Genomic DNA, 50,832 nt, shown 5'->3' on the forward strand with positions numbered 1-50,832 from the left:
TTAAATTATTTTTTAGTTTTTGAATGGTAATCTTCAAATTTTTTAGAATTTCTTAATTGCTTAATGGAGTAGGTTACAGCTGTTCTTTGGATTTCAGATGCAACTGATAATGGGGCTATGACCCCATTGCCATGCTAGAGTACAGCGACTTCCGTCGTGTAAGTACTTCGCCCAGTACATGGTGTTAGTTTGGCTATGAGTTGCTGAAGCCAACGAATATGAAAGCAAAATACCTGGCTGTGGCGACCGACTGATCTGTAACTTAGTCCGAGCTGTAACTTAGGTTAAATGGTGATAGTTTGCTTGTGACTTTGTAAAGTCAAAGATGGTGACAGTAAAAAACGGCCTGAAGTGTCTTCGGCTCCGCAGAAACGTAACCATTTTCCACATCAGCATAAGTGCAGTCTGTACAACTGTACACTGCGCTATACATCACATGAACATGTGTACTATCAGGCCTCATGGTTCCCATCAATTCTTCACACTTCACGCAGAAGTGCTCAGTTGCTCACAGACTTGATGGCCCCCTCGCTGACAGGGGTGACCCTTCGTCACAGGAGTCACTTGAAAACACAGTATAATTTGTAGACTGTCGATGGAATGCCTCGACATGCGAATGATCATCAGTCCACAAAGATCTTTAACACGATACCGATTATTGCTGTCATAGTACATATCCCTTGGCGTGCTGCATAGTGATTTGGAATTAATACCCCATACAAAGAAGATGTTGATTTACTCTTATTTTATTTACTGGACTATTTCCATTAGTTTCCGAGTTCTCTTCAGGCAAAACTTTGAATTATTGTGTAATTCCACCTGTTAGAGTACTCGGACATACTTCATTCATTACTCTTCTTACCGTTTTTGTTATAGATGCATCAGACTGCTGGAGACATCGATGAAATACTCGATTCCTTTCCAACTCCTCACCAGCGTCACATCCATGTGTTTCGTTCTATTCGTTTGTGCTGCGGTAAGGACTACATACATCATTGTTGTGTTTTTTCTCTAATTCCATGATAGCAACAAAATAAATGTACAGTCCTGTTTTAACATTACTATAGATGTGGATGTGCATACACAATAAATAACGTATATTCGTATCACTTGCAGCTAGAAATTTGTCTAATTCATGCTTATTTTTTTGTCAACGTTTGTAGTGGCATAGTCATCGTGAAGACCAGCTGAAACCATTACGCTTACAGGATGTACGTAACACCTATGGCGTGACTTTAATCACTAGCTAATGGTTTATTAAAAGACTATTGCCACATGTAATTACTTACATCATCGCTACATGAGGCATGAATTACAGTTCCTGTGATGTAGTAAGATACGCATACAATGTGCATTAGAGCTTCATGAGAGAGACGACATTCTTAGTCATGGATCATGTGTGTACTCGCTTTCGGGGGGCACGAACTTCGGGTCTTCGTTTGGGTTGGCTGGTGTACGTGTTTCCTGTTTGCCATAAACAACTACAGGCAAAGAAATTCCTGGAAGATTAAAACTGTGTGCCGGACCGAGACTCGAACTCGGGACCTTTGCCTTTCGCGGGCAAGGTAGAGCACTTACCCGCGAAAGGCAAAGGTCCCGAGTTCGAGTCTCGGTCCGACACACAGTTTTAATCTGCCAGGAAGTTTCATATCAGCGCACACTCCGCTGCAGAGTGAAAATCTCATTCTGGAAACATCCCCAAGGTTGTGGCTAAGCCCTGTCTCCGCAATATCCTTTCTTTCAGAAGTGCTAGTTCTGCAAGGTTCGCAGGAGAGCTTCTGTAAAGTTTGGAAGGAAGGAGACGAGGTAATGGCAGGAGTAAAGCTGTGAGGACGGGGCATGAGTCGTGCTTGGGTAGCTCAGTAGGTAGAGCAGTTGCCCGCGAAAGGCAAAGGTCCCGAGTTCGAGTCTCAGTCCGGTACACAGTTTTAATCTGCCAGGAAGTTTCATATCAGCGCACACTCCGCTGCAGAGTGAAAATCTCATTCTGGAACTACAGGCAAATTCCGAATAGTTTCTGAATAAGGCAACGACCGCTTCCTTCCTCCATTGAGTGCTAGTTCTCAAAAGACCTCGGAATCCACGAGTCGATAAACCTCAAACTATTTTACTCTCTGTCTTTTACGTCTACATCTACACTCCCAATATTTACACTATGTAGAGGAGGAAACTTTAGTTAAACTATCATTTCCCTCAATTACCACGTCAATTCGCGAATGCATGGAATGAACGACAGTCGTGTAAGCTTCCGTATAAGATACACACGAATATCACTGCCGTACCATTTTTCTGAACCATCAGTCACCTTACTGGTTTGATGCGGTCCACCAACAATTCCTCTCCTGTGCCAACCTCGTAATCTGAGAGTAGCACTTGCCTCAAACTAGTGGCTCAATTATTTTCTGGGTTTATTTCAATGTCTGTCTTTCTCTACTCGTCTTATGCTCTTCAGCAACCCTCTAATACCATGAAAGCTACTAGCAGATGTCCTACCATCCTGTCCCTTATTCTTGTCAGTGTTTTTCATATATTCCTTTCCTCGCCGACTCTGCTCAGAACCTACTCATTTCTCATTTATCAATCCACCTAATTTTCAACATTCTTCTTCCGAAGCACCACAATTCAAATTCTTCGATTATATTTTCTCCAGTTTTCCCACAGTTAATGTTTCAATACCATAAAACACTATGCTCCAAACATACATTCACAGAAATTTCTTCCTCAAATTAAGGTCAATGTTTGATACTAGTAGACTTCTCTTGGTTAAGAATGGCCTTGTTCCTAGTGCTAGTTTGTTTTTATGTCCTCCTTGTTCGAACCATCGAATATTATTTTGCTGCTACTTCTCATTACTTTCATCTTTCTTTGATTTATTCTCAATCCGTATTCGGTACTCATTAGACTGTTCATTCCGTTTAGGAAATCCTATAATTCTTCCTTTTCACTTAGGAGAACAATGTCATCAGCGAATCTTATCACCGATATTCTTTCACAGTCCGCAGCTCGTGGTCGTGCGGTAGCGTTCTCGCTTCCCACGCCCGGGTTCCCGGATTCGATTCCCGGCGGGGTCAGGGATTTTCTCTGCCTCGTGATGACTGGGTGTTGTGTGCTGTTATTAGATTAGTTAGGTTTAAGTAGTTCTAATTTCTAGGGGACTGATGACCGTAGATGTTAAGTCCCATAGTGCTCAGAGCCATATCCTTTCACCTTGAATATTAATTCCACTGGTGTACTTCCCTTTATTTCCGCCATTGCTTCTTCAGCGTACAGAATTAACAGTAGGGGTGAAAGACTACATCACGACTTAGACCCTTTTTAATCCGAGTACTTAGTTCTTGGTCTTCTACTCTTACTGCACCCTTCTGGCTCTTGTACGTATTGTATACTACCCGCCTTTCCCTACAGCTTACGCCTAATTTTTCTTGGAATTTCAAACGTTTTGCACCATTTGACGTCGTCGAAAGCTTTTTCCAGGCCCATAGATCCTGTAATCGTGTCTTGATTTTTCTTTAGTCTTGCTTCCACTATCAACCGCAACGTCAGAACTGCCTCTCTGGTGCCTTTACCTTTCCTAAATCCAAACGGATAGTCATCAAACATATCCTCAAGTTTCTTTTTCAATCTTCTGTGTATTATTCTTCTCTGCAACTTGGATACAAGAGCTGTTAAGCTGATTGTGCCATAATTCTCGTACTTGTCGGCTCTTACAATATTCGGAATTGTGTGGATGATGTAGTTCCGAAACTCAGATGCTTTTTTGCCAGTCTCATACAGTCTACACATAAACGTGAGTAGGCTTTCTGTTGCCATTTTTGCCGAAAATTTTAGAAATTCTGATGGAATGTTATCTATCCCTTCCTCCTAATTTGATCTTATTTCTTCCAAAGGTCTTTTAAAGTCTTTTAAATACTGGAACCCCATCCAGATCGTCTGTTGTCTCATCTTGTATCACGTAATCAGAAATTCTTTTGGAAATATGACCTGAGTTCCAATGCTGAGGTCATCGGTCACTAGGCTTACACACTGCTTAACGTAACTTAAACTAACTTACGCAAAGGACAACACACACACCGATGCCCGAGGAAGGACTCGAACCTCCGACTGGGGGAGCCGCGCGAATCGTGGCAAGGCCCCTGGCGGCACATCAGACACGTATTCTCCCTCGTAGAGACCTTCAGTGCACTCTTTCTACCTCTCCGCTCTGTCCTATGCATTTTACAGTGGAGTTCCCATTCCACTCTTAATGTTACAACCTTTCCATTTAATTTAACCGAAAATTGTTTGGACTTTTCTGTATGCCGAGTCAGCCCTTCCGGCAATAATTTCTTTTTCGATGTTTACATCTTTTTCATGCAGCCATTTCGCATTAGTTTCTCTGCATTTCCTATTTATTTCATTCTTGACTAACTTGCGGCTCTGTATTAATGAATTTCCATGAACATTTTTGTACTTCCTTCTTTCATCAATCAGCTGAAGCATTTGTCTGTTACCCACGGTTTCTTCGCAGTTACTTTATTTGCACCTACGATTTTCTTTCCAACTTCTGTGATTGCCCTCTTTAGAGATATTCATTCCTTTTCAACTGCACTGCCTTTTGAGGTGTTCCTTATCGGAATATCTACTTCCTCAAGCAACTTCAAGCGTATCTCTTAATTCCTTAGTACGTCCCTATCCCACTTCTTTGTCTATTGGTTATTCCTGACTAGTCTTTTTAAGTTCGCCGGCCGAAGTGGCCGTGCGGTTAAAGGCGCTGCAGTCTGGAACCGCAAGACCGCTACGGTCGCAGGTTCGAATCCTGCCTCGGGCATGAATGTTTGTGATGTCCTTAGGTTAGTTAGGTTTAACTAGTTCTAAGTTCTAGGGGACTAATGACCTCAGCAGTTGAGTCCCATAGTGCTCAGAGCCATTTGAGCCATTCTTTTTAAGTGCAGCCTATTCTTCTTCACTACTAGATTTTGATCTGAGTCTGTATCTGCTCCTGGGTAGGCCTTACAATCCAGTATCTGATTTCGGAATGCCGGCCGGAGTGGCCGAGCGGTTCTAGGCGCGTCAGTCTGGAACCGCGCGACCGCTACGGTCGCAGGTTCGAATCCTGCCTCGGGCATGGATGTGTGTGATGTCCTTAGGTTAGTTAGGTGTAAGTAGTTCTAAGTTCTAGGGGACTGATGACCTCAGCTGTTAAGTCCCATAGTTCTCAGAGCCATTTGATTTCGGAATCTCTGCCTGACGATGATGCAACTGAAATGTTCCCTTTCTCGCTGCCTTTTCCAAGTATACCTCCTCTTCTTGTGATTCTTGAACAGAGTATTCACTATTACAATGACGAGAAAAATCTCAGAGCTCTGACGCTCTACCGATACCTAAAATTCAAAAAGAAGGTGTGCCATTGAGACCTGTTATCAGTGCAATTGGTTCTTCCCCTTACAGGCTAGCCAAATATCTAACTCCGTTAGTTAGCAGTTTTAAACATAGAATTAAGAAGTTTCAGATCTTCATTGAGAAAGTCGAACTAATTAGGATAGTAAATAATTACTATTAAAAACAGTCTTGATCACGATTTATTTAATAAGGTGACCGGTTTCGACCACTACTGTGGTCATCTTCAGACCATTGAGTAGGAACCCCTTTCTGTTGGAGAATTAGTTGTGATTCTCCAACAGAAAGGGGTTCCTACTCAATGGTCTGAAGATGACCACAGTAGTGGTCGAAACCGGTCACCTTGTTAAATAAATCGTGATCAAGACTGTTTTTAATAGTAATTATTTACAAGACATTGATCACTGCTGTTCCCGTAATGCATTCAAAAGTAATTTAATTAGGATAGGCCCAAACGACATTTTAGCCAGCCTGCGTGTGATCTCTCATTTTACAAAAGTACCTGTGGTGGAAACATTGAAAGTCTTGGCAGAACACTTTCCTTGTGAAACTATAAAATTGTCCGGCATGATATGACGACCACCTGCTTTCAACATGGCATTAAATTTTATGAAATGACCTATGGTATGGCTATGGGTTCTCCATTGTCTTCAGCAGTACGCAACTTCTTTACCGAATGTTTTGAGGAACGGGCATTAAATATGGCTCTGTTTCACTCATTTTCTTTTTATTGTTACGTTGACGACACAGCAGCGTCCACCAAAACATGCGGTTCACTGTAGAGATAGAGAGAGAAGGAAAGTTACAATCTTTATCTGTTTTTTTTTACATCCCAGGCATTCTCGGTACAACAAGCCGACGCACATTATAATGTATACCAGGGCGCAAGCTTTCCACTATCCAATCCAGAAGAGAGCCAATTAAATGGATTGAAATACAGAGCTACAGCTACAGGCAAGGGCAACTTGGCTTCCGAAATTAATCATCTGAGGTACTTGATCCGAAAGAATGGCTACAGAGCATGTAATGAAAAGTTGGCCGAAATGTAAAAGTATTGAACAATTACGTGATGACCCACCAATTGTATTCTTTCCACTCTACTATGCTGCTTCAAGTAAAATAGGCAATGTCCTGGGAAGACGAGGAATAAAAACTTTTGCCGATCATCTAGGAAGATACAGGAGATGCTGCGCTTGGTTAAGGAGAGTCTCAGACTTGCATTCTCTGGGATACATAATATCCCCTGAGGGCAAAAGAAACTAAACTATATTTATTAGTCCATCCCTACCGTTTCCAATTGCTGTGCGCAACATTATGGCTCATTAAATGTCAGGAAACTGGGAAATCACTGTTTCACAAATAAACAATAAATAATTTTTGATGAAACAGAAGTTTTGTTCTAGGCTTCTATATATTTTTTCTTTGTCATTTCATCCCCGTCGCCCCATATGGGCAGGAGATGGGCTTTCAGTGGTACAACATTCAGATCTTCAACCAAAAGTCTTAAAAATATAAGCATGATTAAAAAGTTAACAGTTGTAGATGATTTAAAATCTGTAAAAGTATGAATTTTGCGAGAATTCACATAAAAAATTAAAACTGTCGATATCGTTTGCTGTTTGAATTTAAAATCTAAGGACTTACAGTCCAAAATATATATTTAAAACACACTGCAGAAATTGTGATGCTCTTTTGAAAACAACAACACTGCACTTTCACTAAAAAGCAGAAGAACTGCACTGAAGAAAAAAAGATCTGAGGAGGGAATAATGTGTCCTACAGGGTTGAACGATGTTAGTAAAACATATAGGGGTCCTCTAGATAGAACGTATGGACACGGAGATAAGTGTTGGGGTGGCTAGTGGAAAGTGGGGAGGAGCCTGTTGGGAGGGAAAGGATGTGGTGTCAAGAGATGTGGCAGAGAGAGATAGAGAGAGAAGAGGGCTTCTGTGTACTAGGATTCCGTTATTACAAAGGGTGTAGAGATCAGGAACTGTGAAAACAAATTCAGCCCTCGACCCTGAAGAGAAACTGAGAAATTTGCCGAATTGTTTACGCTCATAAGGGACGGTGGTGTTACCAACGCAGATGTTGACACAAATTACTGCAGATTGAGTAATGTTGACGTGCACCGGTCAATAAGAAGACGTCCATGGGCTATTGACTCTTCCCGCCTCTATTTCCCTCCTTCCAGATAAAGTTTTTCGACACTAGAGTTAAAATCAGTATTTTTAATGACTTACCATATATTACATTTATTGCTTGGTTTCTTGAATTTTTATGTTGTTAACTAAGCGTAATAGTTGTGCCAGTTTAAATATATGTAGTTTTTGCGTGTACATCTTACGTTTTTCGCTACACTGATTTGTTGAAGCAGTCGTTACAGAGAGGCGGCGGTCTGAGCAGTGCCTTGAAGACCATATTATGTATCCCGTACCTGATTTTCGAAACTGGAATCTACTGTATATATGTACAAGAAATCCTCGACCAGGTAAGGAAACCAATGCTTGTGTATTACATTTTAATGTCATAGAAAACTATTAAAGTTGTCAATTGGTGAGTCCTAATAGGGCGCTAACCGTTTTGTCAAAAAGTGAAGCGCAGTTTGATACAGTTCATTCCGGGGAATTTGAGGTGCCTCCTGTTTCATCGTGGAATAATGGTATCATGAATATTCATACGTCTGTTGACAAATATAAATAATTTGTCAACTTTCATTCTTTACCTACTCCGGCTTTCGAGATAATCCTCTCAATAGTTTCCAGTAGCTTTTATAATGTAGTTGCAAAGTCTACGTCTGATAACAATCAAGAAACGTCACGATATGATTATTATAAGCCGGCCGCTGTGTCCGAGCGGTTCTAGGCGCTTCAGTCCGGAACTGCGCTGCTGCTACGGTCGCAGGTTCGAATCTTGCCTCCGGCATGGACGTGTGTGATGTGCTTAGGTTAGTTAAGTTTACGTAGTTCTAAGTCAAGGGGACTGATGACCTCAGATGTAAAGTCTTAGAGACATTTTTTTGATAATTATAATACACACATCAAAAGAAGTTTTACATCACCCCGGTTCCCAGAATTCCTGAAGATAGACCTCGACAGCGGATAGTGTCACAGAGACACAGTCCCTTTGATTGTTCAGAAACCCGCCCGAACATGTAAACAACCACGCATGAGCAGCGCCTTTTAGACGGATGGGATACGACAGCCGATCAGTTCCAATCCTTCCACCGGGAAGGAGGTACACGGCTCGTGTTGTCTGTAGTTCAAGCGTGCCTAGATGGTCAATAACGCGGTTCGATCGCATCTGCATTGTTACTTTGTGCTAGGAAGGGCTCTCAACAAGGAAAGTGTCCAGACGTCTCGGAGTGAACCAAAGCGATGTTGTTCGGCCATGGAGAAGATACAAAGAGACAGGAACTGTCGATGACATGCCTCGCTCAGGCCGCCCAAGGGCTACTACTCCAGTGTATAAACCGCTACCTACGGATTGTGGTTCGGAGGAACACTGACAGCAACGCCACCATGTTGAACAATACTTTTCGTGCAGCTACAGAACGTCGTGTTGCGACTGAAACTGTGCGCAATTGGCTGGATGATGCGCAACTTCACTCCAGACGCCCGTGGCGCGGTACAGATGGGCCCAACATCATGCCGAATGGACCGCTCACAATTGACATCACGTTCTCTTCACCACTGATTATCGCATATGCATTCAACCAGACAATCGTCGAAGACGTGTTTGGAGGCAACTCGGTCAGGCTGAACGCCTTAGAGACACTGTCCAGCAAGTGCAGCAAGGTGGAGGTTCCCGACGTTTTGGGGTGGCATTATGTGGGGCCGACGTATGGCGCTGGTGGTCATGGAAAGCGACATAACGGCTGTGCGATACGTGAATCCCATCCTCCGACCGATAGTGCAACCATATCGGCAGCATATTGGCGAAGCATTCGTCTTCATGGACGACAATTCCCCCCCCCCCCCCCCCCCCCCGCTCCCCTCATCCCCATCGTGCACATCTTGTGCACGACTTCCTTCACGATAACGACATCGCTCGACTAGAGTGGCCAGCATGTTCTACAGACATGAACCCTATCGAACATGCCTGGGATAGACTGAAAAGGGCTATTTATGGACGACTTGACCCACTAACCACTCTAAGGGATCTATGCCGAATCCCCGTTGAGTGGGTCAATCTGGACCAACAGTGCCTTAATGACTTTGTGGATAGTATGCCACGACGAATACAGGATGTATCATTGCAAGATGACGTGCTACCGGGTATTAGAGGTACCGATGTGTTCAACAATCTGGATCACCACCTCTGAATGTCTCGCTGTGTAGTAGTACAACATGCAATGTGTGGTTTTCATGAGCAATAAAAGTGCGGAAATGATGTTTATGCTGATCTGTATTCCAATTTTCTGTACAGGTTCCGGGACCGAGGTGAACGAAAACTTGTTTTGATGCGTGTAGATGAGTCGCAGTAAAATATTAGTTGTAGTTTCAAGCGTCTAGATTATTTAAGAATGACATGTAGTATAACCACTTGCAAGTTCTACATTCAGCTATTGAATCAACTTCCAAACTACGTGTCCCAAAGCCTGGTCCACATATGTACTGTGAACTGCACTGTATTGTAAGTACGAATGTGTCTGAATAATACTGCACGATTAATGATAAAGAAACATATTTATGAGCTCTAATTAAAAGTAGATGACGACCAATCTCAGATTTTGTGTATTGCTAATTTAAGCCTCGCGGCTTAGGAAAGGTTTATTAGATAACATGGCACAGTGTTGAAGCAACTGGAAATGACTGCACTAGCTGTGCGGCTTAGTCTGCTCGTCTAACTACAGACCTCGCCTACTAAGAAGTTCCAAATGGTCGTTTGTTAATTTGTCTCATCACCTTTCCAGTTTGCCTCGTAGTAGGAAGTGTGCTTTACTGTTATCATCGCCAGTTGTCATGTCGGCATCTCACGGCAATTCAAGTACTCCTTTTTATTTCAGAGGGAGAAACTGATCCATTCAGCTGTTAATTACGAATACATGCAAGACGGCGCCGGCTGCGGGAAGACACTGCTCATATTCATGCTGATGGACTCATCCTTTCTAGAGATCAAAGTCAGCAAGATAGTACCGCTTTCTAAGCCAACATTTTTACAGGTAATACTCGTATCGTGAAATCAATCGCAAAAGAACTGTTTTGTGAAAGACTGAAATATGAAGATAAAATTAATACATAGAAGAGCGTCTCGCGAGAGGTGAGGAACAGAGCTTTAATAAATTACTCCAAGCTACATTTAGGCAAAAATACTACATCAGATACACAACAACATCTATCTAAACGTTCCTCCAGTAACTTTTAATAGGTTGTAGCCTCCTTAAGAACTATTCGTCACACTAACTCGGAGATCACAAAAATTGTAGAGATCTGTAATTTTTTGATAAAATTACACTCTTTTCAGATGTAGACAGTTTTATATGCAGGATGTAACGAGTATAAGCGTAGATATTTTTATATGTGGTACCTCAATACGTACACACATCAGTGTGCTGGTTATTCTTTCTCTGCGCCAAACAGTCTTCCCTCAAACACGTCAACAACTTTACGACCCGCCGTTTCCTGCATGATCGTAACATTATCACTAAGTCGACAGCGCCTGTCAGTATAGACAGTTTTGTGTCAACGAACCTACACTTCAACACCTGACCTGTTTGCCAGGGAAAATAAGTATTAATGGATTGTCTCTGCCATACATACTTGAAGGTACTAACGGTTGTGTTCTGCCCACTCGGCTAATACAGGGTGCATAGCTGCTTTTTCGGATCGCTAGACAACAGTTCAACCAAATCGTATTAATGGAGTTTATTACAAAACGACATGATTACGATACTTAACTGTATGAGATATAGAGGTGTCCCAAGCAAGCGGCGACAGACAAACATAGGCAAACTCTTCAGTATATACAATTAGTAATACAAGTGAACCAATACAGTTTTCTAAGTCGCTGCTTTAGCGTTAGTAGGTCAGCTCGATCTCAACTCGGGCCGCGGCTAGGCGGCGAAGCGCTTGTATTCTCTTCGTGTAGAGGCCGCTCCTGTCTCGGTGTCGTCTCGTCCTACAGAGGGGTCGGTCAGCGTACTATTGGCTGACGTAGTCTCACAGCCCTCTCTGCTGCAACGTTCCTGGCCGACGTACCGGCGCTTTAAGTTACGCCCGAACACTAACCGAGCTAAAAACATGCGACTTTTAATAGCTGTAATTATTAGTCTGAAAATAACGTAAATATTGATGCAATGTTGTCCTGTCTTACGACGTGTTTCGGCAACCATTATCATGTGCCTAACTGCTACTTATACATCAATTGTTAATTACAAATTCCCCTGAGAAATCTGCAATTAACAACTATGGTAATAATTATAAGTAACAATGAATGTTGGGAACTGCACAGTGTAATACACAGTTGTATTTATTAATTATGTAGACTATCGATTTTGGTCAGTTTGAGACAAACTTCATGTCATAAATCGTTTCCAACCGTGTATCTCACAACCGCAATGACAGATCATTCTGAAGTGTTCTCTTTAGGTATAATAAGTGTTGTATCCGGCTTTTCCTCTGTCATGCAAGATAATCATTAATCTTCCACAGTGTAGCGGCCAGATTTCATAAGGGTTGCAGCCCTTCGACGCCCTCCCTAGCATGGTGCCCAACACAAAAAGTTCTACGGTCACCTTTACAAAAACCGCTAGTGTTCACAGTAGTGCTGACTGTACGTTTGGATGCGATCACCCACTAATACCGTCCCAACGAAGAGATAGTAGACAGATGTGAGTGGTGAGAAGCGATTTTAAGGGTATACTGAAAAAAGTGTCACTGCAAGTGCCACGGGGAAAAAAAATATTTCGATAATCTTGGCGGATTTATGCCAGCGGCGACACCTCATGCTTAGATCTTAGGATATATTAGTTGAGAGAAGATCCAGTTTTGGCTGGTGTCGGACACTGTGTCCTGGACTAGCTGTAGCGTAGGCGTACCTGTAACATACCAAGCCGCCATCTGAGTGGTCAATTTTATTATGATTCCGGCCGCTCGTTGTATCGAGTTTTGTGAGATTTATTTGTGTCTTGTGTGTCCGACTTCTTCCCTGCTTGTGCTAACTACTTGTCTGTATGAGTACAGATGGTTGTGTGAGTCAGATTTGGTGTGATATAGGGATTGTTTATACGCTTATTTTAAGCCTTTCGTAAGTCGCTAATTTTCTCTCACGAAAAGTGTTTTTTTGAGGTGTTGTGCTTCCATCTATGCTTGTGATTGTAGTTAGATGCAGAATAAAGTGGTTGGTCTAACGTCTCGAGTCCTCACATAGGGCGAATTTTTTGAATGCCTCCACTAGAGTATGGAGGTGGAATTCGTTATGTAAATCTGCGGTGCGCCTGTATCTTGCAACATAGCTTATGAACCGTAGCGCCTTTTTCTGTATGAACTGCAGACGGTGCAGACGTGTTGGAACTGCGTAACCCCAGACTATATCTGCGTATGTCATCAGTAAGTGTCATATACCTCGACCTTGATACCCTCTTTACAGTTCAGTGTGCTTCTGTTGAGCATAGGATACAGTTGTTTGAGTCTCGTGCGTGCTTTGAGGCCTAATGCGCAATGACCACTACGGAGGAGTTGGGAGCCCATCTTCTACATGTCAGGATGGCGTCCGGCTCTCACACCTGGGCATTGTGGGTTGGATCGTTGGCAAAGGCTACAAGAGTCCGTCTGAAGAGCAAGGTCCACAGCCCCTGTGCCACGCGCACTGGTCTGGCGCCGATATTAACGGACATGTGGGGCGGGCGTTGTAGCGAAGGTATCATTAGTTGGTGCGCTCAGCGCGGCACGAACGCGGAGCAGGTTTGCCTGGTTATAGTCAAAGCATTGTGGAAAAGTGACTGCAAAAATTGTTATCTGAAAACCAATATTATGAGAGTACAGGAAATTAAATTTTATATAGAGTTTCTTATGTATGAAACTTGATCCAGCATGGCGAAAATGGCCAAAAGAATCCATAAAGTTGTACAAAATTAGGTTTCTTTAATAAGTAAAGAACTATAGCTCAATACAAAAGTGTTAAGACAAAGTGCTGTAGGACGTAAAGTGATCTGTCGATTGTATTTTTATTAGCACGGACTGTTTTCTGACGTTTAGAGATACTGTACATCGAAAAAACCCTTCAGATCGGGTTCTCTATAACTTGATAACATTCACGTTCCCGTACTTCCTATTAACTGTCAGTGTAGTCCGCCATAAGTCAAAGAAGTACATGTTTGAAAAATTAATATATATTAATCATTTTTAGAGAGATATCGACTTTTTGAAAAAGAAGGAGATCTCGATAATTTGCTCGACCTTTTTAGCGGATGTCCCTATAGTACCAGACTTATGCTTACTTTCTTCGCGAAGAGTTACGCTACCACGCAGTTAAAAATTTTTTTAACGATTTTATTAATTGTAAGGATTAAAAAAGTCTTGGAAGATTATATAAACGCGGACCATTTAGATTCAGTTTCTAGAGCGGACGTGCGCCGGTTGCCCCCACCCGCAGCCGACTCCAGCTAATGCAATCCGCGCTTGCACACTAGAATTTATTACTCAGTTACTATTACTTAAAATTAATGAAAGATATTCTAGAATTTTTTCTCGAAAATAGAAGTCTTCATTATCAGCCTCAATTATAAGCGTCACTGATAATTATTAATTGCGTTCATTATATTAAAAGAAAAAGGAAAGTTATCTCGTCTTCGGAATCTTGCAGATTTTTGTTTAAATTCGTTCACAAATGTCAGCAATTTCTTTTTTTAAATTTCTTTTTCATAAACTGACAATTGAGCTACTTAAAAAGCTAACCAACGAAAGTGCAACTTTTTCCAAGTGAGTTTTTGATCCTTAAAATTAATAAAATAGTAAAAATTATTGAATAGCATGGTAGCATAACTCTTTGCAAAGGAAATAGGCCTACAGCCATTACTGCAGCGCCATCCACTCAGAAGATCTAGCCAATTATCGAGGGCGCCCTTTTTCCAACAATCGATACCTGTCTAAAGTAATTACTATTTCTCTGTACTTACAGGAAGCAGTAAATATAGGAACGTGAATACTGATGAGTTATACAGAACCCGACTTTTACAGTTTTTGGATATACCGGGTGATCAAAAAGTCAGTATAAATTTGAAAACTTAATAAACCACGGAATAATGTAGATAGAGAGGTAAAATTTGACACACATGCTTGCAATGACATGGGGTTTATTGGAATAAAAAAAAAAAAAAACAAGTATTGCTAGACGCGTGAAAGATCTCTTGAGCGCGTCGTTTGGTGATGATCGTATGGTCAGCCGCCACTTTCGTCATGCTTGGCCTCCCAGGTCCCCAGACCTTAGTCCATGCGGGTATTGGCTTTGGGGTTATCTGAAGTCGCAAGTGTATCGTGATCAACCGCCATCTCTAGGGATGCTGAAAGACAACATCCGACGCCAATGTCTCACCATAGCTCCGGACATGCTTTACAGTGCTGTTCACAACATGATTCCTCGGCTACAGTTATTGTTGAGGAATGATGGTGGACATATTAAGCATTTCCTGTAAAGAACATCATCGTTGCTTTGTCTTACTTTGTTATGCTAATTATTGCTATTCTGATCAGATGAAGCGCCCTCTGTCGGACATTTTTTGAACGTGTATATTTTTTAGGTTCTAATAAAACCCCATGTCATTCAAAGCATGTGTGCCAATTTGTACCCCTCTATCTACATTATTCCGTGATTTTTTCAGTTTTCAAATTTATACTGACTTTTTGATCACCCGGTATCTTGAAATGTAAGAAAGGAATCGACGCTCATAAAAATTCAGTCGGTAGACCATTTTATGCCCTACAAAGTGTTACTTTACCATTTTTCGATCGGAGCTATACGTTTTTACTTATTTAAGAAGGTTTGTTTTTTTTCAACTTTTTCAGATTTTTAACCATATTCAACATCTTGGATACAGTTTCATGCAAAAGAAATTCTGTTTAAAACTTAACTTCCAATGCGGTAATTATCTTTTTATTCTTTAACATTGTCAGAAGGGGGGGGGGGGGGGGGGGGTTGCGATCTGTTGATTTCAAACGAGTGTGGATAAAAATCGTACGTCAAGAGCGCAACTTCTCTTTACTGATTACTGGTTTCGACCTGTTACCGCGCTATCTTCAGATTACTCTAACCCGTTGTTCAGTGGGTGATACTCAATACACATCGTCCAAACACTAATCATATATTGTTACAGTGCCTATTTTGCGGCAAAAGGGGAACTGTAACAACATTTGTTTAATCACTAACGTTGCCAGTTTACATAACCAACTAATATTCCCAGTTTAGAATGTCTTATTTAACTTGGGAGACTTAGCTCTAAAACAATGCGTAGATGTGTAATGAGTGTCACACTCTGAGCCATGCGGAGTGGCCGCGCGGTTTGAGGCGCCGTATCACGGACCGTGCGGCCCCTCCCTCCGGAAATTTGAGTCCTCCCTCGGGCATGGGTGTGTGTGTTGTTCTTAGAATAAGTTAGTTTAAGCAGTGTGTAAGTCTAGGGACCTGTATCGTCTGAACTTTGGTCGTTTAGGAATTGACACACATTTGAACATCAGACACTGAATAACATTTAGATATGAAGATGGCTCAGTACGAGTCAAAACGGGTAACCAGCAAAGAGAAATTGCGATCTTGTAGTACAATTTTTGTCCACACATTTTATATGAGTATTTCTTTATTTGGTTTCAGGTAACAATTATTTTTGCAAAATTAAAATTAGTCCGTTACAGAATGTTTCGATTATAAACGTTGCCGCCCGTGCTGTGCTGCGTCAGATCTAATGCGCCAGACTGACAAGGCGGATGGTCGGCGGCGTTTTGCGCTCGCAGGCGCCCCAGTAGCTCGAGGCCAGGAGGTCCTAAGTTCGACCCTCGAGCCCTCTCACAGTGCCTGGACCCCCTGGCAGACGGTCTTGTCGAGGTGACGTGGGCGAAGTGACCTCACGACAAGAGCTGACACTGACACGGACGACGATGACGAGACGGCCAGTTTTTATACACACACCAGAGCACATTTACTATGGTGGTGCTGCTAAAGACGTCACGTGCAGAAGGGACTCCGGTTTCAGTAGCAAGACAGGCACCAACGGGCATGTGTCGTGACACAGTACTGCTGATAACCCACTTCACGGCGTCGATCCCTCTTTCCTATGCCATTAACGTCTACATTGCAAGACGGAGCAGATGCTCATTATATTACAGTACATGGTGGTGCTGCTAAAGACGTCACGTGCAGAAGGGACTCCGGTTTCAGTAGCAAGACAGGCACTGACGGGCATGTGTCGTGACACAGTACTGCTGATAACCCACTTCACGGCGTCGATCCCTCTTTCCTATGCCATTAACGTCTACATTGCAAGATGGAGCAGATGCTCATTATATTACAGTACATGGTGGTGCTGCTAAAGACGTCACGTGCAGAACGGACTCCCGTTTCAGTAGCAAGACAGGCACTGACGGGCATGTGTCGTGACACAGTGCTGCTGATAACCCACTTCACGGCGTCGATCCCTCTTTCCTATGCCATTAACGTCTACATTGCAAGACGGAGCAGATGCTCATTATATTACAGTACATGGTGCTGCTGCTAAAGACGTCACGTGCAGAAGGGACTCCGGTTTCAGTAGCAAGACAGGCACTGACGGGCATGTGTCGTGACACAGTACTGCTGATAACCCACTTCACGGCGTCGATCCCTCTTTCCTATGCCATTAACGTCTACATTGCAAGACGGAGCAGATGCTCATTATATTACAGTACATGGTGGTGCTGCTAAAGACGTCACGTGCAGAAGGGACTCCGGTTTCAGTAGCAAGACAGGCACTGACGGGCATGTGTCGTGACACAGTGCTGCTGATAACCCACTTTACGGCGTCGATCCCTCTTTCCTAGGCCATTAACGTCTACACTGCAAGACGGAGCAGATGCTCATTATATTACAGTACATGGTGGTGCTGCTAAAGACGTCACGTGCAGAAGGGACTCCGGTTTCAGTAGCAAGACAGGCATTGACGGGCATGTGTCGTGACACAGTACTGCTGATAACCCACTTCACGGCGTCGATCCGTCTTTCCTATGCCATTAACGTCTACATTGCAAGACGGAGCAGATGCTCATTATATTACAGTACATGGTGGTGCTGCTAAAGACGTCACGTGCAGAAGGGACTCCGGTTTCAGTAGCAAGACAGGCTCTGACGGGCATGTGTCGTGACACAGTACTGCTGATAACCCACTTTACGGCGTCGATCCCTCTTTCCTATGCCATTAACGTCTACACTGCAAGACGGAGCAGATGCTCATTATATTACAGTACATGGTGGTGCTGCTAAAGACGTCACGTGCAGAAGGGACTCCGGTTTCAGTAGCAAGACAGGCACTGACGGGCATGTGTTGTGACACAGTACTGCTGATAACCCACTTCACGGCGTCGATCCCTCTTTCCTATGCCATTAACGTCTACATTGCAAGACGGAGCAGATGCTCATTATATTACAGTACATGGTGGTGCTGCTAAAGACGTCACGTGCAGAAGGGACTCCGGTTTCAGTAGCAAGACAGGCACTGACGGGCATGTGTCGTGACACAGTGCTGCTGATAACCCACTTCACGGCGTCGATCCCTCTTTCCTATGCCATTAACGTCTACATTGCAAGACGGAGCAGATGCTCATTATATTACAGTACATGGTGGTGCTGCTAAAGACGTCACGTGAAGAAGGGACTCCGGTTTCAGTAGCAAGACAGGCACTGACGGGCATGTGTCGTGACACAGTACTGCTGATAACCCACTTCACGGCGTCGATCCCTCTTTCCTATGCCATTAACGTCTACATTGCAAGATGGAGCAGATGCTCATTATATTACAGTACATGGTGGTGCTGCTAAAGACGTCACGTGCAGAAGGGACTCCAGTTTCAGTAGCAAGACAGGCACTGACGGGCATGTGTCGTGACACAGTACTGCTGATAACCCACTTCACGGCGTCGATCCCTCTTTCCTATGCCATTAACGTCTACATTGCAAGACGGAGCAGATGCTCATTATATTACAGTACATGGTGGTGCTGCTAAAGACGTCACGTGCAGAAGGGACTCCGGTTTCAGTAGCAAGACAGGCACTGACGGGCATGTGTCGTGACACAGTACTGCTGATAACCCACTTCACGGCGTCGATCCCTCTTTCCTATGCCTTTAACGTCTACATTGCAAGACGGAGCAGATGCTCATTATATTACAGTACATGGTGGTGCTGCTAAAGACGTCACGTGCAGAAGGGACTCCGGTTTCAGTAGCAAGACAGGCACTGACGGGCATGTGTCGTGACACAGTACTGCTGATAACCCACTTCACGGCGTCGATCCCTCTTTCCTATGCCATTAACGTCTACATTGCAAGACGGAGCAGATGCTCATTATATTACAGTACATGGTGGTGCTGCTAAAGACGTCACGTGCAGAAGGGACTCCGGTTTCAGTAGCAAGACAGGCACTGACGGGCATGTGTCGTGACACAGTACTGCTGATAACCCACTTCACGGCGTCGATCCCTCTTTCCTATGCCATTAACGTCTACATTGCAAGACGGAGCAGATGCTCATTATATTACAGTACATGGTGGTGCTGCTAAAGACGTCACGTGCAGAAGGGACTCCGGTTTCAGTAGCAAGACAGGCACTGACGGGCATGTGTCGTGACACAGTACTGCTGATAACCCACTTCACGGCGTCGATCCCTCTTTCCTATGTCATTAACGTCTACATTGCAAGACAGAGCAGATGCTCATTATATTACAGTACATGGTGGTGCTGCTAAAGACGTCACGTGCAGAAGGGACTCCGGTTTCAGTAGCAAGACAGGCACTGACGGGCATGTGTCGTGACACAGTACTGCTGATAACCCACTTCACGGCGTCGATCCCTCTTCCCTATGCCATTAACGTCTACACTGCAAGACGGAGCAGATGCTCATTATATTACAGTACATGGTGGTGCTGCTAAAGACGTCACGTGCAGAAGGGACTCCGGTGTAAGTAGCAAGACAGGCACTGACGGGCATGTGTCGTGACACAGTGCTGCTGATAACCCACTTCACGGCGTCGATCCCTCTTTCCTATGCCATTAACGTCTACATTGCAAGACGGAGCAGATGCTCATTATATTACAGTACATGGTGGTGCTGCTAAAGACGTCACGTGCAGAAGGGACTCCGGTTTCAGTAGCAAGACAGGCACTGACGGGCATGTGTCGTGACACAGTGCTGCTGATAACCCACATCACGGCGTCGATCCCTCTTTCCTATGCCATTAACGTCTACATTGCAAGACGGAGCTGATGCTCATTATATTACAGTACATGGTGGTGCTGCTAAAGACGTCACGTGCAGAAGGGACTCCGGTTTCAGTAGCAAGACAGGCACTGACGGGCATGTGTCGTGACACAGTGCTGCTGATAACCCACTTTACGGCGTCGATCCCTCTTTCCTAGGCCATTAACGTCTACACTGCAAGACGGAGCAGATGCTCATTATATTACAGTACATGGTGGTGCTGCTAAAGACGTCACGTGCAGAAGGGACTCCGGTTTCAGTAGCAAGACAGGCATTGACGGGCATGTGTCGTGACACAGTACTGCTGATAACCCACTTCACGGCGTCGATCCGTCTTTCCTATGCCATTAACGTCTACATTGCAAGACGGAGCAGATGCTCAATATATTACAGTACATGGTGGTGCTGCTAAAGACGTCACGTGCAGAAGGGACTCCGGTTTCAGTAGCAAGACAGGCACTAACGGGCATGTGTCGTGACACAGTACTGCTGATAACCCACTTTACGGCGTCGATCCCTCTTTCCTATGCCATTAACGTCTACACTGCAAGACGGAGCAGATGCTCATTATATTACAGTACATGGTGGTGCTGCTAAAGACGTCACGTGCAGAAGGGACTCCGGTTTCAGTAGCAAGACAGGCACTGACGGGCATGTGTCGTGACACAGTACTGCTGATAACCCACTTCACGGCGTCGATCCCTCTTTCCTATGCCTTTAACGTCTACATTGCAAGACGGAGCAGATGCTCATTGTATTACAGTACATGGTGGTGCTGCTAAAGACGTCACGTGCAGAAGGGACTCCGGTTTCAGTAGCAAGACAGGCACTGACGGGCATGTGTCGTGACACAGTACTGCTGATAACCCACTTCACGGCGTCGATCCCTCTTTCCTATGCCATTAACGTCTACATTGCAAGACGGAGCAGATGCTCATTATATTACAGTACATGGTGGTGCTGCTAAAGACGTCACGTGCAGAAGGGACTCCGGTTTCAGTAGCAAGACAGGCACTGACGGGCATGTGTTGTGACACAGTACTGCTGATAACCCACTTCACGGCGTCGATCCCTCTTTCCTATGCCATTAACGTCTACATTGCAAGACGGAGCAGATGCTCATTATATTACAGTACATGGTGGTGCTGCTAAAGACGTCACGTGCAGAAGGGACTCCGGTTTCAGTAGCAAGACAGGCACTGACGGGCATGTGTCGTGACACAGTACTGCTGATAACCCACTTCACGGCGTCGATCCCTCTTTCCTATGCCATTAACGTCTACATTGCAAGACAGAGCAGATGCTCATTATATTACAGTACATGGTGGTGCTGCTAAAGACGTCACGTGCAGAAGGGACTCCGGTTTCAGTAGCAAGACAGGCACTGACGGGCATGTGTCGTGACACAGTACTGCTGATAACCCACTTCACGGCGTCGATCCCTCTTCCCTATGCCATTAACGTCTACACTGCAAGACGGAGCAGATGCTCATTATATTACAGTACATGGTGGTGCTGCTAAAGACGTCACGTGCAGAAGGGACTCCGGTTTCAGTAGCAAGACAGGCACTGACGGGCATGTGTCGTGACACAGTGCTGCTGATAACCCACTTCACGGCGTCGATCCCTCTTTCCTATGCCATTAACGTCTACATTGCAAGACGGAGCAGATGCTCATTATATTACAGTACATGGTGGTGCTGCTAAAGACGTCACGTGCAGAAGGGACTCCGGTTTCAGTAGCAAGACAGGCACTGACGGGCATGTGTCGTGACACAGTGCTGCTGATAACCCACTTCACGGCGTCGATCCCTCTTTCCTATGCCATTAACGTCTACATTGCAAGACGGAGCAGATGCTCATTATATTACAGTACATGGTGGTGCTGCTAAAGACGTCACGTGCAGAAGGGACTCCGGTTTCAGTAGCAAGACAGGCACTGACGGGCATGTGTCGTGACACAGTACTGCTGATAACCCACTTCACGGCGTCGATCCCTCTTTCCTATGCCATTAACGTCTACATTGCAAGACGGAGCAGATGCTCATTATATTACAGTACATGGTGGTGCTGCTAAAGACGTCACGTGCAGAAGGGACTCCGGTTTCAGTAGCAAGACAGGCAGTGACGGGCATGTGTCATGACACAGTACTGCTGATAACCCACTTTACGGCGTCGATCCCTCTTTCCTAGGCCATTAACGTCTACACTGCAAGACGGAGCAGATGCTCATTATATTACAGTACATGGTGGTGCTGCTAAAGACGTCACATGCAGAAGGGACTCCGGTTTCAGTAGCAAGACGTTCACTGACGGGCATGTGTCGTGACACAGTACTGCTGATAACCCACTTCACGGCGTCGATCCCTCTTTCCTATGCCATTAACGTCTACATTGCAAGACGGAGCAGATGCTCATTATATTACAGTACATGGTGGTGCTGCTAAAGACGTCACGTGCAGAAGGGACTCCGGTTTCAGTAGCAAGACAGGCACTGACGGGCATGTGTCGTGACACAGTACTGCTGATAACCCACTTCACGGCGTCGATCCCTCTTCCCTATGCCATTAACGTCTACACTGCAAGACGGAGCAGATGCTCATTATATTACAGTACATGGTGGTGCTGCTAAAGACGTCACGTGCAGAAGGGACTCCGGTTTAAGTAGCAAGACAGGCACTGACGGGCATGTGTCGTGACACAGTGCTGCTGATAACCCACTTCACGGCGTCGATCCCTCTTTCCTATGCCATTAACGTCTACATTGCAAGACGGAGCAGATGCTCATTATATTACAGTACATGGTGGTGCTGCTAAAGACGTCACGTGCAGAAGGGACTCCGGTTTCAGTAGCAAGACAGGCACTGACGGGCATGTGTCGTGACACAGTGCTGCTGATAACCCACATCACGGCGTCGATCCCTCTTTCCTATGCCATTAACGTCTACATTGCAAGACGGAGCTGATGCTCATTATATTACAGTACATGGTGGTGCTGCTAAAGACGTCACGTGCAGAAGGGACTCCGGTTTCAGTAGCAAGACAGGCACTGACGGGCATGTGTCGTGACACAGTACTGCTGATAACCCACTTCACGGCGTCGATCCCTCTTTCCTATGCCATTAACGTCTACATTGCAAGACGGAGCAGATGCTCATTATATTACAGTACATGGTGGTGCTGCTAAAGACGTCACGTGCAGAAGGGACTCCGGTTTCAGTAGCAAGACAGGCAGTGACGGGCATGTGTCATGACACAGTACTGCTGATAACCCACTTTACGGCGTCGATCCCTCTTTCCTAGGCCATTAACGTCTACACTGCAAGACGGAGCAGATGCTCATTATATTACAGTACATGGTGGTGCTGCTAAAGACGTCACATGCAGAAGGGACTCCGGTTTCAGTAGCAAGACAGGCACTGACGGGCATGTGTCGTGACACAGTACTGCTGATAACCCACTTCACGGCGTCGATCCCTCTTTCCTATGCCATTAACGTCTACATTGCAAGACGGAGCAGATGCTCATTATATTACAGTACATGGTGGTGCTGCTAAAGACGTCACGTGCAGAAGGGACTCCGGTTTCAGTAGCAAGACAGGCACTGACGGGCATGTGTCGTGACACAGTGCTGCTGATAACCCACTTTACGGCGTCGATCCCTCTTTCCTAGGCCATTAACGTCTACACTGCAAGACGGAGCAGATGCTCATTATATTACAGTACATGGTGGTGCTGCTAAAGACGTCACGTGCAGAAGGGACTCCGGTTTCAGTAGCAAGACAGGCATTGACGGGCATGTGTCGTGACACAGTACTGCTGATAACCCACTTCACGGCGTCGATCCGTCTTTCCTATGCCATTAACGTCTACATTGCAAGACGGAGCAGATGCTCATTATATTACAGTACATGGTGGTGCTGCTAAAGACGTCACGTGCAGAAGGGACTCCGGTTTCAGTAGCAAGACAGGCACTAACGGGCATGTGTCGTGACACAGTACTGCTGATAACCCACTTTACGGCGTCGATCCCTCTTTCCTATGCCATTAACGTCTTCACTGCAAGACGGAGCAGATGCTCATTATATTACAGTACATGGTGGTGCTGCTAAAGACGTCACGTGCAGAAGGGACTCCGGTTTCAGTAGCAAGACAGGCACTGACGGGCATGTGTTGTGACACAGTACTGCTGATAACCCACTTCACGGCGTCGATCCCTCTTTCCTATGCCATTAACGTCTACATTGCAAGACGGAGCAGATGCTCATTATATTACAGTACATGGTGGTGCTGCTAAAGACGTCACGTGCAGAAGGGACTCCGGTTTCAGTAGCAAGACAGGCACTGACGGGCATGTGTCGTGACACAGTGCTGCTGATAACCCACTTCACGGCGTCGATCCCTCTTTCCTATGCCATTAACGTCTACATTGCAAGACGGAGCAGATGCTCATTATATTACAGTACATGGTGGTGCTGCTAAAGACGTCACGTGCAGAAGGGACTCCGGTTTCAGTAGCAAGACAGGCACTGACGGGCATGTGTCGTGACACAGTACTGCTGATAACCCACTTCACGGCGTCGATCCCTCTTTCCTATGCCATTAACGTCTACATTGCAAGATGGAGCAGATGCTCATTATATTACAGTACATGGTGGTGCTGCTAAAGACGTCACGTGCAGAAGGGACTCCGGTTTCAGTAGCAAGACAGGCACTGACGGGCATGTGTCGTGACACAGTACTGCTGATAACCCACTTCACGGCGTCGATCCCTCTTTCCTATGCCATTAACGTCTACATTGCAAGACGGAGCAGATGCTCATTATATTACAGTACATGGTGGTGCTGCTAAAGACGTCACGTGCAGAAGGGACTCCGGTTTCAGTAGCAAGACAGGCACTGACGGGCATGTGTCGTGACACAGTACTGCTGATAACCCACTTCACGGCGTCGATCCCTCTTTCCTATGCCATTAACGTCTACATTGCAAGACGGAGCAGATGCTCATTGTATTACAGTACATGGTGGTGCTGCTAAAGACGTCACGTGCAGAAGGGACTCCGGTTTCAGTAGCAAGACAGGCACTGACGGGCATGTGTCGTGACACAGTACTGCTGATAACCCACTTCACGGCGTCGATCCCTCTTTCCTATGCCATTAACGTCTACATTGCAAGACGGAGCAGATGCTCATTATATTACAGTACATGGTGGTGCTGCTAAAGACGTCACGTGCAGAAGGGACTCCGGTTTCAGTAGCAAGACAGGCACTGACGGGCATGTGTTGTGACACAGTACTGCTGATAACCCACTTCACGGCGTCGATCCCTCTTTCCTATGCCATTAACGTCTACATTGCAAGACGGAGCAGATGCTCATTATATTACAGTACATGGTGGTGCTGCTAAAGACGTCACGTGCAGAAGGGACTCCGGTTTCAGTAGCAAGACAGGCACTGACGGGCATGTGTCGTGACACAGTACTGCTGATAACCCACTTCACGGCGTCGATCCCTCTTTCCTATGCCATTAACGTCTACATTGCAAGACAGAGCAGATGCTCATTATATTACAGTACATGGTGGTGCTGCTAAAGACGTCACGTGCAGAAGGGACTCCGGTTTCAGTAGCAAGACAGGCACTGACGGGCATGTGTCGTGACACAGTACTGCTGATAACCCACTTCACGGCGTCGATCCCTCTTCCCTATGCCATTAACGTCTACACTGCAAGACGGAGCAGATGCTCATTATATTACAGTACATGGTGGTGCTGCTAAAGACGTCACGTGCAGAAGGGACTCCGGTTTCAGTAGCAAGACAGGCACTGACGGGCATGTGTCGTGACACAGTGCTGCTGATAACCCACTTCACGGCGTCGATCCCTCTTTCCTATGCCATTAACGTCTACATTGCAAGACGGAGCAGATGCTCATTATATTACAGTACATGGTGGTGCTGCTAAAGACGTCACGTGCAGAAGGGACTCCGGTTTCAGTAGCAAGACAGGCACTGACGGGCATGTGTCGTGACACAGTGCTGCTGATAACCCACTTCACGGCGTCGATCCCTCTTTCCTATGCCATTAACGTCTACATTGCAAGACGGAGCAGATGCTCATTATATTACAGTACATGGTGGTGCTGCTAAAGACGTCACGTGCAGAAGGGACTCCGGTTTCAGTAGCAAGACAGGCACTGACGGGCATGTGTCGTGACACAGTACTGCTGATAACCCACTTCACGGCGTCGATCCCTCTTTCCTATGCCATTAACGTCTACATTGCAAGACGGAGCAGATGCTCATTATATTACAGTACATGGTGGTGCTGCTAAAGACGTCACGTGCAGAAGGGACTCCGGTTTCAGTAGCAAGACAGGCAGTGACGGGCATGTGTCATGACACAGTACTGCTGATAACCCACTTTACGGCGTCGATCCCTCTTTCCTAGGCCATTAACGTCTACACTGCAAGACGGAGCAGATGCTCATTATATTACAGTACATGGTGGTGCTGCTAAAGACGTCACATGCAGAAGGGACTCCGGTTTCAGTAGCAAGACAGGCACTGACGGGCATGTGTCGTGACACAGTACTGCTGATAACCCACTTCACGGCGTCGATCCCTCTTTCCTATGCCATTAACGTCTACATTGCAAGACGGAGCAGATGCTCATTATATTACAGTACATGGTGGTGCTGCTAAAGACGTCACGTGCAGAAGGGACTCCGGTTTCAGTAGCAAGACAGGCACTGACGGGCATGTGTCGTGACACAGTACTGCTGATAACCCACTTTACGGCGTCGATCCCTCTTTCCTAGGCCATTAACGTCTACACTGCAAGACGGAGCAGATGCTCATTATATTACAGTACATGGTGGTGCTGCTAAAGACGTCACGTGCAGAAGGGACTCCGGTTTCAGTAGCAAGACAGGCACTGACGGGCATGTGTCGTGACACAGTACTGCTGATAACCCACTTCACGGCGTCGATCCCTCTTTCCTATGCCATTAACGTCTACATTGCAAGACGGAGCAGATGCTCATTATATTACAGTACATGGTGGTGCTGCTAAAGACGTCACGTGCAGAAGGGACTCCGGTTTCAGTAGCAAGACAGGCACTGACGGGCATGTGTCGTGACACAGTGTTGCTGATAACCCACTTCACGGCGTCGATCCCTCTTTCCTATGCCACTAACGTCTACATTGCAAGACGGAGCAGATGCTCATTATATTACAGTACATGGTGGTGCTGCTAAAGACGTCACGTGCAGAAGGGACTCCGGTTTCAGTAGCAAGACAGGCACTGACGGGCATGTGTCGTGACACAGTACTGCTGGTAACCCACTTCACGGCGTCGATCCCTCTTTCCTATGCCATTAACGCCTACATTGCAAGACGGAGCAGATGCTCATTATATTACAGTACATGGTGGTGCTGCTAAAGACGTCACGTGCAGAAGGGACTCCGCTTTCAGTAGCAAGACAGGCACTGACGGGCATGTGTCGTGACACAGTACTGCTGATAACCCACTTCACGGCGTCGATCCCTCTTTCCTATGCCATTAACGTCTACATTGCAAGACGGAGCAGATGCTCATTATATTACAGTACATGGTGGTGCTGCTAAAGACGTCACGTGCAGAAGGGACTCCGGTTTCAGTAGCAAGACAGGCACTGACGGGCATGTGTCGTGACACAGTACTGCTGATAACCCACTTCACGGCGTCGATCCCTCTGTCCTATGCCATTAACGTCTACATTGCAAGACAGAGCAGATGCTCATTATATTACAGTACATGGTGGTGCTGCTAAAGACGTCACGTGCAGAAGGGACTCCGGTTTCAGTAGCAAGACAGGCACTGACGGGCATGTGTCGTGACACAGTACTTCTGATAACCCACTTCACGGCGTCGATCCCTCTTCCCTATGCCATTAACGTCAACACTGCAAGACGGAGCAGATGCTCATTATATTACAGTACATGGTGGTGCTGCTAAAGACGTCACGTGCAGAAGGGACTCCGGTTTCAGTAGCAAGACAGGCACTGACGGGCATGTGTCGTGACACAGTGCTGCCTTATAACCCACTTCACGGCGTCGATCCCTCTTTCCTATGCCATTAACGTCTACATTGCAAGACGGAGCAGATGCTCATTATATTACAGTACATGGTGGTGCTGCTAAAGACGTCACGTGCAGAAGGGACTCCGGTTTCAGTAGCAAGACAGGCACTGACGGGCATGTGTCGTGACACAGTGCTGCTGATAACCCACTTCACGGCGTCGATCCGTCTTTCCTATGCCATTAACGTCTACATTGCAAGACGGAGCAGATGCTCATTATATTACAGTACATGGTGGTGCTGCTAAAGACGTCACGTGCAGAAGGGACTCCGGTTTCAGTAGCAAGACAGGCACTGACGGGCATGTGCCTGACACAGTACTGCTGATAACCCACTTCACGGCGTCGATCCCTATTCCCTATGCCATTAACGTCTACATTGCAAGACGGAGCAGATGCTCATTATATTACAGTACATGGTGGTGCTGCTAAAGACGTCACGTGCAGAAGGGACTCCGGTTTCAGTAGCAAGACAGGCACTGACGGGCATGTGTCGTGACACAGTACTGATGATAACCCACTTTACGGCGTCGATCCCTCTTTCCTAGGCCATTAACGTCTACACTGCAAGACGGAGCAGATGCTCATTATATTACAGTACATGGTGGTGCTGCTAAAGACGTCACGTGCAGAAGGGACTCCGGTTTCAGTAGCAAGACAGGCACTGACGGGCATGTGTCGTGACACAGTACTGCTGATAACCCACTTCACGGCGTCGATCCCTCTTTCCTATGCCATTAACGTCTACATTGCAAGACGGAGCAGATGCTCATTATATTACAGTACATGGTGGTGCTGCTAAAGACGTCACGTGCAGAAGGGACTCCGGTTTCAGTAGCAAGACAGGCACTGACGGGCATGTGTCGTGACACAGTGCTGCTGATAACCCACTTCACGGCGTCGATCCCTCTTTCCTATGCCATTAACGTCTACATTGCAAGACGGAGCAGATGCTCATTATATTACAGTACATGGTGGTGCTGCTAAAGACGTCACGTGCAGAAGGGACTCCGGTTTCAGTAGCAAGACAGGCACTGACGGGCATGTGTCGTGACACAGTACTGCTGATAACCCACTTCACGGCGTCGATCCCTCTTTCCTATGCCATTAAAGTCTACATTGCAAGACGGAGCAGATGCTCATTATATTACAGTACATGGTGGTGCTGCTAAAGACGTCACGTGCAGAAGGGCTCCGGTTTCAGTAGCAAGACAGGCACTGACGGGCATGTGTCGTGACACAGTGCTGCTGATAACCCACTTCACGGCGTCGATCCCTCTTTCCTATGCCATTAACGTCTACATTGCAAGACGGAGCAGATGCTCGTTATATTACAGTACATGGTGGAGCTGCTAAAGACGTCACGTGCAGAAGGGACTCCGGTTTCAGTAGCAAGACAAGCACTGACGCCCATGTGTCGTGACACAGTACTGCTGATAACCCACTTCACGGCATCGATCCCTCTTTCCTATGCCATTAACGTCTACATTGCAAGACGGAGCAGATGCTCATTATATTACAGTACATGGTGGTGCTGCTAAAGACGTCACGTGCAGAAGGGACTCCGGTTTCAGTAGCAAGACAGGCACTGACGGGCATGTGTCGTGACACAGTACTGTTGATAACCCACTTTACGGCGTCGATCCCTCTTTCCTAGGCCATTAACGTCTACACTGCAAGACGGAGCAGATGCTCATTATATTACAGTACATGGTGGTGCTGCTAAAGACGTCACGTGCAGAAGGGACTCCGGTTTCAGTAGCAAGACAGGCACTGACGGGCATGTGTCGTGACACAGTACTGCTGATAACCCACTTCACGGCGTCGATCCCTCTTTCCTATGCCATTAACGTCTACATTGCAAGACGGAGCAGATGCTCATTATATTACAGTACATGGTGGTGCTGCTAAAGACGTCACGTGCAGAAGGGACTCCGGTTTCAGTAGCAAGACAGGCACTGACGGGCATGTGTCGTGACACAGTACTGCTGATAACCCACTTTACGGCGTCGATCCCTCTTTCCTAGGCCATTAACGTCTACACTGCAAGACGGAGCAGATGCTCATTATATTACAGTACATGGTGGTGCTGCTAAAGACGTCACGTGCAGAAGGGACTCCGGTTTCAGTAGCAAGACAGGCACTGACGGGCATGTGTCGTGACACAGTACTGCTGATAACCCACTTTACGGCGTCGATCCCTCTTTCCTAGGCCATTAACATCTACACTGCAAGACGGAGCAGATGCTCATTATATTACAGTACATGGTGGTGCTGCTAAAGACGTCTCGTGCAGAAGGGACTCCGGTTTCAGTAGCAAGACAGGCACTGACGGGCATGTGTCGTGACACAGTACTGCTGATAACCCACTTCACGGCGTCGATCCCTCTTTCCTATGCCATTAACGTCTACATTGCAAGACGGAGCAGATGCTCATTATATGACAGTACATAGTGGTGCTGCTAAAGACGTCACTTGCAGACGGGACTCCGGTTTCAGTAGCAAGACAGGCACTGACGGGCATGTGTCGTGACACAGTACTGCTGATAACCCACTTTACGGCGTCGGTCCCTCTTTCCTAGGCCATTAACGTCTACACTGCAAGACGGAGCAGATGCTCATTATATTACAGTACATGGTGGTGCTGCTAAAGACGTCACGTGCAGAAGGGACTCCGGTTTCAGTAGCAAGACAGGCACTGACGGGCATGTGTCGTGACACAGTACTGCTGATAACCCACTTCACGGCGTCGATCCCTCTTTCCTATGCCATTAACGTCTACATTGCAAGACGGAGCAGATGCTCATTATATTACAGTACATGGTGGTGCTGCTAAAGACATCACGTGCAGAAGGGACTCCGGTTTCAGTAGCAAGACAGGCACTGACGGGCATGTGTCGTGACACAGTACTGCTGATAACCCACTTTACGGCGTCGATCCCTCTTTCCTAGGCCATTAACGTCTACACTGCAAGACGGAGCAGATGCTCATTATATTACAGTACATGGTGGTGCTGCTAAAGACGTCACGTGCAGAAGGGACTCCGGTTTCAGTAGCAAGACAGGCACTGACGGGCATGTGTCGTGACACAGTACTGCTGATAACCCACTTCACGGCGTCGATCCCTCTTTCCTATGCCATTAACGTCTACATTGCAAGACGGAGCAGATGCTCATTATATTACAGTACATGGTGGTGCTGCTAAAGACGTCACGTGCAGAAGGGACTCCGGTTTCAGTAGCAAGACAGGCACTGACGGGCATGTGTCGTGACACAGTGCTGCTGATAACCCACTTCACGGCGTCGATCCGTCTTTCCTATGCCATTAACGTCTACATTGCAAGACGGAGCAGATGCTCATTATATTACAGTACATGGTGGTGCTGCTAAAGACGTCACGTGCAGAAGGGACTCCGGTTTCAGTAGCAAGACAGGCACTGACGAGCATGTGTCGTGACACAGTGCTGCTGATAACCCACTTCACAGCGTCGATCCCTCTTTCCTAGGCCATTAACGTCTACACTGCAAGACGGAGCAGATGCTCATTATATTACAGTACATGGTGGTGCTGCTAAAGATGTCACGTGCAGAAGGGACTCCGGTTTCAGTAGCAAGACAGGCACTGACTGGCATGTGTCGTGACACAGTACTGCTGATAACCCACTTTACGGCGTCGATCACTCTTTCCTAGGCTATTAACGGTTACACTGCAAGACGGAGCAGATGCTCATTATATTACAGTACATGGTGGTGCTGCTAAAGACGTCACGTGCAGAAGGGACTCCGGTTTCAGTAGCAAGACTGGCACTGACGGGCATGTGTCGTGACACAGTACTGCTGATAACCCACTTTACGGCGTCGATCCCTCTTTCCTATGCCATTAACGTCTACATTGCAAGACGGAGCAGATGCTCATTATATTACAGTACATGGTGGTGCTGCTAAAGACGTCACGTGCAGAAGGGACTCCGGTTTCAGTAGCAAGACAGGCACTGACGGGCATGTGTCGTGACACAGTACTGCTGATAACCCACTTTACGGCGTCGATCCCTCTTTCCTAGGCCATTAACGTCTACACTGCAAGACGGAGCAGATGCTCATTATATTACAGTACATGGTGGTGCTGCTAAAGACGTCACGTGCAGAAGGGACTCCGGTTTCAGTAGCAAGACAGGCACTGACGGGCATGTGTCGTGACACAGTACTGCTGATAACCCACTTCACGGCGTCGATCCCTCTTTCCTAGGCCATTAACGTCTACACTGCAAGACGGAGCAGATGCTCATTATATTACAGTACATGGTGGTGCTGCTAAAGACGTCACGTGCAGAAGGGACTCCGGTTTCAGTAGCAAGACAGGCACTGACGGGCATGTGTCGTGACACAGTACTGCTGATAACCCACTTCACGGCGTCGATCCCTCTTTCCTATGCCATTAACGTCTACATTGCAAGACAGAGCAGATGCTCATTATATTACAGTACATGGTGGTGCTGCTAAAGACGTCACGTGCAGAAGGGACTCCGGTTTCAGTAGCAAGACAGGCACTGACGGGCATGTGTCGTGACACAGTACTGCTGATAACCCACTTTACGGCGTCGATCCCTCTTTCCTAGGCCATTAACGTCTACACTGCAAGACGGAGCAGATGCTCATTATATTACAGTACATGGTGGTGCTGCTAAAGACGTCACGTGCAGAAGGGACTCCGGTTTCAGTAGCAAGACAGGCACTGACGGGCATGTGTCGTGACACAGTACTGCTGATAACCCACTTCACGGCGTCGATCCCTCTTTCCTATGCCATTAACGTCTACATTGCAAGACGGAGCAGATGCTCATTATATTACAGTACATGGTGGTGCTGCTAAAGACGTCACGTGCAGAATGGACTCCGTTTTCAGTAGCAAGACAGGCACTGACGGGCATGTGTCGTGACACAGTGCTGCTGATAACCCACTTCACGGCGTCGATCCCTCTTTCCTATGCCATTAACGTCTACATTGCAAGACGGAGCAGATGCTCATTATATTACAGTACATGGTGGTGCTGCTAAAGACGTCACGTGCAGAAGGGACTCCGGTTTCAGTAGCAAGACAGGCACTGACGGGCATGTGTCGTGACACGGTACTGCTGATAACCCACTTTACGGCGTCGATCCCTCTATCCTAGGCCATTAACGTCTACATTGCAAGGCGGAGCAGATGCTCATTATATTACAGTACATGGTGGTGCTGCTAAGGACGTCACGTGCAGAAGGGACTCCGGTTTCAGTAGCAAGACAGGCACTGACCGGCATGTGTCGTGACACAGTACTGCTGATAACCCACTTCACGGCGTCGATCCCTCTTTCCTATGCCATTAACGTCTACATTGCAAGACGGAGCAGATGCTCATTATATTACAGTACATGGTGGTGCTGCTAAAGACGTCACGTGCAGAAGGGACTCCGGTTTCAGTAGCAAGACAGGCACTGACGGGCATGTGTCGTGACACAGTACTGCTGATAACCCACTTCACGGCGTCGATCCCTCTTTCCTATGCCATTAACGTCTACATTGCAAGACGGAGCAGATGCTCATTATATTACAGTACATGGTGGTGCTGCTAAAGACGTCACGTGCAGAATGGACTCCGTTTTCAGTAGCAAGACAGGCACTGACGGGCATGTGTCGTGACACAGTGCTGCTGATAACCCACTTCACGGCGTCGATCCCTCTTTCCTATGCCATTAACGTCTACATTGCAAGACGGAGCAGATGCTCATTATATTACAGTACATGGTGGTGCTGCTAAAGACGTCACGTGCAGAAGGGACTCCGGTTTCAGTAGCAAGACAGGCACTGACGGGCATGTGTCGTGACACGGTACTGCTGATAACCCACTTTACGGCGTCGATCCCTCTATCCTAGGCCATTAACGTCTACATTGCAAGGCGGAGCAGATGCTCATTATATTACAGTACATGGTGGTGCTGCTAAAGACGTCACGTGCAGAAGGGACTCCGGTTTCAGTAGCAAGACAGGCACTGACCGGCATGTGTCGTGACACAGTACTGCTGATAACCCACTTCACGGCGTCGATCCCTCTTTCCTATGCCATTAACGTCTACATTGCAAGACGGAGCAGATGCTCATTATATTACAGTACATGGTGGTGCTGCTAAAGACGTCACGTGCAGAAGGGACTCCGGTTTCAGTAGCAAGACAGGCACTGACGGGCATGTGTCGTGACACAGTACTGCTGATAACCCACTTTACGGCGTCGATCCCTCTTTCCTAGGCCATTAACGTCTACACTGCAAGACGGAGCAGATGCTCATTATATTACTGTACATGGTGGTGCTGCTAAAGACGTCACGTGCAGAAGGGACTCTGGTTTCAGTAGCAAGACAGGCACTGACGGGCATGTGTCGTGACACAGTACTGCTGATAACCCACTTCACGGCGTCGATCCCTCTTTCCTATGCCATTAACGTCTACATTGCAAGACGGAGCAGATGCTCATTATATTACAGTACATGGTGGTGCTGCTAAAGACGTCACGTGCAGAATGGACTCCGGTTTCAGTAGCAAGACAGACACTGACGGGCATGTGTCGTGACACAGTGCTGCTGATAACCCACTTCACGGCGTCGATCCCTCTTTCCTATGCCATTAACGTCTACATTGCAAGACGGAGCAGATGCTCATTATATTACAGTACATGGTGGTGCTGCTAAAGACGTCACGTGCAGAAGGGACTCCGGTTTCAGTAGCAAGACAGGCACTGACGGGTATGTGTCGTGACACAGTACTGCTGATAACCCACTTCACGGCGTCGATCCCTCTTTCCTATGCCATTAACGTCTACATTGCAAGACGGAGCAGATGCTCATTATATTACAGTACATGGTGGTGCTGCTAAAGACGTCACGTGCAGAAGGGACTCTGGTTTCAGTAGCAAGACAGGCACTGACGGGCATGTGTCGTGACACAGTGCTGCTGATAACCCACTTCACGGCGTCGATCCCTCTTTCCTATGCCATTAACGTCTACATTGCAAGACGGAGCAGATGCTCATTATATTACAGTACATGGTGGTGCTGCTAAAGACGTCACGTGCAGAAGGGACTCCGGTTTCAGTAGCAAGACAGGCACTGACGGGCATGTGTCGTGACACAGTACTGCTGATAACCCACTTTACGGCGTCGATCCCTCTATCCTAAGCCATTAACGTCTACATTGCAAGACGGAGCAGATGCTCATTATATTACAGTACATGGTGGTGCTGCTAAAGACGTCACGTGCAGAAGGGACTCCGGTTTCAGTAGCAAGACAGGCACTGACGGGCATGTGTCGTGACACAGTGCTGCTGATAACCCACTTCACGGCGTCGATCCCTCTTTCCTATGCCATTAACGTCTACATTGCAAGTCGGAGCAGAAGCTCATTATATTACAGTACATGGTGGTTCTGCTAAAGACGTCACGTGCAGAAGGGACTCCGGTTTCAGTAGCAAGACAGGCACTGACGGGCATGTGTCGTGACACAGTGCTGCTGATAACCCACTTCACGGCGTCGATCCCTCTTTCCTATGCCATTAACGTCTACATTGCAAGACGGAGCAGATGCTCATTGTATTACAGTACATGGTGGTGCTGCTAAAGACGTCACGTGCAGAAGGGACTCCGGTTTCAGTAGCAAGACAGGCACTGACGGGCATGTGTCGTGACACAGTGCTGCTGATAACCCACTTCACGGCGTCGATCCCTCTTTCCTATGCCATTAACGTCTACATTGCAAGACGGAGCAGATGCTCATTATATTACAGTACATGGTGGTGCTGCTAAAGACGTCACGTGCAGAAGGGACTCCGGTTTCAGTAGCAAGACAGGCACTGACGGGCATGTGTCGTGACACAGTGCTGCTGATAACCCACTTCACGGCGTCGATCCCTCTTTCCTATGCCATTAACGTCTACATTGCAAGACGGAGCAGATGCTCATTATATTACAGTACATGGTGGTGCTGCTAAAGACGTCACGTGCAGAAGGGACTCCGGTTTCAGTAGCAAGACAGGCACTGACGGGCATGTGTCGTGACACAGTACTGCTGATAACCCACTTCACGGCGTCGATCCCTCTTTCCTATGCCATTAACGTCTACATTGCAAGACGGAGCAGATGCTCATTATATTACAGTACATGGTGGTGCTGCTAAAGACGTCACGTGCAGAAGGGACTCTGGTTTCAGTAGCAAGACAGGCACTGACGGGCATGTGTCGTGACACAGTGCTGCTGATAACCCACTTCACGGCGTCGATCCCTCTTTCCTATGCCATTAACGTCTACATTGCAAGACGGAGCAGATGCTCATTATATTACAGTACATGGTGGTGCTGCTAAAGACGTCACGTGCAGAAGGGACTCCGGTTTCAGTAGCAAGACAGGCACTGACGGGCATGTGTCGTGACACAGTACTGCTGATAACCCACTTTACGGCGTCGATCCCTCTATGCTAGGCCATTAACTTCTACATTGCAAGACGGAGCAGATGCTCATTATATTACAGTACATGGTGGTGCTGCTAAAGACGTCACGTGCAGAAGGGACTCCGGTTTCAGTAGCAAGACAGGCACTGACGGGCATGTGTCGTGACACAGTGCTGCTGATAACCCACTTCACGGCGTCGATCCCTCTTTCCTATGCCATTAACGTCTACATTGCAAGTCGGAGCAGATGCTCATTATATTACAGTACATGGTGGTGCTGCTAAAGGCGTCACGTGCTGAAGGGACTCCGGTTTCAGTAGCAAGACAGGCACTGACGGGCATGTGTCGTGACACAGTGCTGCTGATAACCCACTTCACGGCGTCGATCCCTCTTTCCTATGCCATTAACGTCTACATTGCAAGACGGAGCAGATGCTCATTGTATTACAGTACATGGTGGTGCTGCTAAAGACGTCACGTGCAGAAGGGACTCCGGTTTCAGTAGCAAGACAGGCACTGACGGGCATGTGTCGTGACACAGTGCTGCTGATAACCCACTTCACGGCGTCGATCCCTCTTTCCTATGCCATTAACGTCTACATTGCAAGACGGAGCAGATGCTCATTATATTACAGTACATGGTGGTGCTGCTAAAGACGTCACGTGCTGAAGGGACTCCGGTTTCAGTAGCAAGACAGGCACTGACGGGCATGTGTCGTGACACAGTGCTGCTGATAACCCACTTCACGGCGTCGATCCCTCTTTCCTATGCCATTAACGTCTACATTGCAAGACGGAGCAGATGCTCATTATATTACAGTACATGGTGGTGCTGCTAAAGACGTCACGTGCAGAAGGGACTCCGGTTTCAGTAGCAAGACAGGCACTGACGGGCATGTGTCGTGACACAGTACTGCTGATAACCCACTTTACGGCGTCGATCCCTCTTTCCTAGGCCATTAACGTCTACACTGCGAGACGGAGCAGATGCTCATTATATTACAGTACATGGTGGTGCTGCTAAAGACGTCACGTGCAGAAGGGACTCCGGTTTCAGTAGCAAGACAGGCACTGACGGGCATGTGTCGTGACACAGTACTGCTGATAACCCACTTCACGGCGTCGATCCCTCTTTCCTATGCCATTAACGTCTACATTGCAAGACGGAGCAGATGCTCATTATATTACAGTACATGGTGGTGCTGCTAAAGACGTCACGTGCAGAAGGGACTCTGGTTTCAGTAGCAAGACAGGCACTGACGGGCATGTGTCGTGACACAGTGCTGCTGATAACCCACTTCACGGCGTCGATCCCTCTTTCCTATGCCATTAACGTCTACATTGCAAGACGGAGCAGATGCTCATTATATTACAGTACATGGTGGTGCTGCTAAGGACGTCACGTGCAGAAGGGACTCCGGTTTCAGTAGCAAGACAGGCACTGACGGGCATGTGTCGTGACACAGTACTGCTGATAACCCACTTTACGGCGTCGATCCCTCTATCCTAGGCCATTAACGTCTACATTGCAAGACGGAGCAGATGCTCATTATATTACAGTACATGGTGGTGCTGCTAAAGACGTCACGTGCAGAAGGGACTCCGGTTTCAGTAGCAAGACAGGCACTGACGGGCATGTGTCGTGACACAGTGCTGCTGATAACCCACTTCACGGCGTCGATCCCTCTTTCCTATGCCATTAACGTCTACATTGCAAGTCGGAGCAGATGCTCATTATATTACAGTACATGGTGGTGCTGCTAAAGACGTCACGTGCAGAAGGGACTCCGGTTTCAGTAGCAAGACAGGCACTGACGGGCATGTGTCGTGACACAGTACTGCTGATAACCCACTTCACGGCGTCGATCCCTCTTTCCTATGCCATTAACGTCTACATTGCAAGACGGAGCAGATGCTCATTATATTACAGTACATGGTGGTGCTGCTAAAGACGTCACGTGCAGAAGGGACTCCGGTTTCAGTAGCAAGACAGGCACTGACGGGCATGTGTCGTGACACAGTGCTGCTGATAACCCACTTTACGGCGTCGATCCCTCTTTCCTAGGCCATTAACGTCTACACTGCAAGACGGAGCAGATGCTCATTATATTACAGTACAAGAAGTGCCTTGTAGTGAAGGGTAGCATTCTGAGATTTCTGGGACAGGCTACGTTCATTGGCTGGAGTTGCTTTGTGTTAAAAAAAGGGATACTTCATTCTACGTGAAAGCCGCTCGGCGTAACCGCGCGGTCACAGCCGCCTTGTCATGGTCCGCGCTATTACGCCCATCGGAGGTTCGACTGCACCCTCGGGCATGGGTGTGTGTGTTGTCCTTGGAGTAAGTTAGGTTAAGTTAGATTAAGTAGTGCGTAAGCTTAGGGACCGATGACCTCAGCAGTTTGGTCTCATAAGACCGTACCACAGATTTCCATTTTTTTTTTTACGTAAATAATAGAATACCTGCCTAAGATGACTATAGTTAACACCTCTCACTATAACTCTCCTAATAACGCACTCTTTTTCACCACACTAAGTGGATTTTATTTTAAAGCCAACTCTTGAACCACGTTAATTTTCTGTGAGTAAAAATGACAAGTAATTCATCTACGGTCTCTTGCACGTGCAATGTTCATGCCGGATCGGAGAAGAAATTAAGCATATCATAATCTAATTCATCAAAACATTCGCCATGGTAACGTAAGATCCGACTGACCGTACAACAACAAGATTCAATTTTCATACTTTCCTTTAGAAGTATTATGAAATTCTAACAAGTGCTCTTCAAATTCTCATACGTTGACTCTCTCCTGGGAGGAGGGGGAGGAGGAGGGTGCTTGCTACGATCATTAGAAAGCAGATTTCATACACTAACATCGAATTTATTACGGAAGGTGTCATACCTTTGTGTACAAATCACAAGAAAAGCTAGTTATAGTAAATCACTATATAGTCTTACAATCTGTGTGGATGTCGCTTCAGTAGTGACAACTCTCTCGAAAAGGGATGAGGTAAAATGATTAGGCAGGAAAGGGGAGAACGTGTGGGAACTTCACCGTCGTGGAAAGAAAATTACCATTGTGCTTGTGAAGAACTGGGTACAACAACTATCTAGACTACAGTGATAGGAGAACCCGGTACAGAACGATGGAAAGAATAATGTGGGCTCGAGTTCGCATTTCTTCACACGATTCTCGGAGCATTGGAAAGCAACGTTATTACTACTAGCGCGAACACAGTTATTTGGAATTGAACTCCAATGTAAAACCGTACTAGCCACTCGCCACATGGTCTCAAGATCGCTCATGAAGCAACCAGATTCTATCTTCCGAAAAATGACTTACTCGGAGCGAAATGCGCTACTTAGCTGGAGTACCCAGTGGGTCCACGAGTGTGAAAACTGAATTACGAACAAAGCAAGAGCGCAAGATGCACAATGGCTCAAAACTAAGTGAGTTTCAGATGAAATAAGTAGAAAAATAAGCGAAGAATTTACGGGTGAGCAAGAAAGCGCTGATACTTTGAAATCTATTGACTTCCTAATTCAAACACGTCGCGAGTTGTGGCCAAGCGGTTCTAGGCGCTTCAGTCTGAAACCGCACGACCGCTATGGTCGCAGGTTCGAATCCTACCTCGGGCATGGATGTGTGTGATGTCCCTAGGTTAGTTAGGTTTAAGTAGTTCTAAGTTCTATAGGACTGATGACCTCAGAAGTTAAGTCCCATAGTACTCAGAGCCATTTGAACCATTTTTGAACGTCGCGACTTAAATTAATTTTGTGTCGACTAGGAACACACATGCTTACCGGCCAAGGGCTGGAGCTCGACTCGCCCACACAGTCAGCCTCTGTCCCTTGTTCAGAGTAAAGCCGATTATTTTTGGAGGGGTAGGTGGCGTCCGCTCCGCTAGCACAAAAGCCGCTAGAGCTACTTACTGGTTTAGCACGCGACTTGAACGAGGCGGGCAGGCCCGCGATTTGCTAACGTTGATTCAGGGAGACCTGTTTGCGACACCAGAAATACATGAAAAGCGATACACTGGGGGACTGCTTGGGAGAATAAGAGGTGGCATTTCTTGGATTTCTACAAAGCGTTCAAACTACTCATCTACGCTTTCAAACTGGACGGTCAATGCTGTAAAAGGAAACATGAGTTAGAATGCTGCCTTTAAGGATACATAAACCAAAATACTTTGTTCCCATCCTCCCTAAAGTATTAGTGCGATTTTGATGCAGCAAATTATGTATCGCACGTTTGAAAATCAAGTAAATTATGAAAGGAGTGCGAAACAAGCGCACGTCTCTCAACATGCCATATTTAAATAGAACTCGTGCCACATTAATGTTTACGTCGCAAGACGGAGGGAATGTTTATTATAATACATGCCGTCTTCAAACAGAACATTTCAGAATGTTTAAATAATGCTAATGTGATATACACAGTTGAACAGGTTTTGTGTATTTTATTATAGTGTTACTGAAGTAGATTTTCATCTCATTCAAAGAGCTCATATTTTACATAATCAGTGTTGTTGATTAAGCATCTATTAAATTAAATAAACGTGGGAGCTAAATCATTTTCTCTCTTTCTTACAGATCTTAAATGGATCGTACACACTTATCAATCTTCTCTACCACTTCAGTATACCCGACGAATAAATGAAGTGAAAGAAGTAGTTTACGTATCTTCAAACTCACTAGCCCCATGACACTTGCACCGAAAAATAGCGCACCAAGCTTGAATATTTGAAAAATTTCTTAAAACAGTCACTACAACTGTATAAAATTATAATGCATTTACTTGTGTGTTGATTGACAGAACAATTTTCTTCTCATTTAACTACATCAGTGACTTGTTGCTGTAGTAAAGCAAGGTTGAATCGATCTTGTCAATTTTTTATGTTGGAGAGAAATACTGTGTGTACTGCAATAATATTTTGAGCAATAATTAAATATTCAGTTTATTCAAAACTTACGCCCTTCCCTGATTTTAGGAAATGTCCCATAATGCATACTTAATTGATTAATAACTTATCAGTTACTCGTAAATTAACTTCAGTCATATTCTCCTATTTTTTTCGTTTTTGTTGATGCTTAGCGTCTTACGCTCACAAGAAAAATAGTCCAGAAAATGTGGCTCTCCCTGTCAGTTAATGGTGAATATTACTTCCGTTTAGAGGGCTTGGAAGCTTTTAAGTTTATTGGCACTTTGGGTAAAATATCCATAAGTGAAAAATTGGCATCGTTTGTAGACCAATGAAAAGTAAGAACATCGAGGAGGGATGAGGGACTTTGGCCAACGTCTAGAGTAAATTTTATGTGTGCGACACCTGCATGAAACAAAATCGAATGGAGCAAAGTTAGAAGTTAGCATCTCCTCAGCAATGAGGTCATTAGAGCCATGTAGCTCATCTGTAATATTTACCTTGCACATTGAAACACAGGAGGCAGTGGAAAACAGAAAATCATTTGTAATAATAATGGTATCCATAGTTTGTCATATGACTGTGAGACAAAGAATGTTCCACATTAACGACCAATTAAATCCTACAAATTTCACTCTTACACACTCACAGTTAAAGACCCCTGTATTTGGGTTGAGGGCGGGGGGGGGGGGGGGACACCTATTTTCAGATGCATGGCATCTGTATGGTAGGTCAATGTCCTTCTGAAACACGTTGCTATGACATAGGCTGGAACACGTAACGTGCATTAGAATGCCAAGACCATTACTGTGGAGAGGTCAACGCCATTTTTCATCGTTTGGTGACATGAGACAGACAATGATATTGTTGCAGACTTCCGTTCTGGCTCAACTTTAATAATAGTGTAGCAGCGGTAGTCAATCTTTTCTACCTACCACCCAATTTTTTTATCTCTGTTAGTAGTAAAATTTTCTAACCGTCCACTGGATCCGCAGTATTCATGATTTATGAAGTAGGGAATAACTTTATTTTATGAAAGTTATAAAGTGAATTAAAGTGTATGATGACTACTTACCAAACATTTTGTTAATATTTTACGAAAACATAACGAAAATGTTTTTGAAATTCTGATCGCCTTCCGTCCACCATAAAAGTTAGAACACCTGCTATTGGACAGTAGGGACAAGATTCACTGCTAGTGGTACAGACAGCGGAAACTAGCGCCTCTTGCGAATTATGTACGAACTAGTTACGGTTGATCTTCTCACGATGCGCTTTTATTTCGCTGCGAACAGATCTTCGAAAACGGGAAATGCCAGCAAACAGAACTAATTCTGTTTATTTTGTTTCATTTTTTTATATTCTTGCTTTTTAGGTTTACATTTGGTATTAGTCAGATTTAATTTTCCCTTATATTTAATTATTTTCAAAAATGAGTGGTTTCTTTTATTAAATTGCAATTAATCTTTCTAAAGTGTTCTTATTTTTAACGAAATTATTTTTTAAATTTTCGGACTGTTACCATAGTGCAGTGTGTGGTTCGCGCGTTACTGATCACCGCTCTTGGTTGGTACATTTGTAATTCAATTCATGTGAAGGTAGTTTCGATAGAGGGACGTGCAGTGTTGCTCGAAATGAAGTTCAGAATGAAATGTCAAGTTAATGTGGTGAGTTTGTGATTTCAAGTGATGTTGGATGCTTTGGAACGTAATGACGAAGTTTAAACAATCATCGCCAGCAGTCGGAATATAATACAGTTTGCGGGATGGTGCTAAAAAGTGAGTCCATCTTATGGATGCCATCAGCCTTGTGATACCAATACAGTGACTACGTCATCCATAAGTTTCATGAAAGCATACATTTACCGTTGTAGACTGTATTGAGCTTTATTAAATACGTGCTACTACCTAATTTCGGCCGTGAGTCACTATCAGACACATTATCTATGTCATTTATTTCATATCGTCCTCATCACTTTCTTTTATGTCACACACACAAAACCAGAAGTCATACTCCATCGTAACATACTCTGAGTACTGCAGCCTGACAACTTAGTTTTATGCACGTGGCATAAAGGAATGTGATGAGCACGACATGTAATACAGAACATAACAAATGTGCTTGATAATGGCTCACGGCCGAAATTAAGCAATAGCACGATTTTAATAAAGCACAATACAGCCCACAACGGAAAACGTATTCTTTCATCAAACACTTAGAGGCTGTGGATTGCATCAGCACGGAAGTAAAGTCCTCATTAGGAAGTTGTGGCTCTAAGGTCAATACAGCCAACAACGGCTGGGAGAGTGGTGTGCTGACCGCAGGCCGCTCCATATCGCATCCAGTGACGCCAGATGCCATTGGCAGAGGATGGCATGGCAGTCGGTCGATCCCGATGAGCCCATTAGGGCCTGAACACGGGGTCTCCATTATTTTTTTCTCTCTTTTTTTTAAAAAAAACTGAGACTGCTGCGAGTAAAACGAGCAGCACTGAATTTCGGAATTTGTTATGCTTTCCGATGAGATGTTTAGGATGAGAACTGAGAGCATTACTCATTTATACGCACATTTCATTCTGTATGCTGCTGATACTTATATTTAAAGTGTCACAATTTACTTTCCTACATTTGTCGTGAAAGTTGATGCCAACGGAGCACAGTTCTGTCATTGGTTCCGCTGTGTTATGTAATAAGTCAACAACTCTCCTCGCCAGTTACTAACCTGTATTTGGCACATTTTTCTCCAAATGTAATCTTCACTCCACTGTACGGTAAATTTTGTGACTTACGGTAGTAGATATACCTATGGCGAGCGTAGGCGTCCGTCACCTACGGGAGGAACAGCAACCACTTGAAACTAAAACAGTCGAGCATCCGCAAGTCGCATTTAACTTCCCTTTATTCACATGTTTCACTTGACAGACGTGGGAATCTTCAAAAATTCAGTATTCAAGGACTATACTTTAAATATAGCAGACTGCCACACATTGATGGTAAATGTACGTCACCTCTGCATTACCGTATCATACTTATGTATGCAATATATGCCCGATAGAGCTTTGCCACCGTTTTTTAACATCTTGGAGCAGAAGTTGCTCTTATTGAGCCGACAGAGGGGAAAACACAACTGGTACCGAGAATGTACATACATGGGCTCCTGATAAAAAGTTTCGATATATAAAGTAGCGAGAGCACATTTTCCTCTCGGATAAATTACAAATTTCTGATTACGGTAGTACTAACGTTGCCAGTTATGCACGTACATTACTGGCCATTAAAATTCCTACACCACGAAGATGACGAGCTACAGACGCGGAATTTAACCGACAGGAGAAGATGCTGTGATATGCAAATGATTAGCTTTTCAGAACATTCACACAAGGCTGGCGCCGATGGCGACACCTACAACGTGCTGACATGAGGAAGGTTTCCAACCGATTTCTCATACACAAACAGCAGTTGCCGGCGTTGCCTGGTGAAACGTTGTTGTGATGCCTGGTGTAAGGAGGAGAAATACGTACCATCACTTTCCGACTTTGATAAAAGCCGGATTGTAGCCTATCGCGATTGCGGTTTATCGGATCGCGAGATTGCTGCTCGCGTTGGTCGAAATCCAATGACTGTTACCAGACTATGGAATCGGTGGCTTCAAGAGGGTAATACGGAACGCCGTGCTGAATCCAAACGGCCTCGTATCACTAGCAGTCGAGATGACAGGCATCTTAACCACATGGCTGCAACGGATCGTGCAGCCACGTCTCGATCCCTGAATCAGCAGATGGGGACGTTTGCATGACAACAACCATCTGCACGAACAGTTCGACGACGTTCACAGCAGCATGGACTATCAGCTCAGAGACCATGGCTGCGGTTACCCATGACGCTGCATCACAGACAGGAGCGCCTGCGGTGGTGTACTCAACGACGAACCTGGGTGCACGAGGGGCAAACCGTCATTTTTTCGGATGAATCCAGGTTCTGTTTACAGCGTCATGATGATCGCATCCGTGTTTGGTGACATCGAGGTGAACGCACATTGGAAACGTGTATTCGTCATCGCCATACTGGCGTATCACCCGGCGTGGTGGTATGGGTGCCATTGGTTACACGTCTCGGTCACCTCTTGTTCGCATTGACAGTACTTTGAACAGTGGACGTTACATTTCAGACGTGTTAAGACCCGTGGCTCTACGCTTCCTTCGATCCCTGCGAAACCCTACATTTCAGCAGGACGACCGCACATTGCAGTTCCTGTACGGACCTTTCTGGATAAAGAAAATGTTCGACTGCTGCCCTGGCCAGCACATTCTCCAGATCTCTCACCAATTGAAAACTTCTGGTCAATAGTGCCGAGCAACTGGCTCGTCACAATACACCAGTCACTACTCTTGATGAACTGTGGTATCGTGTTGAAGCGGCATGGGCAGCTGTACCTGTACATGCCATCCATGCTCTGTTTGAGTCAAAGCCCAGGCGTATCAAGACCGTTATTACAGCCAGAGGTGGTTGTTCTGGGTACTGGTTTCTCAGGATCTATGCACCCAAATTGCATGAAAATGTAACCACCTGTCAGTTCTAGTACAATATATTTGTCCAATGAATACCCGTTTATCATCTGCATTTCTTCTTGGTGTAGCAATTTTAATGCCCAGTAGTGTATGTACGAGTATCTGCACACATTTGTCTTCCCTAAAATATTTACGATGTTTCTCAAATACATTTGAAGAAGTGAAGGAAGGTACAACTGGAGCTAACATTCGTCACCCACGTGCTATGTAAATAATTTCGGTATGAATCTTTATCACTTTACAGTAATCACAGAAAAATTTAATCGGGATGGTCAGGTGTGGATTTGAAACTCGCTACTCTCGAGTGTGAGTCAACTTCACCATCTTATTCAGTCAAATTAGATGTCAATAGATCACAGATGAATGCACGCGCCCACACACCCACACATACACACACACACACACACACACACACACACACACACACTTGTGTCATCTAATTACATTCAGTTTGAATGAGATGCCTCATATACATATATCTCTCTCCCACCCTCTCTCTCTCTCTCTCTCTCTCTCTCTCTCTCTCTCTCTCTCTCTCTGTGTGTGTGTGTGTGTGTGTGTGTGTGTGTGTGTGTGTGTGTGTGTCTGTGCGTGTGCAAATATTTAGAGGTTGTACTATCCATTTCCCACGTAAGGAACTGTAAGAATATTTCAATCACTTTTCCTTCTGGAGCTGCGATTAACCTTATTGGTTGTAATCTAGATTTTTTAACTATGTATGTGATCACTGCCTTCGTCTCGCTATTCCTTTTGCTGAAGTGCCATCGCTTGTCTTTCCTGCTGCGCACCGCTTATCACTGTGCTGGCGGTTAGCCCCTGTAGTCGAGTTAGCCTAGAGCTCGTTCCATGCTTTGACTAAACGGTTATAGTTACCACGACAGTCATGCTAGCTGACTGTATCTCAGAATGATTTGTAAGCACGCTGGCAACATTTTTACTAAAACTAGGGAACGATAAGTCAGTGTCTTGACACAATTATTTTATACAACACCATTCTTATCAAAGTATGGTTTTATTTCAAACAATATTTGTCTCATAACAGCGCGGAGTTCAACGGACACACAGAGAATCTCCATGTAATGAAAACGAAGCCGATAACTATATATTCCCCGTGAAGAACAAGAAGGTAAAATACATGACGACCTCTACAACTATACCCCTCCACTCGTCATTAAATAATTTTCTTCGGCTTATCGAAGGAATGCGACTATCGAAGGGTTAAATATCGAACAAAATTGTTGATGAAAGAGCGGAATAACTGAAGAATTACGGAAAGGCCCGTTACGCAAGTGCCAATTGCAGTAGGATTGCTTCTGCAGATGGAACTTCCCACTGTTCCACATTACGACAAAGAAACACTTGATGGACTCACACGGAATTTTTGAGCCCGGCAGTGCTAACACGCAAGGGTACGCAACTTCTCCACTACCAGCTCATCGGCTGTCCTTGGAAAGAGGAAGATATCTTACGTACACTGGTGTAGAAAACTTAAGGGTGAAAGTAACATTCGCATTGCCAAATAACATAGCTCAGTGAAACATGGACCATGCATAGAAAGAACTGCTACGCCGTAGAACAGAATGTTACTGGAAGAAATACACAATGAGACGAACAGAAATGACACATTCATTCATAGACAATAATTACAGTGTTATATAAGAAAGTATCAGCCTCGATTGCGCTAATGAAACTAACCTTTACCTAGGTTTCAGCCCAAATAATTGAGCCTTCTTCAGAAGATGTACCTGAATCTATAATTTGTCTAAGAGGGCATGGTCTAGAAATAGAACTAAAACAGCCTGATTAGGCGTAGTCACATTTTAAAAATGCGGTACGTAAGTACTAAGTCAACACCAAGACTTACGCTCTGGCGTGCGCCTCGTCTCCATAGAAGCCGAGCGGTGGGCCTCGGGAGCTCACGTGAAACTAACAAGGGAACCTCCCCATCGCACCCCCCTCAGATTTAGTTATAAGTTGGCACAGTGGATAGGCCTTGAAAAACTGAACACAGATCAATCGAGAAAACAGGAAGAAGTTGTGTGGAACTATGAAAAAAATAAGCAAAATATGCAAACTGAGTTGTCCATGCGCAGGATAAGCAACATCAAAGATAATGTGAGCTCCGGAGCGTGGTCCCGTGGTTAGCGTGAGCACCTGCGGAACGAGAGGTCCTTGTTTCAAGTCTTCCCTAGAGTGAAATGTTTAATTTTTTTGTTTTCAGACAGTTATCAAAGTTCAGGCACTCACACATAATCAACTTCGCTCTCCAAAATTCCAGGACATGTTCAGATTTGCTTGGACATATGCAGGATTTGACGGTCTACACACGGAAAAATTTGAAAACGTTAAAAACAAATGTTTTGACAGAGCACAGGGAAAACTGTGCGACTGTGAAACTGTTGCAGTCATTTGTTGCAGTTTATGTGACAAACTCTTATATGTTTGCATCACCTTTTTGGGAGTGATTGTCACATCCATAAGAAAACCTAAATCGGGCAAGGTAGAAGAATCTTTTTACCCATTCGCCAAGTGTACAAGTTAGGTGGGTTGACAACATATTCCTGCCATGTGAAGCACATGCCGTCACCAGTGTCGTATAGAATATATCAGACGTGTTTTCCTGTGGAGGAATCGGTTGACCTATGACCTTGCGATGAAATGTTTTCGGTTCTCATTGGAGAGGCACGTCCTTTCGTCTACTAATCGCACGGTTTTGCGGTGCGGTCGCAAAAACACAGACACTAAACTTATTACAGTGAACAGAGACGTCAATGAACGAAACAGACAGATCATAACTTTGCGAAAATAAAGAAATTCAATTTTTCCCTCGAGGGAAGACCTCTCGTTCCGCAGGTGCTCACGCTAACCACGGGACCACGGCGCTCCTGAGCTCACATTATCCTTGATGTTGCCTACCCTGCGCATGGACTACTCAGTTTGTATATTTTGCTTATTTTTTTCATAGTTCTACACAACTTCTTCCTGTTTTCTCGATTGATCTGTGTTCAGTTTTTCAAGGCCTATCCACTGTGCCAACTTATACTAAATCTGCGGGCGGTGCTACGGGGAGGTTCCCTTGTAAGTAGGACTAAAAAAAATGGTTCAAATGGCTCTGAGCACTATGGGACTTAACATCTTAGGTCATCAGTCCCCTAGAACTTAGAACTACTTAAACCTAACTAACCTAAGGACATCACACACATCCATGCCCGAGGCAGGATTCGAACCTGCGACCGTAGCAACCCCGCGGTTCCGGACTGCAGCGCTAGAACCGCACGGCCACCGCGGCCGGCAAGTAGGACTAAATAACGCGCTGCAAATCAACATGGTGGGATCATTGCGCATGTCCAGCTGAGACCATGACTGCCAAAGATAAAATACCAACGCAGAAAAACACCTACTCGACCATGTGTGTACAGGTTAACCGAGATTAATGCATTATGGCGTTTACATACTACAGTCTCGCTGTCTTATGTCCTATGTCATCTTTCGTTACCAACGATGGGTGCGTTATGCAGCGTCGGTTGTGAAAGGGCCGATATATTATAATAGTGTAAGTCGGGTTAGTGCGTTCGAACTTATATAAATCCATGCATAGTTTGTTACATTTTAGTCATAACATGGTGCAGAGGTTTCATGTTTAAGATTCTGAACCTTTCTATAAGTTATTTGTTTTAAGATATAACTGCGTTGGTCTTTTATCTTTGGCAGTGATGGTCTCCGTTAGACATGCGCAATGCTCCCCGCCATGTTGATTTGCAGCGCGTTATCTAGTCCTACTTAGTTTCACGTGAGCTCCCGAGGCCCACCGCACGCCGACCATGTACGCGAGGCGCACGCCAGAGCGTAAGGCTTGGTGTTGACTTAGACAGTATGTGACGCATTTTTAGAATGTGACTACGCCTAATCAGGCTGTTTTAGTATTATTTCTAGACCATGCCCTCTTAGACAAATTATAGATTCAGGTACATCTTCTGAAGAAGGCTCAATTATTTGGGCTGAAAGCTAGGTAAAGGTTGGTTTCATTACCGCTGATCGAGTCGAGGCTGATAGTTTCTTATATATTAGATTATCACGATTGCTGACTGGGCTACAGTGTTAAAAGTACTATAACTACACTTAAGTCACCGCGATTCATGATGATCCCCTGGACATTAAAGGAGGTGGGATATGGTTCGTAACAGGGTGTGGTATCACCACGGATGACTGCATGTTCTGCACGGGGGTTCTATGCGGACCACAAGGTTGGTAAGTTCGTGTAGCAGAGTGTTCTGTTCCTACCCTAGCGCTGTTGACAACTGGTGGAGCGTCGTTGATGGATTTGGAAATTCTGCAACACGTTTCCCCAACGCATCCCACACCTGCTCGTTGGGATTTAACTCCGATGACAGGGGAAGCAAAGTCCACTCTTCACGGATCCTCTCGTTTTAACAGCTCCTTCACTTGTGCCGTAAGACGCAGTCGCTCGGCGTCATCCACAAAAATGAATTCAGCGTCAAATGCACAGCTGCAGAGACGTATATGGGAGGAGTACAGTGTCACCAAAACGTTGGCTAGTGAGTATACCGTGTTGAACGACCTGACGGTCAGTGTACCCGAGCCTTCGTACACCGCAACACGTGGACCACCAAAACTACCACGTTCGACAATGCTGGACATACCGTCATCGGGTGAGAGGTGCGAACACGTAAAGCACCCAGGAACAATTGCTTGATGCGCACGTGTTTTGCTACTGCATCGGGTCTGGTTAGATAAGCCGCAGTAAATTCCGCGTTCGGATGTGGATAAATGGGCCGACGTAGCTACTGTAGCTTGGCTTTCCTGCTGTGTTGATATTTCCACTCCAGCTGTGCACTGCGACGTAGTAACCGCCTGGCGTCGTAACGCAGTTTTGTATCAGCAAGTAGCCTACGACGGAATAATTACTGCAAAATTTT

At 45.8% G+C, this 50,832-nt stretch overlaps 1 protein-coding gene across 1 annotated transcript; it reads left to right on the forward strand.

The window, feature by feature from the left end:
- Nucleotides 1-905: 905 nt before the first annotated feature.
- On the forward strand, nucleotides 906-41,114 carry LOC124605650 (odorant receptor 43a-like). Its single transcript, XM_047137477.1, has 4 exons — nucleotides 906-976; nucleotides 7,754-7,867; nucleotides 10,385-10,540; nucleotides 41,000-41,114. Exons 1-4 carry the CDS (start codon nucleotides 947-949, stop codon nucleotides 41,060-41,062), a joined length of 363 nt encoding a protein of 120 aa, XP_046993433.1. The 5' UTR covers nucleotides 906-946; the 3' UTR covers nucleotides 41,063-41,114.
- Nucleotides 41,115-50,832: the final 9,718 nt, after the last annotated feature.

The sequence above is a fragment of the Schistocerca americana genome, chromosome 1, assembly GCF_021461395.2.
Source record: "Schistocerca americana isolate TAMUIC-IGC-003095 chromosome 1, iqSchAmer2.1, whole genome shotgun sequence".
Taxonomy (NCBI): Eukaryota; Metazoa; Arthropoda; class Insecta; order Orthoptera; family Acrididae; genus Schistocerca; species Schistocerca americana.

Coding starts and splice junctions, on each gene's coding strand:
- LOC124605650 (XM_047137477.1), top strand. CDS start 947: ATGTGTTTCGTTCTATTCGTTTGTGCTGCG. Junction 977..7,753: donor TTCTATTCGTTTGTGCTGCG/GTAAGGACTACA, acceptor TTGTTGAAGCAG/TCGTTACAGAGAGGCGGCGG. Junction 10,541..40,999: donor CTAAGCCAACATTTTTACAG/GTAATACTCGTA, acceptor TCTTTCTTACAG/ATCTTAAATGGATCGTACAC.